Source organism: Triticum aestivum, chromosome 3B (assembly GCF_018294505.1).
Source record: "Triticum aestivum cultivar Chinese Spring chromosome 3B, IWGSC CS RefSeq v2.1, whole genome shotgun sequence".
NCBI classification, from domain to species: domain Eukaryota; kingdom Viridiplantae; phylum Streptophyta; class Magnoliopsida; order Poales; family Poaceae; genus Triticum; species Triticum aestivum.
In genome coordinates, this window is record NC_057801.1 from 686,973,806 (window position 1) to 687,045,894 (window position 72,089).

Here is a 72,089-nt window from a genome sequence, read left to right on the forward strand (position 1 = left end):
TGGGTCGGACTAATGGGCTATGAAGATACAAGACAGAAGACTTCTCCCCGTGTCCGGATGGGAGCTTACTTGGCGTGGAAGGCAAGCTTGGCATTCGGATATGAAGATTTCTTTCTCTGTAACCAACTTTGTACAACCTTAGCCCCTTCCGGTGTCTATATAAACCGGAGGTTTTAGTCCGTAGGACACAATCATAATCATATAGGCTAGACTTCTAGGGTTTAGCCATTACAATCTCGTGGTAGATCAACTCTTGTAATACTCATATTCATCAAGATCAATCAAGGAGGAAGTAGGGTATTACCTCCATAGAGAGGGCCCGAACCTGGGTAAACATCGTGTCCCCCGTCTTTTGTTACCATCGACCTTAGACGCACAGTTCGGGACCCCCTACCCGAAATCCGCCGATTTTGACATGAACAGTGGGCTTGGCATTTCAAGAGTTGAGATATTCAGAAGGGCCCTTAGGTTAGTGTGGCCTTGTATGCCGTGGAGGGACCTAGGGCGGTCGTGGGATGGCTCCCCTCTGCCCATGCGATGTGTTGGGTTTGGCGTGTTTCAGGGCATCCACTACCATCACCATCGGGGATGGGAAGAAGGCTGTTTTCTGGCATGACTATTGGGTTGGCGTTGGGGCCCTCTATCTGCATTACCCGGAGATTTTCACCATCGAGTCTTGGAAAACAAGACCCTCGACAACGATATTCTCAATGATAACATGATTTGTTCTGTGTCTATATTAAGAAGACCCGAGCATGTATGGGGGTTCATCTGGCAACCATCATCTTCTCCATGACTCGACCCACAAAGGCCATACTCCATCTCTTGGAACTGGCAAGTCAGAAGGCCAGCCACACAACTCCATCTGCCAACTCTGCCTTAGGGGCCCGGAGAGTGCCACATACCTATGTTTGGATTGCCCGCACCTTTGCGGTCTGCTGGTGCTCTCTTGAATGGACAACCATATACTTTGGGAGCGGCGTACATCTTCCCCTCGGTGGATGTACAATGTTTGAAGCATTTAGATGACAACCAGAGGACGTGGCACAACGGATACCTCATCTATTCTACATCATATGAAATGCGGAAAGCAAAACCGCCACATTTCCAGTAGCTTATACACCAGTTGCAAATTGAATTATACACCGGTCTTGATCAGGAGCAAGATGTACTCCCAAATTACCCCTACCTTTTTTGTTTGCCCTACTTCCCTTTACGAAAGGGGTTTTTGTTTAGAATTAAAATTCTAATTTGAATACGCAGATCCTTCAATATCATTGTGCGATCTTTATCGGGATTTCAACTATATTTTGAATTTGTGATATACTACCCTCGTCCGAGTTAATTAGTCCACATCGTATTTTGGGTCAAAGTTTGACCAGTATTTCACTAGCAAAATGTTAATGCATGTCACCAAACAAATGTTGTTGGATTTGTATTTGAATGTAGTTTCCAATGAAATTATTTTTGCTACGTGTAACATCCTCACTCCGTTTCATAATGTAGTGTATATATATTTTGAAAATTCAAACCTCATAAACTTTGACCAAATGGCAGGATTGGAATATCTTGGTCTCAACACATGAGTAGGTGGTTCTCTCTCAGAAAATGAGTAGTGGAAGTGTAGGCACGTTCTGATGGCTCTCTCACAAATGGAAAGGGGGTGGAGGGGTATATTTAGCCTCCACACAAAATCTAGTCATTACACACAATTTACCAAACTCGGTGGGACCGAATAGTGAAACTCAGTCAGACCGATCTGGTTCATAATATGAACGTTAGAGTTTTCGGTGGGACCGACAAGGTCAACTCAGTGGGACCGATGTGCTAGGGTTAGGGAAAAACCTCATCTCGGTGAGACCGATTGCATGAACTCGGTGAGACCGATTTCAGCAATAAGCAAACAAAGACTTGGTCAAGCAAACTCGATGGGACCGACTGCGTATCTCGGTGGGACCGAAATAATTGCAATAGGCAACAGAGAGTTTGCAAGGCCATCTCGATGAGACCGAGAGCCCATCAGTGAGACAGAACTGATTAGGGTTTCTGGCAGTGGCTATGTCAATGAACTTATTGGTGCCGGATAGATCAAATCGGTGGGGCCGAGTTTGACTTTAGGTTTAGGACATATGTGGAAATGGGAAAGTGGTTGAGGGCTTTGGAGCATATCACTAAGCACTTTGAGCAAGCAAGCCATTAAGCAACACCTCATCCCGTTTTAATAGTATTGGCTTTCCTATGGACTCAATGTGATCTTGGATCACTAAAATGAAAATGAAGAGTCTTGAGCTTTTGCCAATGTTTGTCCTTCGCATTTTGAAGGGGTTCCACATCCTCTTGTCCTACCACTCCAATGTTGAACTCATCTGAAATATACTAGATAAAAGTATTAGTCCAACAAGAGATATGTTGACATTAATTACCAAAATCACCCAGGGAGCACTTGTGCTTTCAATAACTACAAATGGTGAAGCTCATAGTCTAGCTACTACCTCCATTCCACAATATATGACGTTTTGACATCATATATTTTGGAATGGAGGTAGTAGATTTTAAGTATCTTTAGATCAGGGGCGCCACTTTTGGCTGATCCAACCCACTATCATATTTGTATCCCACAAACTGTGGTTTATAATGAATAAAGTCGGTTTTCACCCCTAAAAAAACAAGTTTTACCCGCAATCGCTCATTGATAAGATTTGCCTGACTTGAAGGGCAAAAGCATCACTAGGGCTAGTAGGGTCTCGCTCGCCAAGGCGGTGCTTACCTCTACGACCGCTTTTGACATCATGGCCATCCCTTTGCCTAAGTGGGAAAGTGCTAAGTTGGACATGATTACACGTGGCTTCGTGTGGTGGGATGATGATAGTGAGATCGCTGGTTATGAGACTCATTGGTGAATCGAAAGGTGATTTGTCGGCCCAAGGCTCTTGGTGGGCTTGGCATTTCAAGAGTTGAGATATTTGAAAGGGCTCTTAGGTTGATGTGGCCTTGGCTGCCGTGGAGGGACATAGGGCAGTCGTGGGATGACTCCCCTCTACCCATGCGATGTGTTGGGTTTGGCGTCTTTCAGGGCATCCACTACCGTCACCATCGGGGATGGGAAGAAGGCTGTTTTCTGGCACAACAATTGGGCTGGCGTCGGGGCCCTCTATCTGCGTTACCTAGAGCTTTTCCCCATTGAGTCTTGGTAAAACAAGACCCTCGACAACGATATTCTCAATGATAACATGATTCATTTTGTGTCTATATTAAGAAGACCCGAGCATGTATGGGGGTTCATCTGGTAACCATCATCTTCTCCACGACTCTTGACCCACAAAGGCCATACTCCATCTCTTGGAACTGGCAAGTCAGAAGGTTGGCCACACAACTCCATCTGCCAACTCTGCCTTAGGGGCCCGGAGAGTGCCACACATCTATGTTTGGATTGCCCACACCTTTGCGGTCTACCTGCTGGTGCTCTCTTGAATGGACAACCATATACTTTGGGAGCGGTGTACACCTTCCCCTTGGTGGATGTACTATGTTTGAAGCATTTAGATGACAACCTGAGGACGTGGCTCAGCGGATACCTCATCTATTCTACATCATATGGAATGCGGAAAGCAAAACCGCCACATTTCTAGTAGCTTATACACCGGTTGCAAATTGAATTATACACCGGTCTTGATCAGGAGCAAGATGTACTCCCAACTTACCCCTACCTTTTTTGTTTGCCCTACTTCCCTTTATGAAAGGGGTTTTCGTTTAGAATTGGAATTCTAATTTGAATACGCAGATCCTTCAATATCATTGTGCGATCTTTATTGGGATTTCAACTGTATTTTGAATTTGTGCCCTCGTCTGAGTTAATTAGTCCACATCATATTTGGGTTCAAAGTTTGATCAGTATTTGACTAGCAAAATGTTAATGCATGTCACCAAACAAATGTTGTTGGATTTGTATTTGAATGTAGTTTCCTATGAAATTGTTTTTGCTACGTGTAACATCCTCACTCCCTTTCATAATGTACTGTATATATATTTTTTGAAAAGTCAAACCTCATAAACTTTGACCAAGTTTGTGGAGAAACATATTTACATCTAGAATGACAAACATATGTCGTTAGATATATGCATTGTTGAGGAAATCGTTAACTGGTAGCTGCTCGGTTGGCTGGTGAGTAAGGGATTGATTGGCTAATCGGCAAGTTAATCGACCATTTAATCAATTAATCAAAGGATTTATCGGTTTATAGGCTACTCGGTGACCCTACGAGTAGATATTAATCGGCAAGTTAACTGGTTAATCGGATGAATTCTTGAACAAGGGATATATGATAAGTAGTTTTAGTTTTTTCTATATTTGGTATTGTAGATATAAATAGTTTCTCTATATAATTGATCAAAGTTTAGAAAGGTTGACTTAAAAAAAACTATACGCATTACATTATGGAAGGGAGGGAGGTAGTAGCTCAAAAGGTGGTATCTCTTCCCAATTTTTGACAAGCAAACTCATATTTCAACATCTCAAGAAAGGATCTCGCCTCCCGGGTCGCACGCGCGTGCGGCTCCGTAGGCTTCTCCAATCCTAGAACAGCCAAACCCTCAGATTGACTGCTCCCTCCCCCCACCCCACCCCCCGACTGATCTCCTTCGCGCGGAGTGGGACGTCTCTGGGGCAGCCATGCTGGTGGGGTGGCCGGCGGCGCGATGGTCGTCGGCGCATGGTGGAGAGCGCGACGGAGAGGCAGATCCAGGCGAGCTGCTACAGAGTGGTGGAAGTTGGTGGTGCGTGGGCGCTGATGGCGGCGGCGGCGCGAGCTTAGCCATGGAGGCGGCGGCGCCGAGGAGGCGCAACCAGGAAGGAGATCCTGCAGGCAGCGGGCGGCCGGCTGCCTCCTCGTGAGGGGCTTGCGGTGGTGCTCTCGTAGGTGCGGGCGTTGGATTTGTGGATGGAGGTGCGGGCCGGATCCGAATCGTCTCATATTCCATCTTGGTCTTTGGGGTTGTTTCCATCGCCTGGCAGTCCCCTGATGCGAGTGAAGGCCGGCGTGGTGGAGCAGGCTCTTGCACGGCGTGGCAGGAGCGGCGGCTCCTAGTCTGGATTGTTGGTGGCGTGTTCTCTTGGTAGTGTTGGTGTGGGAGGGTCACGGCTGTGCAGCTTCGTCGGCAAATTGTTGCGGTGACGGCGGTGTGAGGGTTCATGAATAGTGCTTCCCCAAACCTTGAGGCGTGGAGATGAGTGACATTACGGATGAAAATCCTGTCCGGTTATGGCCGGGCCGGCGGGCACCTGAGGGCGTCGTTTCCCTCCCTAGAGGCGTCACCGAGTGTGTCGCCATTTCCCATGTCTTCTTGGTGTTGGTCGTTGTCTCTGGCGAAAGCCTTGATTCGGTGTGGGATCGGCATGATGGCGGCGTCTTCGATGTCGTCTCTCCGTTGGGAGCATCGTGCCAGGAGACATGGTTTGGAGGTCCTATGTGGCACTCCACCGGTGTTCGCCTCTGCCCTTATTCGTTCTTCTCCGGCGCAATGTACGGTCGTCGGTGGTGAATCCCAGACGGTGCCTTTCTCGGGTCGGATCGAGTCCTGCCATCCTCTTGCCACCTCCTTTAGGCTTCAAGAGGGGATTGTGCATTGACGAGGGAAGCTTGGTGAGACCTGCTGTTCTTCGGAGGTGACTGCCGTCGGTCAAGACGCGGCGAGGTTTTCGGATTAGGGTAGGGTCTTTTGCATCGTAGTTGTGTTGTCGTTGTTGGTTGTCTTTTGACTAGCCGGTTGTGGAGTGAGTGCTACGCTCGTTGTTCGCAGCGAGTGGTAGTCGTCTTGTACTTGCAATTCTCTGCTTCTATAAAGCTATGGTACGCAATTTGCGTACTCCGAAAAAAACATCTCAAGAAAGTGTTGTGATGCTCCGAGCAAGTAATGCTTCTTATGTAAAGAAATATAAGAATGTTTATAGATAAAATAAAGTAGTGATCTTAAACGTTCTTATATTTCCTTAGAGAGGGAGTATCCACCTGCGGTAGTGCACCAACCATCCATTAAAAAGTTCATTTCTGAGCTGCTTTCGGATGTTAAACGGGGGGTAATACTGCTATGTTGCGTGAAGTGAATGGTTGCCGAGGAATATGTGCTCTATCTGCTGGGCCGTTTCATATGATTGCTTCCTTGTTTAGTTGACGCAGATGCAGAAAGTTAGAACGCCTTTGCACTTTACTGAAAAAATTATGTGAACTTTGAAGTGCAATAAAGGAACCAAGAAAGTTCCAAGGAACCTTAACTGAACATTTGTTAGACATGTGCTTCTTTTACCTTTCTGATGATGATTATTTTCTTCTTGTATATTGGATATAGGTGTTGTTTCGAGTGATTAGAAGAACCTCTTCCAGTCGTTGATTCCAGGGAACAATATCTATAGTTCTGTTCCCGCAAAAGAAAAAGGTAACTATAGTTGTGAACCAAGTAAACATTCGTCCGATGCTATTACGTTTCGTTCGTGATTAAACCGATTTATTTACCGAAAATCATCTGGGCCTGCGTAGGAAGCAATAGAAAATCGGCCTCTATTTGTGCCAAAGAAGTCGACAGCTTATTAATAAAACAACATGATTAAAGAACAGATGGTGGAGCTTCAAAAAAAAAGAACAGATGGTGCAACCGAACTTGACATTCTCCAGCCCGTTGATTCGCCGAGCACTGTTGCTGTTGGTGAGGGGAGCATCGTCGACGTCTCCACCATTGCCGCCGCCGTCATAGCGCACACACGCACGCACGCATAAAACAATCCGGAGGAAATGATGAAATCGTCGCTGTCGGACGCTGATCAACAAGAATGAGGAGCCAAACAACCTTGCTCTTGTTTCCATCTTTCAAGAACCCGAGCGAGCCGTGCAAGTGGCTTTCAGGCAGCGAGCGACTCGTCTCCTCTCGCCTCAGCATCGGCGCTGCAGCTGCAGACACCCCGCGTCGCTTTCTCCTACTGACTGGTAGGAGTATCTATCTATTCTAGCCATGCCGCATCCGGTTCTCCCTCTTGGCACGCGTGACAGCGCGACTGAGCCCGCGGCGTTTCTCGGGGAGGCATCGTCGTCCGTCCGTCGATGGGCGATGGCGCCAAGGGCTTGCATTGTCGTCTCTCGTCCGGCCCGCGCCATGCCACTGCTGTGGCACCGTGTCCAAGGTAAGGTACCGTGGCGACCGGGCCGGGCGGACGAAAAGGGACGGATCAGCAGCGCCCGTGAACGGCAGAGGAATTTTGGCACGGTTTAGCAGACTCGGCATTTTCTTTGTGGGACCGGACAAACGAGAGCGCCGGAAGAGTTGGGGACGGATGGAATGCTACTTTGACGTGCCCCGCCGGGAAAAAGAAGGATGGAATCTGCGTCTGTCTACCACGCACGCTGCGCATATTCGACAAGGACGATAAGCTTTTCTGAAACGTGAAGAATTCGCCATTGCTTATTTGCTTTGGAGAGATAATATACTGCTCTCTGCGCTTTTTCACGGGGGAGAGATGAGCAGGCGAGCAAACGCCGCGTGTCGTGCTTTCCATCTGTTTATCTGACTGACGGTTCTCTTGCACGGGGAGGGACTGGATACATGCTCGGATATCGGGAATCGTTTGTTTGATCCATCCTTCATGTAATACCAGAGAAGAGCCCATCACGAAGAGCAAGCAGAATCCTTCAAGAAAATGGTACTGAAACGGAAGCTGTTATCCAATCCAAGGGAAAAGTGTGGGAGGATACGATCCATTGCGCAACGGTTTTCAATTCAAGTGAGAACGAAACGACCAGCAGTGAGAAAATGAGGCACCGACTGATGCGTCAGCTAAAGGGATTGGATAAGGTAGTTATTATTCGTAGGTTGGTACGTTCGCCAATGCGGGGTATTTGAACAAATGGATTGATGATGGAGTGTGGGAGTCTCTGCATTTCGCTGGGAAACTTCGCTGAACCAGGTGGATGGTGAAAAAGCTGTGGAGAGCAAGGCCTTCAGGCGTGTGCTCGGGGAGAGCACGGCACGTAAATCATAATCTGCAGCACCGAAACAAGAAGAAATAAAAATGCACGCCACATGTATCACAGCTTCGAAAGAGAGGTCTCACAGGATATAGATAGGTTCCCAACATATCACAGTTTGATTTAAGGGTCCAGGCCCGACCTCGACCAGAGAACCAGGACAGTGCTAAAAACATGAAAAAAAAAACAAAGGTTCCAACCAAAGTTACAGATAAACCAAACCGCGCCAGGCTACACCAAAACAGGCTGCTCGGCTCGGTTCAAACACAATTGAGCCGGCCACAGCGACGAGTTTCTTATCATTCTGCGAAATTCCAGCCGGTCCAGCAAACATTTCATAAGCTGAAACCGGAGCAAAAAAGCAGGGGGGGGCTTAGTCCTCCTCCGCCTCAACCTTCAGGTCCTGCAGCTTCGAGCCGAGACCAGCATCCTTCCCATTATCGTCCCCATACTTTGCCTCATCATCATCATCCTCTTCTTCGTCCTCGTCATCAGGGTTCCCCTCGGGCTCGTTCTCGTCCAGCGGGCCAAGCACGTCCGCCGAGTTCTCGCCTGCCTTCAGGATCTTCCTCACCTCGTCAATCCCTTCCTCAGGGATGTAGTTCGCGTTCATGTTCAGCAGCACGAACCCAGGCTTGTTTGCGACCGCCTGGGCAAAGCAGCGGGCTCCAGACCTCTGAAACAGATTGGTGCTCACGTCAAGCTCCTTCAGATCTGGGTGGCCCTCTTGCAGAGACTTCGCGACCGCCGCTGCCCCAGCATCCTTCAGCTCATTCTCAGCCAAGGTCAGCTTCTTGAGCGACTGCATTGCTGTCAAGCATTCCGCCAGAGGTTTGGCTGCCTCGGCGGTTATCTCATTTCCTGCCATCTCAAGGATCTCCAGCTGAGGTGCAGACTCTTTGAGGACATTCACGATTGCTATGGTGCCCTCGTTCTCGAGGTTGAGGTCGCTGAGGTACAGCTCAACAAGATCTCCAAGCTTTGGAAGCGTTTCGCTGAGAGCCACCCCTGCCTCAACGCCAAACAAGTTGTCCCTGATATCAAGCTTCTTCAGACGAGTGCATGTCCCCAGTGCCTCGGCCAATGCCACTCCACCATCAGATCCTATCCTTGTTGCAGAGCACCTAAAGCTCTCGAGATTTGGAGAACGCTTGACCATCTCAGCAATGAACATAGCACCTTCATCACCAGTCATATTGTTGTGGAAGTGGAGAACCTTAAGCTTCTCAGTTGAAGGAATAAGCTCAGACAGAGCCTTAGCAGCTTCCCCTGATATGCCATCGTTCATCACATATAGTTCTTCCAGGTTGCCCTGTGATTTTAGCAGCTCTGTGAATGCCCTCACACCCTTCTCGCCTAAAGCATTGTCAGAGATGTTGAGGTATCTCAGTACAGACCCTGCTAAAGCTTTGGAGAATATCCGCATCACATCAAGGGCTTCATCCTCAGGTCTTCCGGCAACAAAATCTGAAATATCTACCTCCTTGAGCTGAGATTTTATTGATTCAAGAATTGGCCCGGCAACATTGGCAGCACCAATACCAAAGCTCCTGTTGCTCAAGCAAATCCTGCTATATGAGTTTCCTGGTTCTGTTAGTGGACTCAGAAGTTCCTTTGCTTCTTCTGCCTCAATGAAAGCACGCTTGCCACCAGATATATCAAACACAGTATCAGCAGGCTCAATAGGTGTATCAATAACAGGTGCTTCTGGTTCCGCAGTCGTCCCCGGACCTTTTTTGAGGACTTCCAGCATCAGCTTGCTTGTTTCTTTTGCATATAGCTGGACAACAGAACTCCCATCACCATCAGGCTCCTTCTTGAAATGCTCATCTGCAGAAGCAAAGCACATCTCTTCAATCCTTTTGGCATTCTTATGGGCCTCTTCTTTGCCCAAAAGGCCATACTTGCGAGAAAAGATTGACTCAGAGGACAGGTTCTTGGTCATCCTCTCTACAAGCATCAGACGAGTGCTTTCACTCGGTGGCCACAGTTTGATGGAGAATGTCCGGGGCTGGAAATCTTGCGCCGCTGAAGCCATGTGGACACGTGGCACTTCACACAATAACCTGCTGGTAAATCAACAAGTGTAGGAATTAGCATGATCCCAGATTACAGGAAGTAATGGAGTATTAATAAGTAAACAATGAAATTAGTGGAGCAATTGAAGGGCCTGTCCCTGAGGGTACCCAACACTACTATCACCAAGGATACAACAAAACACCAAGTAGTAAAACATAGTTAAGTCTACAGTTGACAAACAACATCGTCAATTGGTAAAGACAAGCATTTCGCTGAAAGTGATCGTTTTACATAGGAAATCAATGACACAACTGGCAGTTACTCCCTCCGTCCGAAAATACTTGTCATCAAAATGGATAAAGAGGGATGTATCTAGAACTAATATACATCTAGATACATCCCCTTTGATTCATTTTGATGACAAGTATTTCTGGACGGAGGGAGTACAACATAACAGGACTTCAACCAAACACAAGAAAAAAATTAATGTGTAATGTTACTACGGCTGTGTTTGGTTCAGCTGTGTGTCAGCAGGAAAGTAGCTGTGGGCTGTGTGCTATGAGAAAGAAGTAAAGTCATTTTATAACTAGCTGTCTGAACTGTGGAGCATAAATGTCCTGAATAGCACTGAAGCCTTGAGAGATTCTTTACATGCTGTTTGACAATAAGGATCCAATTACATGCTGCTTTAGCTAAAAATGATGAAACGATCATGTAGATAATTAACACACTGCCAGGTAGATTTGGTCCATGGAATTTTCGAGTCGATTGGCATGATGAAAACGAAAGCAGATTACCAGGGTTTAGATAACTGAGCAGACTAATGAAAATAACTAGTACTGTACTAATATGCACCTAAATTGACACCTAACTAATTAAGAATCCAGCAACATTGGCCACTTAGGTTAGAACTAAGAGCAAGCAAGTAGTACTCTCTGTACTCAGAAATCAAACCAGCCGTACATGTACATACGCGGGACAGGACCGTACTACTTGTCTTCCGCTAGGTTGCAGAAGAAGAACAAAACAGATTGGTAGCTTGGTTCCGACAACTGCATTACGTAGTAGCTAGGACGCAAAACAGCACATACGCAGGCACGCCGTACACGCATCACAGCGCCCAACGCCCGTGCCATCAGGAAGAACAACGGAACTGCGCGGCGGGACAAGCAGATTCACAGATATCTATTTCGAAATCACGAGGTAGCAGATCTGAGATGCGATGCGAGGGGCACATCGATCTTGTCGCGGGTCTAGGGGGGATTCGCGGGGCGAACAGGGCATGGAGACCCGTGCTCGCGTTTCCTCACCTTGGATCCAGACGGCGGCGAGCGTGTACTCGGGGAGGGGGGACGGCCGCGGCGGCGTCGGCTTCGGGCTCGGGGCTAGAGGCGGCCGCTTCCACCCGAGGCCAGCGACGTCGACCGGGGGCGGAGGCGGCGCGGCGAGGCGCGGCGGGGAGGGTGGAGACGGCTCGCCGGGAGATCGCCTTGGGTGGGGGCGGTGTCAGGGGGTAGCGACTGGGAGAGGAAGATGCGGCGGCCGGCGGAGCGTGGGGTTTGTGTAGTGCGGGGGGTGGGGGCGTAGGGTTTCTGGACACGGTTGCGGGCTGCGGGGTGGCTCCGTGGCCGTCCGATCCGGGGGTTCGAGGAGCGGGGGGCGACGCTCGGCCGGACGATCGACAGGAGTTTGGGGAGCGTGGGGTAAAAAAAAGAAAGGCGAGAGCGCCCGGGGCGATCTGGATTTCGAAATTCAAATCTGCGCGGACTCTGCCTGCCTGCGGCGGTGTTGCCAGGGCGGCGGATCTATCATTGTCTATCGCGTAGGCACGTGGCGCGATGATTTCTTTCATTCACTCAGTGCTTTGTTTGGCAAAATTTCCCCCTGGTCTCATTACCACGACGGCAAAAAGTGACGATCGGGTTTTCCCATGTAAGCACAGGCGTCAAAACACATACGCCATCCGTCCGGAATTAGTTGTCACTCAAACGGACGTATCTAACACATGTCCAGACAGAGGGAGTATACATAAGACGTTTTGGCAGTTCATCCCTGAGAGTGTAACATCCAGAGAAGGTCGGGTTTGGCCAGTTTACCCCTGCTCAAAAGACGATTGTCAGCCAATAGCCAGAGGAGAAAACCTGTAATATGGGAGGAATTTCCATTCTCCAGCTGAACTGAGTGTACGGGCATAATTCCCCCTACAATTGACAAGGGAGTACAAATGACTGAACAAAGAGGGGTGCAACATCCATTTCTGAGATTTCTTGATTCTACCTAGCAAAAAAAAAGAAAAAAAACTGCTCATCATAGGCATGCTAAAGCTTCCATGGGAGGTGAGTCGGACGACATTACCATCCCAAACATCGGACACGGAATGGTGTTGCTCATTGCAAGGGCTCAAAGAATTTCACCCAGTGTTAATAAGTTCTTAACTCCCTAGTTCTGAAGAAATGACGCGTTTAGTCTGTATAAATTATGTCCAGTACAATGCTGACAGTGTCTTTATGCATGTTAGATAGATGGTCTAACAGATCTACTCTCCAAAAGAAACAAACAAAAAAGTAGTAGCGAGTGACCCGGCCAATAAAATCTTCAGCCGCGAGGTGCTCCGCCTGCAGTGCCTTCGCAACTCTGCCGAAATATAGCACGGTGCTTCGTCTGCAGTGCCTTTGCAACTCTGCCGAAATATAGCACGGTGCTCCGAGCAGGGCCCTGAAACAGCTAAATGGACAAGGTTCTGTAGACAGCAAACGCCATGAGCGCCGGTATGAAGTAGAAGAGCACCGGAGAATGGAGCAGAGGGTCCATGGCATAGGCCTTCATAAGAGCTCTGCACAGCTGCAAGATTGTGAAGGCGTCATCAGTATCTTCAGAGTAGGCATAAAACCGCATCACAGAAGATTTGCATGATTTTAAAAGGAAATAATAATACCTTCCAGTGTTTCCACAGAACCACCAAACAGAAAGCGATGAAGATTTTCCTTATCCAGCGACCGCTCCACAAGCTATCATGCCCTACCTCTCTCCTGCTCTTTTGGTGGGGATCATCTTTCTTCTTTCCTGACTGTGAGAGGTAGTGTTCTCGGAATGCAGTCCTCTCGGCAGCCATCGCGGCAAGAATCACAATCGTAGGCAATACCACAAAACAGAGGTGAGGTAGAACGATGACCATGACGTCTGGAGTGCCGGCATGGAAAGTTTTCATACCATTTTTAAGAGCCCAACCTCTGAATGTCATGGATGCGAGGCTACTATCCTCGGTTACAGGGTGACCAGAAAACCAAGGGAAGACCAACAGATAGATTATATACACCAACAGCAAAGACCACACAAGAATCATCCTGGACAGCTCAACAAAAAGCCAGATAAAACCACCAAGTAGATACTTCAGTGATGTATACTGACTACCGCCTGCACGCAGATATGTGTACACAGATTGTTGATCCTTAAGTAGCACTACTGAAGCTCGTGGCACAAGAAGCAGTGTGAAAATCAGAGCAAGAACACACTGCAGTGCGGGGTGATATACCGACGCCCACTGGATGCCCATCACGAAAAACTCCTTCCATGTCCAGTTAACTTCTGCAAACAACCCATTCACAGAGAATGGCCTCAACTGGCTGACACTAATGTCACCTGTTATATCCATCGCTTCGATTTGCAGCCAGTACCGATCTGGAGAAGGATCTGCAAATGCTCTCCAGTTCCACGGAATCAAATACATATCTCCTCTAGAATCATTGGCACTCACTCTTTTCATTTCGCTGTCGAATACCACTTCAAGGTTTCCTGGTCTTGAGTCATATATCTTTGCTAAGACAGTTACTATCTCATGTCGAGAGAATACAAGCGCCCTCACCGTATCAAAAGTTGAAGCTCCCATGGTGTGACATTTGAAATCACGAGGAGCAGATGTTCTCTGCATAAATCTCGAGTCCAGAGGGAAGGTAGGTAGTATAATTACACTTTTTGAGCCTAACCTGAAATCTATGTCAGTAAAGGAGACAAATCCATCATCAATTGCTAATATCCTCATACTTCTACTCCTTTTCCAATCGCCAATCTCCCACTCCCAGAACTCCTCAAAAGGTGCTGCTGCTTCAGAACAGTTCTCTTCAGCACTCGGCATTGCATAGCCTTGGTGCATGTTAGATTGGTAGTAGTGTTCATACAGTGATGGTTCCTGAGTTGCTCGATGATAGTAACGCTTCAAATTCTTGCCAAACCTTGTGTGAAGATGTCCACACAAGTATGCTGCTAATGAGTGCTTCAGAAAGACATCCTTGATACTTTTTCCTGATTCTGTTAATGCCGAGAAAGACATCGGGAAGTGCCCAACTGTAATTTTTGTAACTGGAGCCTTGTTGAAGTCAGTGTCCCACTGCGACAGTGATTGGTCCAGTTCTATAAGCTGCTTGTCAGTTGGATGCCCAAATAAATTCGTTGGGCCCCTAAGTCCGATCTCCATTGTGCTATCGAAGCCAACAAACAGATGTTTCCGACCATTGTTCTGCAGATCCATCCACAATCTACCATATGTTATGCCAAGCATATTCAAAAAATGCAACCAAAACTAATCATTCGCACTACAATTTAACTAGAAGGCGCTAAAGAAATAATAAGCAATAGGATGTATATAAGAAGCACTGACCTCCAAAGTGATGCTTTGCACGCGCCCCTGTCGTCTTAGGTTAGCATTGATGCTATATTTCTCGTAGAAGTCATAGTCCCCACCAGACACAGGTACACCAAAGCTATCATGGTTTCCTCTCAGATCATAGAATTTTTTCCTTGGAAGCTTGCTACTCTCAATGACATCCTTCATCGTACTACTATATTCCATCCACTCCACCTCATTTTGCTTCATTGTAAGCAGATCTTTGCTTTTCCCCTCTAATCACAAAATAAAAATAGTACTTGAGATAAATCCCAATACATAATCATTTATTCATTTATAAACTATTTGGTATATGGACACCTTTCGAAATGAATGCAGCTGGTTTCACGTCTTCCCAAATTAGAAAGTGGTTAGTTGGTTGAGGTTTAGAGGGTGGTGAAGATCAGCTGTAGTGCTGATTGCAACTGCCTAGTTACAAGTGAACAAATTGGAACCAGAAAAGCAAAGCAGATGTTTATTCAAGTAAAAGATTCCGATCATGTGGTAGTTATTTTAAGTTCGTCAGTAGTCCACGCCTTAATACATGTGATATTAAAAGAGTCCATGACAACTGACAACAAATGACTATTTTGATTGTGGTTCTATGTCCGATTTTTGCAACTTCAAACTTTAGGCCTTTATTACTTAGTCGCCTCGGTTACAGTTCATGTTGGTTTGTAACAGGTCTGATGCTAGATTCTACTCCCTCCGTCGTGTCTCAACTATGTACTAACTTTAGTACAAAGTTGTAGTAAAGTTGAGACACTTATTTTGAGACGGAGGGAGTACTTAAACTGTGAATTCAGTACTTAAATTTTCAACCTATCTGGTTTTAGCATGAACCGAAAAGTACCCAACTGCCTCGACTGTTAAGGCTGTATCTCACTATCAACGCAGCTCCTTAAATTGTGATTGCAATACTGAAGTTCAGTTGAATACTATCGTAGATATGCGATACACGACAAGGTTCTAGCAGTGTACTAATCATAAATGTAATAGGGAGTATATTTTAGATAAAAGTTTGTGCTCCTAGGCGGCTAGGCACCAACAATTACAGTGCCTTGACGAACCACTCATCCATCTACCACATTTGCTTAAACTGAAACCTCAGTAGTATCTGAATCCTTTCTGAACTATCCGCACGCATCAACCAAGTTGTACCGAACATCAAAGAACCACTCCAGCTAGATTAAACATCGTATCATCTGTTCACCCCGAACACGGCGAAGGATCAACAGAAAGGAAGGAACGGGAAGGGGGCGATAGAGGGGGGATATGTACAGCGCACCGGTGAGGTCGCCGGTGATGAAGACGAGGTCGGGGTTGACCATGGCGAGCGCCGGGCCGACGTATCGCCGGAAGTCGTAGGCGCGCTCCGGGTGGTGCACGCTGAAGTGGAGATCCGAGAGCTGGGCCACCCACACGACCCCCTCCGGCGCGCCGGAGACCTCCGCCACCGCCCTGTCGTCACCGGCGACGGACGACGGCGCGGGCCCCGCTGCGGCGACGAGGGCCAGGAGAACGGGGAGCAGCCGGTTTCCGTGCGGACCCATGGCGAAGGCGCAGAGCCGCAGACGAGGGCCCGAGGAGGGGAGCAGGACGAAGAGGCTGCAGTTTACGCTTTCAATGACCAGAGGGAACAGCAGAAGACGTTTGCGTATGCCCGAATTCGCCCTCAAGCAAGGGTACAAGAAAGTACGTCTTTGCAATTTCCTCTCTTGTGAGTCTTTGATTATACTCCCTCCGTCCCATAATATAAGAGCATTTTTGTGTCAAAAACGCTTTTGTATTATGGAACGGAGGGACTAGAAACTTTGAAGCACTCAAGTTCTACAGGAAATTTTAGAAGTATTTGATTCGAAGGATTTAGAAAAGAATTCTGGAAGATTCTAGCTATTCTGAATTTTGGAAGATACTTTTATATTCCCTCCGTCCCAAAATAAGGATCTCAACTTCAGGAGAGAGTAGTATTCAATATGTCATGATATCCTATAGCTATTCATGTGTTTTTTTTCTATTTTCTATGTTCAAAATACATGTGAATCAAAGAGGCTTTTTCTCTGATACAAATATATGAGCATGCAAAGATGAAATTATTATGGACTATCCAAACTAAACCCATATAATTACATGAGCCGTACTGCATGAAGGATAATCAATGGCTACGCAGGTTATACGAGCGTGCTGATGTGACTAGTGACAATTGACGGCAATAATAAATATACCGTGAATGGTAATGAGTGGGAAGTGTTAGAGCCAGAGAGGAAGGACACATGAGAGACAACGATAGACGAGACAAGGTAGCAAGGGTATAGAAAGTGATGAGGTGTCAGACATAGGGGAACAATCGGGAAGGAAGACAGGTTGACGACGTTCGCTCCCTAAGGCAACACGACGAACACCCCATCATGGCATGCAAGAGCATCTATAGCTGGACTTCTCAAACGTCCTATATACGTCCAGGAGGACGACCCGGTCAGCGACTAGTCACAAAATCGTGACCTAGTCGAGCTCCTCAAACCGGCCCTATACGTCCAGGTTGACCGGCACCCCCATATCCAGTCCATATCTACGACGCATATGGGGAGGCTCGGACGTGCTTAGGCACGTTCGCCACGCCGGATCGATAGACAAGAGCCACCACAAATTCCACCAAATCCCTCTGGTCTTGCCGGACCAGCACTTTTCCTCTCCTCTGTTCTCATTCGTTCACGCCGGCCCTCCCCTCCCGGTTTTGTGAAGCTTTTGGTCAGTTTATATTTCTTTCTTTCGGTTGTGGGTTTTTTCGAACCAGTTTTTGTTTGTTTTTTATTCTTATTTTATCTTTTCTTTTTTTACTTTCTTTTTATATATATTTTTCAAATGTATGAACTTTTTTTTGAATTCATAATATTTTCCAAAACCGTGTATTTTTTTCAATCTTGTGATTTTTTTGTCAAATTTTGAATTTCTTTCCCTCAAAATTCGTGAACCTAATGTTTGTGAACTTTATCATTTCTCACGAACTATTTTCAAATTGGTGACATTTTTTCATTTTTATGAACTTTTCAAATCTGAAAGTTTTTTTTTCAAATTCATGAAGTTTTCCCATTTTTGCAAAACTTTCCTCAGTTTTATCAACTTTTCAAATTTGTGAACTTTCTTTTTGAACCCGTGAAGTGTTTTTAAATCCATGAACTGTTTTAAATCCACAAAGAATTTTTGAATTTTGCGAACATTTTTTTCAAATCCATGAACCTTTTTTAAAATGGTCATTTTTCAAATCCCTATATTTTTTTCAAACTCGCGACTCTTAAAATTCCTTTTTTTTTCTAGAAAACCGGTGTCTATTTCTCCAGAAACCAGCAGCTACCTTGTGTACGCGCGCTGGAGGCGCCAAATAAAGAGTCTCAACAGTATGGTAGTGTATGCCTCTTGTTTGGAAGGCACTCCTTATTGCAGTTTGTGAATCCGAAATCGGGTGTGCCTATGTGCTGGGCTGGGTCGGCGGGGAGGGGAAACCGAAAGTTGGCTCGTGGCTATAAATGGGGCAAGGGTAATCGTGATTCGTGGGAAGGTGAAGACGTCTGATCAAGGGTAATCGACAAAGAATTCCTCTATGAGATCAAACGACCGTGGTGAGCACCGTCGAGTAAAATCAGCAGCGGATCCAACCGTGTAGCGAGGGCAAGAATATGGCGGGCGCCGTGGAGCAGAATCGTCTTCTTCTAGTCGTGGAGATCCGCGGCCTTGAGCACCAGTATAATTTCGTGGAGGTCGACGTCAAAGGCCTGTTCTACCCTGATTCCGGCTCAGTCCCCAACAAATCATCGGCGAGGGCCAGGGCTACTGCAGCGGCGAGGGCTTGCGGGTCGCTGCGCAGCCTGCCGGCCCCCGTGGCGCGGTACAGGACGTCCGTCGACATGCCAGAGCGCATCGATTTCGCGCTCGTCGGCACCACCATAGCGGGCGCCTCCAGCAACGGCAACACCTTCATGATGTCGCGGTCCGGCGCGCTGTCGGCGGGGCCGGAGCTGCAGAGCTTGCGCGGTCGCACCCATCTGATCCCGCTGGGGCACCGCCTGTACGCGCTCAACCGATTCATGCACGACCTGGCGGAGCCGGCCTGCCTCGAGACGTTACCCCTCCCTGGCCCTGGGAGGCGCCGCCGGCAGGAGCCCTGGCGTGCCCTCCCCGACCCCCCGCCCGGCTACCGCTCCCTGGACTTGGGCTGTCCGCGGGTCACGGCCTACCTCGCCGCCGGAACGCGGCTGTGGGTCTCGGCACAGGGGATGGGCACCTGCACTTTCGACACCGCACGGTGCGCGTGGCGCAAGGAGGGCGACTGGGAGCTGCCCTTCCAGGGTCGCGGCCTCGTCGTCCCCGAGCTCGGCGGCCTCTGCTTCGGCCTGTGTCCCAAGGAGAACTGCCTGTGTGCCTGCGACATGCAGCAGTCCCCTCCGGCGGTCCGGTACGTGTGGGAGGAGACGCGGCCACGGTGCCCTCCGTCCGGCACCCCTTTCGGCTTCTACCCAGAAGAAGCAACCGTGATCTATCTTGGGAATGGAAAGTTTTGCATCTCATGGATCATCGGATTCGGCCGCCGGGCGCCCCTGCGCCGCGCCATCTTGTTGACGGCCCTGCAGGTCCTCGCCTCTGCTGCCGGTAATAAGCTCCGGGTTGTCAACCACAAGGTTCGCTTCTATGAGATGCCAAGCCAGGACGATGTCGCACATGCTCTTCAGCCCGACTTTTAAAATTAACAGCGAATTCGTCCTATTACCCCGTCGTTTAATTTGTTGTGTGTATACAATTGTATAATTACCTAGTCGTTTGGCAATCGACTGAAATCAAATTCAACACCACTCTAATTTACAGTCAATGACAGCTATGAAATCCATGTAATTTTGCAGTCACAGTTGAGTGATGTGTAACTTTACCCCACAAACTTGATCAAAATTTGCAAAGTTTAACTTCAAAATAATAATCTATATGCACTATATTATGAAATGTAGAGCTTTTTAGAACGCTGACCCCTGTCAGATCTTACATCAATGAATATACCAAAATGGTAATCCCTCCGATCCATATTACTTATCGCTCATGGAGGGAGCGCTGAATTTGTAGAATAACAACGAGGAAAATAAAGAACGACTTAAATCCCAAATATATACCTACAGTAGCTGTTATATAGTGAGCGGAAGGGTATTGCCTAACATAGAAAACAAAGGTAATTGTTTGTGAAATCATGAAATCGAACAAAATCTTACATGATGTTAGTGTCAAATCATTGACATCTGAAGTTGCCAGCATGAACACTGAATTTCGTATAACAAGACAAAAAAAAGGAAAACAAGTAAAAATCTGTGGTCCCTGGGGATATGTGCTTCATTTGACGTGGTATCATTGTTGAGCGATCGTTCACTATCTACAAATGGAGTATTTGTTTTAGGACATGGCTAGTTCTTAGTCAGCTGAGACTTAACCAAGTCTCAAGACTTGGTTACGTCTCAAGACTTGGTTACGTCTCGGTCAACTGAGATTTAGAATCCCGTTTGTTTTAAGAGACCAGTCAACTGAGATTTAGAATCCCGTTTGTTTTAAATAGAGACCAGAGATAAATGTGGTTTCTTTAAAGCGGATTACTCCCTTCAAAATACCATCCATCACCTCTTTTAAAGTATGGTATTCATCGGGCGGCCGATCTGGTCATCCTGTCAGTAGCCCTCCACAACGCCATGCGTTCTGAGGTCTCACATCCCCTCGTGTCCTCCTACCACATCCATATCGAAACGTGCACCTAGCCTTATCTCCCGCCACACGTTTTCTTCCCAAAGCCGCCGTCGCCAGAACATCTCTCCTTATGCATGTTTGCAGTGTACTGACCCTCATCACAACCTGCTTCTAGCCCATCGGCCATCGTCACGTACTGCAGGCATTGTGTATGTCCGACCGCGTGTTGATTGGGTTGTGTCCCTGCTGCTCGTCTTAGACCGCCGCACACCAAGGCTATTGTTGCTGATGTAGGGGCGTTGATCTATGCCAGTGGTGCTGCAACATGAGGCCGTCGACGGTGATATCGGAGACCAGAGATGTCCCCCTATTTTGTTCGTCCAGGGGTTAAAAATACCACAGATATTCTTTTTCGATGATCAACCAAAGACAAGATTTTTACCCAGGTTCAGGCCACCACGAGGTGTAATATCCTACATTCTACTTTGTTGTTGATATGTTGGTCTATATGATTTGTTACAAGATGATGGGCTAAGATCTCTCTCTCTCTCTCTCTCTCTCTCTCTCTCTCTCTCTCTCTCTCTCTCTCTCTCTCTCTCTCTCTCTCTCTCTCTCTCTCTCTCTCTCTCTCTCTCTCTCCCCTTAGCTGAATTCCTCAATCTTCCTCCCATGCATGGCCTCAGTCCTTCCCTTATATAAGACCGGGGATGCAACTTGCATGACCCATGCAGGCTTGGTAGGGCGTCGTAATGCTAGTGGATGGCAGGCAAGGACAATTTCCTGGGAAGCACACTACCTTGTTGCCCACAGCTCACTAGGCCCCACTAGCCAGTGGCATAAAGTTGGTGTAGATATGCCGCCTATGGTGCGGCCAAAGGCAAAAGTACTTGACGCCCCTTACCGCCTGGGGTGTTGTGAACTGGCTTGCAATTTTTCATCATCATCCCCTATGGGACATAGTCTGTTGGAGGCTTGTAAACCTTGCATTAAATGCATTGTCTGTTGGGGAATGCAGTAATTTTAAAAAAAATTCCTACGTACACGAGAGAGACAGACATCCGCCAGCCACCTTTAAGCACGAGTGCTCGTAACGGTGAAACCAGTCTCGCGTACAACAGTATAAAACCTAGGCTCACAATACCGCCGAACCAAAGTATGACATGCTGGTAAGCAGTATGACTTGTATCGCCCACAACTCACTTGTGTTCTACTCGTGCATATAACATCAACGCATAAAACCTAGGCTCGGATGCCACTGTTGGGGAACGCAGTAATTTCAAAAAAAAATCCTACGCACACGCAAGATCATGGTGATGGCATAGCAACGAGAGGGGAGAGTGTTCGTCCACGTACCCTCGTAGACCGTAAGCGGAAGCGTTATGACAACGCGGTTGATGTAGTCGTACGTCTTCATGATCCGACCGATCCAAGCACCGAACGTACGACACCTCCGAGTTCAACACACGTTCAGCTCGATGACGATCCCCGGGCTTCGATCCAGCAAAGCTTCGGGGAAGAGTTCCGTCAGCACGACGGCGTGGTGACGATGATGATGTTCTACCGGCGCAGGGCTTCGCCTAAACTCCGCGACGATATGACCGAGGTGGAATATGGTGGAGGGGGGCACCGCACACGGCTAAGGAACGATCCGTAGATCAACTTGTGTGTTATGGGGTGCCCCCTGCCCCCGTATATAAAGGAGGGAGGGGGAGGTGCGGCCGGCCCCCTTGGGGTGCGCCTGGAGGAGTCCTACTCCCACCGGGAGTAGGACTCCCCCCTCTTGCCTTGGTGGAGAAGGAAAGGGGGGAGGGGAAAGAGGAAAGCCCCCCCCCCCCTTCCTTGTCCTATTCGGACTAGGGGGGAGGGGGCGCGCGGCCTGCCCTGGCCGGCCCTCCTCTTCTCCCTCATGGCCCACTAAGGCCCATTAACCCCCGGGAGGGTTCCGGTAACCCCCCGGTGTTCCGGTAAAATCCCGATTTCACCCGGAACCTTTTCGATGTCCAAACATAGGCTTCCAATATATCAATCTTTATGTCTCGACCATTTCGAGACTCCTCGTCATGTCCGTGATCACATCCGGGACTCCGAACAAACTTTTGTACATCAAAACTTATAAACTCACAATAAAATTGTCATCGTAACGTTAAGCGTGCGGACCCTACGGGTTCGAGAACTATGTAGACATGACCTAGAACCATTCTCGGTCAATAACCAATAGCGGAACCTGGATGCCCATATTGGTTCCTACATATTCTACGAAGATCTTTATCGGTCAAACCGCATAACAACATACGTTGTTCCCTTTGTCATCGGTATGTTACTTGCCCGAGATTTGATCGTCGGTATCCAATACCTAGTTCAATCTCGTTACTGGCAAGTCTCTTTACTCATTCTGTAACACATCATCTTATATCTAACTCATTAGTTACAATGCTTGCAAGGCTTAGGTGATGAGTATTACCGAGAGGGCCCAGAGATACCTCTCCGACAATCGGAGTGACAAAACCTAATCTTGAATTATGCCAACCCAACATGTACCTTCGGAAACACATGTAGAGCACCTTTATAATCACCCAGTTACGTTGTGACGTTTGGTAGCACACAAAGTGTTCTTCCGGTAAACGGGAGTTGCACAATCTCATAGTTATAGGAACATGTATAAGTTATGAAGAAAGCAATAGCAACATACTAAACGATCAAGTGCTAGGCTAACGGAATGGGTCATGTCAATCACATCATTCTCCTAATGATGTGATCCCGTTAATCAAATGACAACTCTTTTGTCCATGGCTAGGAAACTTAACCATCTTTGATTCACGAGCTAGTCAAGTAGAGGCATACTAGTGACACTATGTTTGTCTATGTATTCACACATGTATTATGTTTCCGGTTAATACAATTCTAGCATGAATAATAAACATTTATCATGGAATAAGGAAATAAATAATAACTTTATTATTGCCTCTAGGGTATATTTCCTTCAGTCTCCCACTTGCACTAGAGTCAATAATCTAGTTCACATCGCTATGTGATTTAACACCAATATTCACATCTGCATGTGATTAATACCCATAGTTCACATCATCATGTGATCAACACCCGAAGGGTTTACTAGAGTCAATAATCTAGTTCACATCGCTATGTGATTAACACCCAAAAGAGTACTAAGGTATGATCATGTTTTGCTCGTGAGAGAAGTTTAGTCAACGGGTCTGTCATATTACAGAGTCGTATGTATTTTGCAACTATTCTATGTCTACAATGCTTTGCATGGAGCTACTCTAGCTAATTGCTCCCACTTTCAATATGTATCCAGATTGAGACTTAGAGCCATCTGGATCGGTGTAAAAGCTTGCTTCGATGTAACTCTTTACGATGAACTCTTTTATCACCTCCATAATCGAGAAACATATCCTTATTCTACTTAGGATAATTTTGACCAATGTCCAGTGATCTACTCCTAGATCACTATTGTACTCCCTTGCCAAACCAGGGCAGAGTATACAATAGGTCTGGTCCATAGCATGGCATAGCATACTTTATAGAACCTATGACTGAGGCATAGGGAATGACTTTTCATTCTCTTTCTATTTTCTGCAATGGTCGGGTCTTGAGTCTTACTCAACTTCACACCTTGTAACACAGGCAAGAACTCCTTCTTTGACTGTTCCATTTTGAACTATTTCAAAAATTTATCAAGGTATGTACTCATTGAAAAATCTTATCAAGCGTCTTGATCTATCTATATAGATCTTGATGCTCAATGTGTAAGCAGCTTCACCGAGGTCTTTCTTTGAAAAAGCTCCTTTCAAACACTCCTTTATGCTTTCCAGAAAATTCTACATCATTTCCAATTAATAATATGTCATTCACATATACTTATCAGAAATGCTGTAGTGCTCCCACTCACTTTCTTGTAAATACAGTTCTTTCCAAAAGTCTGTATAAAACCAAATGCTTTGATCAACTCATCAAAACGTATATTCCAACTCCGAGATGCTTGCACCAGTCCATTGATGGATTCCTGGAGCTTGCACACTTTGTTAGCATCTTTAGGATTGACAAAAACTTTCTGGTTGCATCATATACAACTCTTCTTTAATAAATCCATTAAGGAATGCAGTTTTGACATCCATTTGCCAGATTTCATAAAATGTGGCAATTGCTAACATGATTCAGTCAGACTTAAGCTTCGATACGAGTGAGAAAATCTCATCGTATTTAACACCTTGAACTTGTTGAAAATATTTCGCAACAAGTCAAGCTTAGTAGATAGTAACACTACTATCAGTGTCCGTCTTCCTCTTGAAAATCCATTTATTTAACATGGCTTGCTGATCATTGAGCAAGTCAATCAAAGTTTGTACTTTGTTCTTATACATGGATCATATCTCAGATTTTATGGCCTCATGCCATTTCACGGAATCTGGGCTCATCATCGCTTCCTCATAGTTCGTAGGTTCATCATGGTCTAGTAACATGACTTCCAGAACATGATTGCCGTACCACTCTGGTGCGGATCTTACTCTGGAAGACCTACGAGGTTTGGTAGCAACTTGATCTGAAGTTTCATGATCATCATCATTAACTTCCTCACTAATTGGTGTAGGAATCACTGGAACTGATTTCTGTGATGAACTACTTTCCAATAAGGGAGAAGGTACAATTACCTTATCAAGTTCTACTTTCCTCCCACTCACTTCTTCGAGAGAAACTTCTTCTCTAGAAAGGATCCATCTTAGCAACGAATAACTTGCCTTCGGATCTGTGATAGAAGGTGTACCCAATAGTTACCTTTGGGTATTCTATGAAGACGCACTTCTCCGATTTGGGTTCGAGCTTATCTGGTTGAAGTTTCTTCACATAAGCATCGCAGCCCCAAACTTTAAGAAACGACAACTTTGGTTTCTTGCCAAATCACAGTTCATAAGGCGTCGTCTCAACAGATTTTGATGGTGCCCTATTTAAAGTGAATGTATCTGTCTCTAATGCATAACCCCAAAACGATAGTGGTAAACCGATAAGAGACATCATAGATCGCACCATATCTAGTAAAGTACGATTACGACGTCCGGACACACCATTACATTGTGGTGTTCCAGATGGCGTGAGTTGCGAAACTATTTCACATTGTTTCAAATGAAGACCAAACTCATAACTCAAATATTCGTCTCCACGATCAGATCGTAGAAACTTTATTTTTCTTGTTACAATGATTTTTCCACTTCACTCTGAAATTCTTTGAACTTTTCAACTATTTCAGACTTATGTTTCATCAAGTAGATATACCCATATCTGCTCAGATCATTTGTGAAGGTTAGAAAATAATGATACTTGCCACGAGCCTTAACACTCATCAGATCGCATACATCGGTATGTATTATTTCCAATAAGTCAGTAGCTCGTTCCATTGTTCCGGAGAACGGAGTTTTAGTCATCTTGCCCAAAAGGCACGGTTCGCAAGCATCAAATGATTCATAACCAAGTGATTCCGAAAATCCATCTTTATGGAGTTTCTTCATGCGCTTTACACCGATATGACCCAAACGGCAGTGCCACAAATAAGTTGCACTATCATTATTAACTTTTCATCTTTTGGCGTCAATATTATGAATATGTGTATCACTACGATCGAGATCCAACAAACTATGTTCATTGGGTGTATGACCATCGAAGGTCTTATTCATGTAAACAGAACAACAATTATTCTCTGACTTTAAATGAATAACCGTATTGCAATAAACATGATCAAATCATATTCATGCTCAACGCAAACACCAAATAACATTTATTTAGGTTCAACACTAATTCCGAAAGTATAGGGAGTGTGCGATGATGATCATATCAATCTTGGAACCACTTCCAACACACATCGTCACATCACCCTCAATTAGTTTCTGTTTATTCTGTAACTCCTGTTTCGAGTTACTAATCTTAGCAACCAAACAAATATCAAATACTCAGGGGTTACTATAAACACTAGTAAGGCACACATCAATAACATGTATATCAAATATACCCTTGTTCACTTTGCCATCCTTCTTATCCACCAAATATTCAAGGCATTTCCGCTTCTAGTGACCATTTCCTTTGCAGTATAATCACTCAGTTTCAGGCTTTGGTCCAGCTTTGGGCTTCTTCGCGGGACTGACAACTTGCTTGTCATTCTACTTGAAGTTCCCTTTCTTTCCCTTTGCCCTTTTCTTGAAACTAGTGGTCTTGTCAATCATCAACACTTGATGCTCTTTCTTGATTTCTACCTTCGTTGATTTAAACATCACGAAGAGCTCGGAATCGTTTTCGTCATCCCTTGCATACTACAGTTCATCACAAAGTTCTACTAACTTGGTGATGGTGACTAGAGAATTCTGTCAATCACTATCTTATCTGGAAGATTAACTCCCACTTGATTCAAGCGATTGAAGTACTCAGACAATCTGAGCACATGCTCACTAGTTGAGCGATTCTCCTCCATCTTTTAGCAATAGAACTTGTTGGAGACTTCATATCTCTCAACTCGGGTATTTGCTTGAAATATTAACTTCAATTTCTGGAACATCTCATATGATCCATGACGTTCAAAACGTTTTTGAAGTCCCGATTCTAAGCCATAAGCATGGTGCACAAAACTATCAAGTAGTCATCATATTGAGCTAGCCAAACGTTCATAACGTCTGCATCTGCTCCTACAATAGGTTTGTCACCTAGCGGTGCATCAAGGACATAATTCTTCTGTGCAGCAATGAGGATAAACCTCAGATCACGGATCCAATCCACATCATTGCTACTAACATCTTTCAACACAATTTTCTCTAGGAACATATCGAAATAAACATATGAAAGCAACAACGCAAGCTATTGATCTACAACATAATTTGCAAAATACTACCAGGACTAAGTTCATGATAAATTTAAGTTCAATTAATCATATTACTTAAGAACTCCCACTTAGACAGACATCTCTCTAGTCATCTAAGTGATCACGTGATCCAAATCAACTAAACCATAACCGATCATCACGTGAGATGGAGTAGTTTTCAATGGTGAACATCACTATGTTGATCATATCTACTATATGATTCACACTCGACCTTTCGGTCTCCGTGTTCCGAGGCCATATCTGCATATGCTAGGCTCGTCAAGTTTAACCTGAGTATTCTGCGTGTGCAAAACTGTCTTGCACCCGTTGTAGATGGACGTAGAGCTTATCACACCCGATCATCACGTGGTGTCTGGGCACGACGAACTTTGGCAACGGTGCATACTCAGGAAGAACACTTCTTGATAATTTTAGTGAGAGATCATCTTAAAATGCCACCGTCAATCAAAGCAAGATAAGATGCATAAAGGATAAACATCACATGCAATCAATATAAGTGATATGATATGGCCATCATCATCTTGTGCTTGTGATCTCCATCTTCGAAGCACCGTCGTGATCACCATCGTCACCGGCGCGACACCTTGATCTCCATCGTAGCATCATTGTCGTTACGCCATCTATTGCTTCTACGACTATCGCTACCGCTTAGTGATAAAGTAAAGCAATTACAGGGCGTTTGCATTTCATACAATAAAGCGACAACCATATGGCTCCTGCCAGTTGCCGATAACTCGGTTACAAAACATGATCATCGCATACAATAAAATATAGCATCACGTCTTGACCATATCACATCACAACATGCCCTGCAAAAACAAGTTAGACGTCCTCTACTTTGTTGTTGCAAATTTTACGTGGCTGCTACGGGCTTTAGCAAGAACCGTTCTTACCTACGCATCAAAAAACCACAACGATAGTTTGTCAAGTTGGTGCTGTTTTAACCTTCGCAAGGACCGGGCGTAGCCACACTCGATTCAGCTAAAGTGAGAGAGACAGACATCCGCCAACCACCTTTAAGCATGAATGCTCGTAACGGTGAAACCAGTCTCGCGTAAGCGTACGCGTAATGTCGGTCCGGGCCGCTTCATCTCACAATACCGCCGAACCAAAGTATGACATGCTGGTAAGCAGTATGACTTGTATCGCCCACAACTCACTTGTGTTCTACTCGTGCATATAACATCAACGCATAAAACCTAGGCTCGGATGCCACTGTTGGGGAACGCAGTAATTTCAAAAAAAATCCTACGCACACGCAAGATCATGGTGATGGCATAGCAACGAGAGGGGAGAGTGTTCGTCCACGTACCCTCGTAGACCGTAAGCGGAAGCGTTATGACAACGCGGTTGATGTAGTCGTACGTCTTCATGATCCGACCGATCCAAGCACCGAACGTACGGCACCTCCGAGTTCAGCACACGTTCAGCTCGATGACGATCCCCGGGCTTCGATCCAGCAAAGCTTCGGGGAAGAGTTCCGTCAGCACGACGGCGTGGTGACGATGATGATGTTCTACCGGCGCAGGGCTTCGCCTAAACTCCGCGACGATATGACCGAGGTGGAATATGGTGGAGGGGGGCACCGCACACGGCTAAGGAACGATCCGTAGATCAACTTGTGTGTTATGGGGTGCCCCCCTGCCCCCGTATATAAAGGAGGGAGGGGGAGGTGCGGCCGGCCCCCTTGGGGTGCGCCTGGAGGAGTCCTACTCCCACCCGGAGTAGGACTCCCCCCTCTTGCCTTGGTGGAGAAGGAAAGGTGGGAGGGGAAAGAGGAAAGGGGGGCGCCGCCCCCCCTTCCTTGTCCTATTCGGACTAGGGGGGAGGGGGGCGCGGCCTGCCCTGGCCGGCCCTCCTCTTCTCCCTCATGGCCCACTAAGGCCCATTAACCCCCGGGAGGGTTCCGGTAACCCCTCGGTGTTCCGGTAAAATCCCGATTTCACCCGGAACCTTTCCGATGTCCAAACATAGGCTTCCAATATATCAATCTTTATGTCTCGACCATTTCGAGACTCCTCGTCATGTCCGTGATCACATCCGGGACTCCGAACAAACTTCGGTACATCAAAACTTATAAACTCATAATAAAACTGTCATCGTAACGTTAAGCGTGCGGACCCTACGGGTTCGAGAACTATGTAGACATGACCTAGAACCATTCTCGGTCAATAACCAATAGAGGAACCTGGATGCCCATATTGGTTCCTACATATTCTACGAAGATCTTTATCGGTCAAACCGCATAACAACATACGTTGTTCCCTTTGTCATCGGTATGTTACTTGCCCGAGATTTGATAGTCGGTATCCAATACCTAGTTCAATCTCATTACCGGCAAGTCTCTTTACTCGTTCTGTAACACATCATCTTATATCTAACTCATTAGTTACAATGCTTGCAAGGCTTAGGTGATGAGTATTACCGAGAGGGCCCAGAGATACCTCTCCGACAATCGGAGTGACAAAACCTAATCTCGAATTATGCCAACCCAACATGTACCTTCGGAAACACCTGTAGAGCACCTTTATAATCACCCAGTTACATTGTGATGTTTGGTAGCACACAAAGTGTTCTTTCGGTAAACGGGAGTTGCACAATCTCATAGTTACAGGAACATGTATAAGTTATGAAGAAAGCAATAGCAACATACTAAACGATCAAGTGCTAGGCTAACGGAATGGGTCATGTCAATCACATCATTCTCCTAATGATGTGATCCCGTTAATCAAATGACAACTCTTTTGTCTATGGCTAGGAAACTTAACCATCTTTGATTCACGAGCTAGTCAAGTAGAGGCATACTAGTGACACTATGTTTGTCTATGTATTCACACATGTATTATGTTTCCGGTTAATACAATTCTAGCATGAATAATAAACATTTATCATGGAATAAGGAAATAAATAATAACTTTATTATTGCCTCTAGGGCATATTTCCTTCATTGTCCGGACCAAAAAACCAAAGTAGAGCTCCACAGGCTCTGCATTTAATGTCTTGTTGGTTGGCAAATCCTCTAGAGGGCCCACTAGAGCAGAGCTGGTGCTCGAGGGAGTTGAAGGTGCTCGGGGTCGGGCCGTGAGCACTCCCCTTGTCTCCTTTGGTTATTCTCATAGGACTAGTTGGTTACATTGCTTAGCTGCTTGTTACAACCTCACCACTTAACCATATCATACTCATAAGTGATGCTAGTTTTAGTACCCTTGGTAATGTTATTGCTGAGTTTCAATGACGCGCGAATAACACAACACTCCAGATGAAGGTGACCATGATACTATTACAGGTTCAGATGATGTCCCCATTTAGTTACCAGTGGGAGTACGATGGCGGCCGTGCTCATTTCTATGTCACACTCGGCGATGACTAGATTTGGGGATCTCGATCGACAGTCTGGGATTGTAGGGTGGACGTTTGCTTATTTCTCTTTCCACTTAGGCTATTCTTATCTATACTCGGATCCCTGGCTTCTGCTGCAATGATGATGTAATGTTGGGTCATGTGACTCTCTGATTGGTGAATTGTTTATGTAATGGATATGTACGCTAAATTGTTACTCCCTCTGGAAAGATTTATAAGACGTTGAGGGATTTTCAGACACAGCCGACAAAAGTGCAAATAGACCATTATGCCCTTATTTTGAATTTCGAACCAGTCGTCTTCTTCCTCGCGTCGTCCCCGTATCCACGCCCCCAGCCTTGCCGTCGCCGTCGCCTGGCTGTGTCCAGGAGCTGGTCCCCGTCGTCACCCGCTTGTCCCTGTCGCCTGGCTGCGCCCAGCCTTGTCGCCGCCGGGCCCCTCCACGCGCCCAGCCTGGCCGTTGCCGTGCCCTGGTCCTCCTCCTCGCGCCCAGCCTTGCCGTCGCCGCGCCCAGGCCCTCCTGCTCGCGCGCCCAGGTCCTCCTCCTCGCGCCCTAGCCCTCCTCCTCGCGCCTAGGTGCTCCTTGCCCAGGTACTCCTCGTGTCGCCCAGAGCAAGGAGAAGCAATACATTAGCAAGATACGAGATCAAAATCAATTCCACTATAGTGGAGTACAAGATCCATGTGCTTGATAGTGGAGTATAAGATCAAGAGGAGTAGCTTCGAGAGCAGCAATAAATCACAGTAGCAATAATTTCTCATCATAGCACAACACCAGATCAGGAGATCTTCAAATTACTCCAGATCAAGGAATCAGGTGTGCTCCAGATCAAGATCAAGAGTACAGGAGTAGGACAACAAAAGAGATCTTCAAATTACTCCACATCAAGAGATCGATAGCTCAGGATTAGGACAACAAAAGCATTAAGAGCATCATTAACACAACAGCTGATCAAGAGGAGCAGTTGATCAAGAGGACCAGCAACAACAACAGCATTATCAGTAGTATCAATAGCAGGCGACATTATTAGCAGCATTATCAGCAAGAGCAGCACCAGCACAACAACAGTAGCAAGTGGAGCAACAGCACAGGATCAGTAGCAAGAGGAGAAGTAGTATCACATCAACAGTACCGGAACATAGCAGCAGCAGCACAAAATGCTCCCAGACCTGAACTGCTCACCACCTTCAGGAGAAGAAGAAGCTGATGTGAATATGGTCCAAGAAGAAGAAGTAGCAGATGTCCAAGAAGAAACATTAAATGTCCAAGAAGAAGCAACAGGTACTACATACACATACTCCTTGTATAGAAGTACATCTGCTTTTAGTTGTGCACCGGATGTTGGCATATGCATAGGCATCCTACTCCTAGTGCTTTAATAGCAATTCCTTTGCTTGTTGTTAACAAGATTTGGTGTTTTTGAGTATGCACTAGCCGATGCTATACAAATATCAGGTTTAACATACTCTAAAGTGTTCATGAAAACTGAATATATGTTCATCTACACATACTATACACATACTCCAAAATGTTCATGAAAACTGAATATATGTTCATAGAACTTAACATATGTTTAACAACAAGTTTAACTTGCTCAAATTCATTTAACTTGCTGAAATTTGCATATGCCTACTCCTAGTGCTTTAAATAAGAGTAATTTTCAGTTTTCTTATTCTAACACAATTTCCCTAATTTTCCTATTTTTCTTTTGTTGCTGTAGGTGTTCAGCAAATACGAAGGCAAAGAAAGTCACTAACAGATGAGCAGAGATATGCTGCTTACATGGCAATGCTTACGCTGAATATGAGTAGGGGTGGCAAGTTCAAAAGAACTGACAAGAAGGTGTGCAGGAAGAGTTCGATGAGTATGATGTCGACAAACTCAACCGAATATTTCTAACACTTCAGACCATCATGGTTGAAGTGATGAACTATCGAGGAGGAAACTCGTATAAAATTCCACATTTGCGGAAGGAGAGATTGGAAAGGCAAGGAATGCTACCGCCTATGATACATTTCCCTCGTGAAGTTTATGATAATGCCATGGAGATTCTAGGACAAGATGTCGACTGAGCATGCAGTGGAGTATGTTGAGACTTGTAGTGCTATGATGAGACTTGTTTGTGGAAATGCATCCATGGAGTCTTTTTTGTCGAAATGGATTATATTGTTTTAAAGTTGTTTGTGGAAATGGATTATACGCCTCACTCTCCTAGATGCAGAGGCCGGGGGTCATCCTCCTTTTCTAAAAAAAACTACTCTTACAAGGAGTACTTTCAGACTTCCAGTAGAGTACTCTAACTGCTCCTAACAAAAATCCTACTCTGAGCAAGCACTCTAACTACTGCATGTACTCTACTCCTACTCATATTAATCTAGCAGCACCAGAAGATATAGCAGCACAAGCATAACCACTAGCAGTACAAGCAAAAGAACATGGAGTACAAACAGCAACTCACTGTCGTCGGAGAGGAACCGTGGATCAGAATGGTTAAATGGTTGTCCTTTCTTATGCAGAAATTGAATGGTTACGTGGTTGTCCTGTCTTCTGCACTAATTTTGGGACGCTGAGCATCTTCTCTGGGATTGATCCTGCAAATTGATTGTTCTCCACATTCCTGTGAACATTGACATAATCAAGATTCAGGACTAGGCATGCGAGAAATTCAGTTAGATCTTTGTGTCATCATCATCAGTGAGGAGCAAGTTTGCAATACTCAACAAGCATGCGGCAAGCAATCAGATCTACAGAGAGGAGTGCTCACCGACGGCGCCGACGTCCTCCTGCTCCTCCTCCACTGGTCAGCAACAGATGGAAGGTCGCCTGCACCACGTCATCGCTGCCTCCGCTCCTCCTCATCTAAAACAGCCGCTCGCTCGTGTTCCTACCACCCCTCTCCCTGGGTGTCGCCCTCCTCCTTTTGCTCTGCTCCATTGGCGGCAATGTGTGACCTTGGATGCAGATGCGGATGTAGTCAATCCAGATGCCCAAAATCAAATTCGCACCAAGAAGACACGCTCATCTTGATTTACTCCCAAGATTGCTCCATCTGGCGTGGTAAAAATGAAAAAGAGTTGCATTTTTTACCTTCTAGATCTTGGAGTAAGACGGAGCGGAGGTCATTGAGGTGCTTGCGGCGGCGGCGCTCCGCCATGCCCTCCACCTGCTTATTCCTCGACGCCGACGTCGGCGCGGGGGACGAACGCGCTCCTCCCGCTCATCCTGACCTCACTAAAAAAACAATTTTGGCTAGACAACACGGGCGAGGAGAGGGAGAGGCGGCGACAAGAGGAGAAGGGAGGCTGCGAAGCGGGCGAGAGGGAGGTGTTGACGCGGGCGAGAGGGAGGTGTCGACGCGGGCGAGAGGGAGGAGCGTCGCCACCACGCCGGAGAGTGAGGCGCGTCGCCACCGCGCCGGATTCGGGCAGGGAGACGTCGACGCGGGCGAGTGAGTGCGAGAGGGGAATGGGTGAGTGCGGGTGAGTGAGTGAGCGCAGGGGCAAAAATGGAAACGACCGAATTTTCTTAACGTGCCGAGATTTGAACTACACTTTCTAAAACGTCTTATAAATCTTTCCAGAGGGAGCACTCCACTGCTCTGCTTTTCTTTGGCCGGGGAGGGGAGGGCTTTGTGGTGCTCTAGCTCACCTCCTATGCACTTGAGGTGTTCGATGAAATGCCCGAGCCACACTAGTTAAGCTTTCTCCTCTTGAAGCACGATCTCTGAACTCTATTTTTCCTGAGATTTGTCTAGGTTTATATTAGCGGCCCGTCACGCCCCGTCCCCGTCTTCACTGTCATTGATCACCCGCGCCGATCTCGTCGCCGGCACCACCCTGGTGAGCCTCTTGTTCTTATCTTCTTTCTGAAAAAAAATTCTTGCTTTAGATAGATACTTGTCTAATTTTCTTACTATTTTATTGCTTGTTATTATATAGTGCGATGGTTTTGGTAACCGCCCTCGTCGGCCCTCGTCCTGTCTATGATTCGGATGTGGTATATATTATCTTTATAACTATTGCTTCATTTATTGTTTATGAAAATTATGCCAACAAACGTGACATAGATTTTATTTATCTAGGAGGTATGTGAACCAGAAATTCCAACCGACCCTATTGTCGAGAGGTTAAATTTAGTTGAAGAAGAAAACAATTTCTTGAAGGAAAAAATAAAAAAAATGAGGAGGAGAAGATGATATTGGAGTTGCATGTTGCGGATGTCGTCGATGATCACAAGATCAAGATGGATGCAATGCGCTTGAAGATTAAAAGGATTAGAAAATATGCCATTCATACCGAGGCTTGGTATCATTATGCCGTTGGATCAATTGTTACCTTGTTTGCAATTATGATCGCATTTGTTTTCGCATTGAAATGTTTTATATAGTTTTAATGTATGGTTTAATTAATTTAGATGCTCTGGAGAGCTTTATGTTGTTAGATGAGAACTATGTATGTACTTTGGTTTTAATCTGATGATGAACTTCTATTAATTTGGTCACTTAATTATCTATTCATGATGTTCTGTAATGGTTTTTGACACACTTAATTATATATAATGCACACAGATGAATCGGCAATGGATGTATGGTGACAGACACACCTTTGAGTACATTAAGGGCGTGCATGATTTTCTCGAAGTGGCTGAGGCAAACAAGCAGAATGGTTTTATGTGTTGTCCATGCCCTAAATGTGGGAATACAAAGTCTTACTCTGACCGGAAAATCCTTCACACCCACCTGCTTTACAATGGTTTCATGCCACACTATAATGTTTGGACGAGGCACGGAGAAATAGGGGTTATGATGGAAGACGGCGAAGAAGAAGAGGACGATGACAACTATGTGCCCCCTGAATATTGTGATGCTGCAACGGGGGAAGCTGCTGAAGATCAAGAGGAACCAGATGATGTGCCTAATGATGCTGCAACGGGGGAAGCTGCTGAAGATCAAGAAGAACCAGATGATGTGCCCGATGATGATGATCTCCGCCGGGTCATTGTCGATGCAAGGACGCAATGCGAAAGTCAAAAGGAGAAGCTGAAGTTCGATCGCATGTTAGAGGATCACAAAAAAGGGTTGTACCCCAATTGCGAAGATGGCAACACAAAACTCGGTACCGTACCGGAATTGCTGTAGTGGAAGGCAGAGAATGCTATGCCTGACAAAGGATTTGAGAAGCTACTGAAAATATTGAAGAAGAAGCTTCCAAAGGATAACGAATTGCCCGATAGTACATACACAACAAAGAAGGTCGTATGCCCTCTAGGATTGAAGGTGCAGAAGATACATGCATGCCCTAATGACTGCATCCTGTACCGCGGTGCGTACAAGGATCTGAATGCATGCCCGGTATGCGGTGCATTACGGTATAAGATCAGACGAGATGACCCTGGTGATGTTGACGGCGAGCACCCCAGGAAGAGGGTTCCTGCGAAGGTGATGTGGTATGCTCCTTTAATACCATGGTTGAAACGTCTGTTCAGAAACATAGAGCATGCCAAGTTGATGCGATGGCACAGTGAGGACCGTAAGAAAGACGGGAAGTTGAGAGAACCCGCTGACGGATCGCAGTGGAGAAAAATCGAGAGAAAGTACTGGGATGAGTTTGCAAGTGACCCAAGGAACGTATGGTTTGCTTTAAGCGCGGATGGCATTAATCCTTTCGGGGAGCAGAGCAGCAATCACAACACCTGGCCCGTGACTCTATGTATGTATAACCTTCCTCCTTGGATGTGCATGAAGCGGAAGTTCATTATGATGCCAGTTCTCATCCAAGGCCCTAAGCAACCCGGCAACGACATTGATGTGTATCTAAGGCCATTAGTTGAAGAACTTTTACAGCTGTGAAATGGAAACGGTGTACGTACGTGGGATGAGCACAAACAGGAGGAATTTGACCTAAAGACATTGCTGTTCGTGACCATCAACGATTGGCCCGCTCTTAGTAACCTTTTAGGACAGACAAACAATGGATACCACGCATGCACGCACTGTTTAGCTGACACCGAAAGTATATACCTGGAAAGCTGCAGGAAGAATGTGTACCTGGGCCATCGTTAATTTTTTCCGACCACCATCAATGTCGAAAGAAAGGCAAGCATTTCAAAGGCGAGGCAGATCACTGGAAGAAGCCCACCATGCGTACCAGTGATCACGTACTTGCTATGGTCAATGATTTACACGTAATATTTGGAAAGGGTCCCGGCAGACTAGCTGTTCCGAGTGACACTGAGGAACACGCACCCATGTGGAAGAAGAAATCTATATTTTGGGACCTACCCTACTGGAAAGACCTAGAGGTCCGCTCTTCGATCAACGTGATGCACGTGACGAAGAACCTTTCCGTGAACCTGCTAGGCTTCTTGTGTGTGTATGGGAAGACAAAAGATACAGCTGAGGCACGGGAGGACCTGCAACGTTCGCACGAAAAAGACGGCATGCCTCCAAAGCAGTATGAAGGTCCTGCCAGCTACGCTCTTACCAAAGAAGAGAAGGAAATCTTCTTTGAATGCCTACTTAGTATGAAGGTCCCGACTGGCTTCTCGTCGAATATAAAGGGAATAATAAATATGGCAGAGAAAAAGTTTCAGAACCTAAAGTCTCATGACTGCCACGTGATTATGACGCAACTGCTTCCGGTTGCATTGAGGGGGCTTCTACCGGAAAACGTCCGATTAGCCATTGTGAAGCTATGTGCATTCCTCAATGCAATATCTCAGAAGGTGATCGATCCAGAAATCGTACCAAGGCTAAGGAGTGATGTGGCGCAATGTCTTGTTAGTTTCAAGCTGGTGTTCCCACCATCCTTCTTCAATATCATGATGCACGTCCTAGTTCATCTAGTCGACGAGATTGTCATTCTGGGGCCCGTATTTCTACACAATATGTTCCCATTTGAGAGGTTCATGGGAGTCCTAAAGAAATATGTCCGTAACCGCGCTAGGCCAGAAGGAAGCATCTCCATGGGCCATCAAACAGAGGATGTCATTGGGTTTTGCGTTGACTTCATGCCTGGCCTTAAGAAGATAGGTCTCCCTAAATCGTGGTATGAGGGGAGACTGACTGGAAAAGGCACGCTTGGAGGGGACTCAATAATATGCAGGGATGGATATTCTTGGTCTCAAGCACACTACACAGTTCTACAGAACTCTACCTTGGTGACCCCGTATGTCGATGAACACAAGAACAGTCTGTGCTCCAAACACCCGGAGCAGTGCGACGACTGGATTACATGTGAACACATCAGGACTTTCAGCAGTTGGTTGGAAACACGTCTCAGAGGTGACAAGACTATTTGTGATGAGCTGTACTTGTTGTTCAGGGGACCATCTTTGACTGTATTGATTTACAAAGGATACGAGATAAATGGGAATACATTTTACATGATTGAACAAGATCAAAAGAGCACCAACCAAAACAGCGGTGTCCGCTTTTGATGCGGCAACCGAGAGGGGAAATGACACATATTATGGTTACATAGTAGACATATGGGAACTTGACTACGGATATGATTTTAAGGTCCCTTTATTTAAGTGCAAATGGGTCAATCTGTCAGGAGGCAGGGTACAAGTAGACCTACAGTACGGAATGACAACAGTGGATCTGAAAAATCTTGGGTACACTGGCGAACCGTTCGTCCTAGCCAATGATGTGGCACAAGTTATCCATGTGAAGGACATGTCTACCAAACCGAGAAAAAGGAAAGATAAGGAAGCGAATACATCATACGATGAGCCAAAGCGCCACATAGTTCTTTCAGGAAAAAGGGACATCGTGGGAGTGGAGGGCAAGACAGACATGTCTGAAGATTATGAGCAGAGCGCCTTCGTCCCTGGTAGACTTATTACATATAATGCGTTCATAGCTTTTGAGTGTATGCATACCATCAAACAAGAAAGGCTCACGAGAATAGTTTTTGTGCTTACAAGGTGGACCTATCAAAGGCATATGACAGGGTAGACTGGAATTTCCTGGAGCGAATGATGCAACAGTTGGGTTTTCATCACCGGTGGATACAATGGATTATGGCGTGTGTAACCTCGGTGAGATATAGTGTTAAACTAAATGGAGCCCTCTCAGATTCATTCACACCGTCGCGTGGACTTCAGCAGGGTGACCCTCTATCCCCGTTTTTGTTTTTGTTTGTAGCTGATGGACTTGATGCTATTTTGAAACAGAAGGTCGGACAAGGAAGGATTTCTCCTATTCATGTGTGTCCAAGGGCTCCAGGTATCTCACACCTCCTATTCTCATACGACACTTCAATGTTCTTCCGTGCTACTCAGGAAGAAGCTACCCAGGTGGGAGATGCACTGGCTATTTATGAGCGTATCACAGGACAATTCATTAACCCGGTGAAATGTTCTATTTTATTTGGCCCATGTTGTGGTGACAACGACAAGCAGGAGGTTGTGCATACCTTGCAGGTTCAGACGGCGGGGTTCAATGATAAGCATCTTGGTCTCCCCACACCATATGGTAGAATGTCGAAGGGCGAGTTTCAAAATCTACAAGAGCAACTTACTAAGCGTATCTTACAGTGAGGAGAAGCGGCGTCACAAAGGGGCAAAAAAATTCTCATTAAGGCGGTTGCGCAGTCCCTACCTACATATATCATGGGCGTTTTTCGTTTGCCCCGGAGTGTTTGTGATGATCTTACTCGCATGGTATGTAACTTTTGATGGGGGGCCAAGGAGGGGAGAGGAAGACACATTGGCGTGCATGGGATACATTGATTAAACCGAAAGTGCAAGGCGGAATGGGGTTTCGTGACTTCATACTCTTCAACCAGGCACTTCTGGCTAGACAGGTTTGGCGTCTTATTGCTTACCCTGACAGTTTATGTGCGCAGGTGCTCAAAGCGAGATATTACCCGGTGTGACGTCTGGAAGATACGGTCTTTTCGGGCAACTCATCCCAGACATGGCAGTCTATTGTCCACGGTCTTGAGCTTCTCAAGAAAGGTCTAATTTGGCGCATTGGTGATGGTGCTTATGTACGTATTTGGCGTGACCAGTGGATACTACATCCACTTGCGAGGTTGCCAATATCACCCCAGGGGCGCTGTCGCCTTCGACGTGTTAGCGAGCTCCTGGACGACCGAGGAAATTGGAACGTGCAACAACTTAATCAACATTTCATGTCAGTAGATGTCATGAAAATTATGAAGATCAAGGTGGTGCCATGGTTAGACAGAGACATTATCGCTTGGGCGCCTGAGTGTTCTGTCTATCCTATGACGAGATTCACCGTTAGACTACAACCGCATAGAGTAGGGCACTTGATGGGTGACGTGCCGTCTGGGCACTTATATGGAGGTGCCCTGCTCCACCAAAGATGCGTATCTTTGCATGGCGTTTGGTCACAAATTCACTGGCTACTTGGGTGAATAAAAAAATCATGGAAACTTGAGGTGTCTAACCTTTGTCTGCTGTGTGCGATGGAACCGGAGGACACATTCCACACATTCTGTAGATGCCCATTGGATGTTGCTTTGTGGAACGCTATGCAAGAAAAATGGCTATTGCCGGACTTAGCTTCAGTGATGAATACAAGGCTTGAGTGGCTTTTTGATCTTCTGTACAAGCTAAATGAAGATGATCGCATGCATGTGTTGATGGTGCTGTGGAGGAGTTGGTATGTACGTAATGAAATAGTACACCATAAGCTACCACCTTCAATTGAAGCTTCCTGCAGATTTCTGATTAGCTATACTGAATCTCTTTGATGCATCAACCATTTTCCAAACACTGACATCAACAAAGGGAAGATGGTGATGCCACCGATTGAGTATAGTTCTACAATGATAAATACACCAACACAGCGTGCATCCACGGTCTAGTTGTCTGCCCCACCGGCTGGTCGCGTGAAGCTGAATGTTGACGGGTCGTTCGTTGATATAGACGGTCGATTAGCAGGATCCGGTATGATCCTACGTGATAATGACGGCAACATTATCTTCTCCGCTTGTCGTTCCATCTTGCATTGTTCCGGACCGCTCCAGGCTGAGTTGTTGGCGTGCCAGGAGGGATTACGCCTTGCTCTACAATGGTCTACTCACTCGGTAGACATTGATATGGACTTGATGGATGTGGTCAAGTTGATCAAGTCGCCTACCCTTGACAGATCGCCAAATAAAATGATAGTTCAGGATATTAAGAGGCTCTTTGGTGAATGGGATGTCTCCATTGCTCATGTAAGTAGGAATCAGAATGTTGTTAGCCACACCCTTGCTGCTTTCGGACGATCGGGGGCCCGATCTGCAGTTTGGTTGCGCTTTGGACCTGCAGACGTTCCTCTGCTATGTAGGAACGAATATTCCAACAATTGAGCAATGAAATACTTTTAACCCGCAAAAAAATGAAATTAACCAATACTTGGGTAAAAGGCAGTACCTTTTTCAGTCTTGATTAAGTCTAAGCCAACTGAGATTTAGAATCCCGTTAGTTTTAAATAGAGACCAGAGATCAATGTGGTTTCTTTAAAGCGGATTACTCTCTCAACATACCATCCATCATCTTTGTTGAAGTGTGGAATTCATCAGTGGTCGATCTGGTCAACTTGTCGGGAGCCCTCCACGACGCCATGCGTTCTGGGGTCCCACATCCCCTCATGTCCGCCTACCACATCCATATCGAATCGGATGTTGCACCTAGCCTTATCTCCCGCCACATGTTTTCTTCCCAAAGGCGCCGCCGCCAGAACATCTCTCTTTATACATGTTTGCAGCGTATTGACCCTCATCACAACTCGCTTCTAGCCCATTGGCCATCATCACCTACAACAGGCATTGCACATGCCCGATCGTGTGCTAATTGGGTTGCGTCCCTGCTGCTCCTCTCAGACCGCCGCACACCAAGGCTACCGCCACCAATTTAGGGGCATTGATCTATGCCAGTGGTGTTGCAACGTGAGGCTGTCGACAGTGATATCGTCGATATCGGAGACCAAAGATGTCCCCCTATTTTGTTCGTCCAGGGGTTAAAAACACTACAGATGTTCTTTTCCGGTGATCAACCAAAGACAAGATTTTTATCCAGGTTGAGGCCCCCACGTGGTGTAATATCATACTCCTACTTTGTTGTTGTTATATTGGTGTATATGATCTGTTACAAGATGATGGTCTCTCTCTCTCTCTCCCTCTCTCTCTCCCTCTCCCTCTCTCTCTCCCTCCCTCCATCCCTCCTAGCTGAATTCCTCGGTCGTTCCTTTCATGCATGGCCTCTGTCCTCTAGGGCCGGGGCACCATAGTGGCCTCACAATTGCATGAGTTACAGTGAAGATTTGGACTATGTTAACTTCCGAACACTTTTGTTTAGTTGAAATATGTCAAAAATGCAATGGTCCTTCTGATTTTAGTGAAAACCATCTGTTTTGCATGATAATCATCCAGTTTGTTAAAATCCGGTTTAAAATTTATGCAGGCAGGGTTAGATGGTCGGCTCCTGTATCATTGGCAAATACAATGTTCGTTTTAGGGGTTTTATTAGGGGTCCGACTTGTAGATGCCGCAAGGACACTAGGTACACAGCCGCAGACGCACCACAAAGAGATCCATCTGCGTACACGTGATCAGCCCCAACCCTACGTTCCAGCCTGGATACAAATCTAAGCTCGACATTGTCCGAACAGATCAACGCTTTAATCGTGTACACATGGCAGACGACACCACAAAGAGATCGATCTGCGTACACGTGATCAGCCCCTCCCTACGTTCCATCCCGAATACAAATCAATCTCAACAAGGAAAAAGTCCATTTTAAACCCTAAATTTGTAGACGTTCAGCGAACCAAACTCTCAAATCGAAATCCCGATCGATTGCACCCTAAACTATGCAATCCCGGTCTAAATTGAACCTTCGGATCGTTTGGATGACCGGGATTGGTGGGAATTCGCTGAGGCCGCTGCTGCGCTCACCCCTGCTCCCGCTGGGCCAACCCGCTTTAATTTTTTTAGAAATAAAAAAATGCAAAGGGGACTACAGCCTGCTGGCCCGGCCCGCTTTTTTTTTTTAGAAAACAAAAAGAAGCGCACGCTGTGGCTCGAAGTCGAGACCGATGCTGGTGGTTGGAACGACGCTACTAACCACCAGGGACACTACATACGTTGTGTTAACTTACTCCCTTTTTCTTCTTTCTTTTGTTTCTTTTTTCTTTCGTTTCGTTTTGTCTTTGTTTTTATTTTATTTTTTAATTTCCTTTTTAAAAAAATCATGATTTATTTTGAAATTGACGAACCTTTTTCCAAATTTTCATATTATTTTTTAATCCCGTAAATTTCTAATTTTTTAAAAGCTTGAGTTTTTTAAACTATATAAAACCCGTGGCCGTTTTACTAGGAAATAGCAAACGAAAAAAAGAACCTTGTGAACCAGAATTTAAAAAGATTTTTTTTACGAATTTTGAACAAAATGTTCATGGATTTGAAAACATCCATGAAAAAAGATGTTTATCACAAAAGTCCATGAATGTTCAATGTTTATTCGAAAATAGTTCAACATATATTACAAAAATGTTCAATGCGTATTTTCAAAAAAAAATCGATGCATATATTCATATTTGTTTTTAAAAATGTTTATCACATAATACAAATTTCAATGCATATTCAAAAATTGTTCAACACATATATTTATAGTTTTTTCAAAATGTTCAGTGCATATTATTCTCAAATGTTCAAAAGAAGTTTGAAGCATAATGTTTCGTGTCATGAATCTATCAGTTGAACTCACTAATTTGGTTGGCAAATTCCAGCAAATAACAAGATTGAGGTCGCGAGTTCGAGTCGCTCTCGTAGAACGTTTCCAGAATTTTCTTTTTGCGCGCCTACTATTCAAGAGCTCCAAATGGGCCGGTTCACGAATTTAAGAAAAACAGAAAATGGAAAATAAAAAGAAAAAAGAAAAAGAAAGAAAGGCTAAAAGGAGGAAAAAGAGAGCAAGTGAACACAACGCAAGTTGTGTCCTTGTGGTTTGTTGCTTCGATCAACAACAAATGATCTTCGGTTCGAGCCACCACCACGCGGTCATTTTTTTGAACGAAAAAAAATAAAGCGGGCTGGTTTAGCAGGGAGCTGGGTGCGCGCCCCACCACGCGCTCATTTTTTTTAAACGAAAAAAAAAACTAAAGCGGGCTGGTTCAGCGGGGATCTGGGTGCGCGCCATTCGGAATTTTTGTTCTTGAATGAAAAAATACTCCTGCGGGCCGGCCCATCAGACGAATCCCAGTTCAAACGATGCCAGGGTTTGATTTAGACCGGGATTGCATAGTTCAGAGTGCAATCGACCGGGATTTCGACTTGAGGATTCATTTCGTCCGACCTTTACAAGTTTAAGATTTAAAATGGACTTTTTCCTCTCGACAAGGTCCTAACAGATTCAACGCTTTAATCGTGTGCCTTGCGTAGATTGATCGCCACGGTCCACGTCTTCCTCCGGTGCGTCTCACGCACCAACACCTGCTCCCAGCCGCGCGCCGTACTGCACCGCGTATGATGGCTAGAGCGGCCGAGCACGTCGTCGTCCCCGTCCGCGGCATGGAGGAACTAGGCGACGATGGCGACGTGGCCCTCGGCTACCCGCTGATCGACGAAGGTGACCGGAGGAAGCCGGCCGCCGCCGTGGGTTACCCGCTGCCGCCCCAGGGAAGGGAGCCACGACCGTCGTCGGCGACAAGACCACCTCCCCCCGACTACTGCGACTACTGCTGCAATATGTTCACCCTGGTACGTACGTCGCGCTGGAGCAGATCCAGATCGTTGCAATATGATCCAATCGATCTTCACTCCACGTCCGATTTTGCATCCATGATCCATCAAATTGGCCATGGTTGCGCACATTTTTTTTTCTATTTCTGTTTAATATGATAAATCCGTGCCTCCGCTTTCTATCGTTGCAGGGTTTTGTGGTCACCTTCGGGCTTGTATTGGTCACCGACTTTTTCCTGGCCATCTTTCTACAGAAACAACCGAATCCCTTGTTGGTGTTGATATGCCTCCCCTTCATTTTCGTAATCTTTGCTGGACTCGTCGTGTTGATTATTATATGTTGTGCAGCGTCAAAGCTCAGAGATAGAGAGTCAGGTGGGCTAGGTCCAACTTGATGAGAGCTGCCACATCTGTTGTAAATTCTTTATACCTAGCAATTATTATACCTAAAGAGTCCAGCAAAGATTAATGTTCAGAGGGCCCTGATATCAACGGACTGCCTGGCTACTGTCAAACACATTAAGGAGCACTATACCTGGGCACTAGTATGGTGCTGGTGGAGGAGATCAAGTCCAAGCTCTTGATCTTCAATTCTTCAGACTTAATTCATGTAACTCGCGAATGTAATAAGGAGGCTCATTTACTTGCTAAAGCTGCAACTTCCTTAACCCCGGGATGCCATCTTTGGCTAACGGGAAGACCTGACATAGTTTGTATCCCGTTATGGTAAAGATGACGAAATTAATCTATGAACGAAAATGATTCACAAACTGAACTCGTTTAAAAAAAAATCGCTTAGCTGACCTTTTGTGTGGCGCCCGAATTAAGGCGCCACACTCTACAGTGCAACGCCTAGCTCTCAGACGCTACATGTCTGGCAACGTGGCACCCCCGGGGCCCACACCCATTAATGCAGCGGGTTAGAGCTAGGTGCCACACATGTTATGTGCTTACGCGCTGCATTGTGACTTTATAACAGCCGCGCGCTGGCTTCCCCCCACCCCACCCCATTCATTCCAGTTACACAAAGGACTCGCGGGGGCTTCATCCTCTCCCCTCTCAATCCTCTCTCCCAGTTTCTTCAGATCTGACGATTTCCTTCGTGGATTTGTTCACCAATCCATCCTAGAAGGTATTCTCCTCCAATCCCCTTATTTCTATCCAGAACATGTTACTTATTTTGAAGATTTGTGGAATACTTGTTTGATTGGATTAGAAACTTGCATGTATATTTTGAAATAGATTTGTGGGATTTAGGATTTGTAGATGATTTATAATCATTTTGTAACCCTAGTTTAGTTTATTTGTATTGACAATATATGCTTTCATGTTGAAAATCTAGATTGTTGAGATGAACCCTATACATGTCTAGATGTTTGTGTTGATATTTTTTTAGATGAGTGAGATGAAATCCTAGATTTGTATTGACAAGAATGCTTCCGTTGCGGAACCCTACATGTTGAGATGTTTTTTAGATGAAACCATTATGAAACCCTATATTGTTTTGGATACATATGTTTTCTATGATGATTGTTGGCATGCTTTGATTGTATATATTACATTAGTATTCAATTTTCCTTTTAGTTTGTACCGATTGTTAAAATTTTCCGTAGGAAGTATGGTAGTTAGCTAACGTATGTTTATTGTTTGAAATTTGCAGGATGGTTTGGCTTCTCGATGATCATTATGACACTCGACACCGGGCCTATATTACGTTGGTGGAGCAGCCGGTAATAATCAAAGTGGCCGGTATTATGAATTTTGTGTTTATTTCAAACACACATGCACCATATGTGATACTCTGATTTGCTTGTTTGTAGGAGTTTCAACCTCTGAAGATTTGGTCTCATGGGGTCACAAGTGGTGGGATGCGCTATGATGAGCGGTACACACCATACATAAGGGAGACATGACTCCTCCCTTTCATTCAGCTGGTCAGCCGGTCGACGCCGAGTCTCAATGTTGCAGCAGTCACCACGCTTGTTTATCGGTAGGACAGAGACACACAGTTTCCATCTTCGGACCGAGGACATGACCGTGACGCTCCACGATATCGCTATGTGATACGTCTATAACGTATCTATAATTTTGCATTGTTCCATGCTATTATATTATATATCTTGGATGTTTAATGGGCTTTAATATGATCTTTTATATTATTTTTGGGACTAACCTATTAACCGAGGGTCCAGTACCAGTTTTTGTTTTTTTTTCTATTTTAGAGTTTTGCAGAAAAGGAATACCGAACGGAGTCCAAACGGAATGAAACCTTCGCGATGATCTTTCTTGGACCGAAAGCAAACTAGAAGACTTGAAGATGAACTCGGAGACGTAACAAGGAGGCCACAAGGCAGGAGGGCGCGCCTAAGGGGTAGGCGCGCCCCCACCCTCGTGGGGCCCTCGTAGCTCCACCGACCTAGTTCTTTCACCTATATATACTCTTATTCCCTAAAAACATCAGGGGGAGCCGCGAAACAACTTTTCCACCGCCGCAACCTTCTGTACCCGTGAGATCCCATCTTGGGGCCTTTGCGGCGATTTGCCGGAGGGGGATTCGATCATGGAGGGCTTCTGCATCAACACCATTACCTCTCCGATGAAGCGTGAGTAGTTTACCACCAACCTTCGGGTCCATAGTTATTAGCTAGATGACTTCTCCTCTCTCTTTGATTCTCAATACAAAGTTCTCCTCGATGTCCTTGGAGATCTATTCGATGTAATACTCTTTTGCTGTGTGTTTGCCGAGATCCAATGAATTGTGGATTTATGATCAAGATATATGAATATTATTTGGTTCTTCTCTGAATTCTTATATGTATGATTTGATATCTTTGCAAGTCTCTTCGAATTATCGGTTTAGTTTGGCCTACTAGATTGATCTTTCTTGCCATGAGAGAAGTGTTTAGCTTTGGGTTCAATCTTGCGGTGTCCTTTCCCAGTGACAGTAGGGGCAACAAGGCACATATTGTATTGTTGCCATCAAGGATAAAAAGATGGGGTTTTCATCATATTGCTTGAGTTAATTCCTCTATGTCATGTCATCTTGCTTAATGCGTTACTCCGTTGTTTATGAACTTAATACTCTAGATGCATGTTGGATAGCGGTTGATGTGTGGAGTAATAGTAGTAGACGCAGGCATGAGTCGGTCTATTTGACACGGATGTGATGCCTATGTTCATGATCATTGCCTTAGATGTCACCATAATTATGCGCTTTTCTATCAATTGCTCAGCAGTAATTTGTTCACCCACCGTATTATATGCTATCTCGAGAGAAGCCACAGTGAAACCTATGGCCCCCGGGTCTCTTTTCCATTACATTGAATCTCTTTTCCATATTATTGAATCTCATTTACATCTTGCTAGTTTCCGATCTACTATTTTGCAATCTTTACTTTCAATCTATACATCAAAAATACAAAAAATATTTACTTTATTATCTCTATCACATCTCATTTTTGCGAGTGACCGTGAAGGGATTGACAACCCCTTTATTGCGTTGGTTGCAAGTTCTTGATTGTTTGTGCAGGTATTCGGTGACTTGTGCATTGTCTCCTACTGGATTGATACCTTGGTTCTCAAAACTGAGAGAAATACTTACGCTACTTTGCTGCATCACCATTTCCTCTTTAAGGGAAAACCAACGCAAGTTCAAGAGGTAGCAAGAAGGATTTCTGGCGCCGTTGCCGGGGAGATCTTCGCCAAGTCAAGCCATACCAAGTATCCATCATAAACTCTTCTCCCTTGCATTACATTATTCACCATTCGCCTCTCGTTTTCCTCTCCCCCACTTCTAAAATGATTTTCGAAAATCTTTGCCTTTTCTTCGCCCCTCTTTTGTTCGTATCTTTTTGCTTGCTTCTTGTGTGCTTGTGTGCTGGATTGATTGCTTGTCACGATGGCTCAAGATAATACTAAATTGTGTGAATTTTCCAATACCAACAACAATGATTTTATTAGCACTCTGATTGCTCCTACTACCGATGCTGAATCTTGTGAAATTAAAACCGCTTTGTTGAATCTTGTTATGAAAGATCAATTTTCTGGCCTTCCTAGTGAAGATGCAGCAACCCGTCTAAACAACTTTGTTGATTTGTGCGATATGCAAAAGAAGAAAGATGTGGACAATGATATTGTTAAATTTAAGCTATTACTGTTTTCGCTTAGAGATCGTGCTAAATCTTGGTTCTTATCTTTGCCTAAAAATAGTATTGATTCATGGAATAAGTGCAAAGATGCTTTTATCTCTAAGTATTTTCCTCCCGCTAAGATCATCTCCCTTAGGAATGATATTATGAATTTTAAGCAACTTGATCATGAGCATGTTGCACAATCTTGGGAAAGAATGAAATTAATGATACGTAATTGCCCTACACATGGTTTGAATTTGTGGATGATTCTACAAAAAAATTATGCCGGATTGAATTTTGCTTCTAGAAATCTTTTAGATTCGGCCACGGGAGGCACTTTTATGGAAATCACTTTAGGAGAGGCTACTAAACTCCTAGATAATATTATGGTTAATTATTATCAATGGCACACCGAAAGATCCACTAGTAAAAAGGTTCATGCGATTGAAGAGATTAATGTCTTGAGTGGAAAGATGGATGAACTTATGAAATTATTTGCTAATAAAAGTGTTTCTTTTGATCCTAGTGATATGACTTTGTCCACTTTGATTGTGAATAATAATGAATCTTTGGATGTAAACTTTGTTGGTAGGAACAATTTTGGTAACAACGCGTATAGAGGAAATTTTAATCCTAGGCCATTTCCTAGTAATTCCTCTAATAATTATGGCTATTCCTACAACAACTCTTATGGAATGTTAATAAGATGCCCTCTGATTTTGAGAATAGTATTAAAGAATTTATGAGTTCACAAAAGAATTTTAATGCTTTGATTGAAGAAAAATTGCTTAAGATTGATGAGTTGGCTAGGAACGTGGATAGAATTTCTCTTGATGTTAATTCTTTGAAACTTAGATATATTTCACCTAAGCATGATATTAATGAGTCTCTCAAAGCCATGAGAATTTCCATTGATGAGTGCAAAGAAAGAACCGCTAGGATGCCTGCTAAAAAAGATTGGTTTGTAAAAGCGTGTTCCTCTAGTTTTCATGATAATAATGATGAAGATCTAGAAGTGATTGATGTGACTCTTATTAAATCTTTGTTTTTCAATACGAATCTTGATAAAGATGGGACTGGAGATGAGTCAACTTTAGCTAAAAGGCACCCCAATGATTCAGAGTTTTTAGATCTAGATGCAAAAATGATAAAAGTGAGATTGAAGAGGTCAAAACGTGAAGTAGCAATGAACCCACTATTTTGGATTTCAAGGAATTTAAGTATGATAATTGCTCTTTAATAGATTGTATTTTCTTGTTGCAATCCATGTTAAATTCTCCTCATGCTTATAATCAAAATAAAGCCTTTACTAAACATATCGTTGATGCTTTGATGCAATCTTTTGAAGAAAAGCATGAACTAGAAGTTTCTATCCCTAGAAAACATTATGATGAGTGGGAAACTACTATTAAGATTAAGATTAAAGATTATGAATACTATGCTTTGTGTGATTTGGGTGCTAGTGTTTCCACGATTCCAAAAACTTTGTGTGATGTGCTAGGTTTTCGTGAATTTGTTGATTGTTCTTTAAATTTGCATCTTGCGGATTCCACCATTAAGAAAACTATGGGAAGGATTAATGATGTTCTGATTGTTGCAAATAGGGATTATGTGCCCGTAGATTTCATTGTTCTTGATGTAGATTGCAATCCTACATGTCCTATTATTCTTGGTAGACCTTTCCTTAGAGCGTTGGTGCAATTATTGATATGAAAGAAGAAAACATTAGATTCCAATTTCCATTAAGGAAGGGCATGGAACACTTTCCTAGGAAGAAAATTAAATTGCCTTATGAATCTATTATTAGAACCACTTATGAATTGCATACCAAAGATGGCAATACCTAGATCTATTCTTGTTTTTATGCCTAGCTAGGGGCGTTAAACAATAGCGCTTATTGGGAGGCAACCCAATTTTACTTTTGTTCTTTACTTTTTGCTCATGTTTAGTAATAAATAATTCATATATCCTCTGGTTGGATGTGGTTTTATGTTTTAGTTAGTGTTTGTGCCAAGTAGAGCCTTTGGGAAGACTTGGGTGAAGTCTTTGCGATCTTGCTGTAAAAAACAGAAACTTTTGCGCTCACGAGAATAGCTGTAATTTTTTAAAGAAGAGTGATTTTAGGTTGATTATTTTTTCAGAAGATTAATAGAAAAATTACTTACGTCCACCAATTTATTTCAGAATTTTTGGAGTTACAGAAATATTCGAAAGTTATAGATTGCTACATGCTGTTCTGTTTTTGACAGATTCTGTTTTTCATGTGTTGTTTGCTTATTTTGATGAATCTATGAGTAGTATCGGGGGGTGATACGTCTCCAATGTATCTGTAATTTTTGATTGTTCCATGATATTATATTACTTGTTTTGGATGTTTATGGGCTTCACTATACACTTTTATATCATTTTTGGGACTAACCTACTAACCGGAGGCCCAGCCCAAGTTGCTGTTTTTTTTTGCCTATTTCAGTGTTTCAAAGAAAAGGAATATCAAACAGAGTCCAAACGGAATGAAACCTTTGGGAGAGTTATTTTTGGAATGGAAGCAATCCAAGAGACTTGGAGTAGACATCAGGGAAGCTTCGAGGCGGCCACGAGGGTCCAGGGCGCGCCCTACCCCCTGGACGCGCCCACCACCCTCGTGGGCCCCTCATGGCTCCTAAAACCGACTTCTTTCGCCTATATATATATCCATATACCCTAAAAACATCGAGGAGCACCATAGATCGGGAGTTCCGCCGCCACAAGCCTCTGTAGCCACCAAAAACCAATCGGGACCCTGTTCCGGCACCCTGCCAGAGGGGGGATCCTTCACCAGTGGCCATCTTCATCATCCCGATGCTCTCCATGACGAGGAGGGAGTAGTTTACCCTCGGGGCTGAGGGTATGTACCAGTAGCTATGTGTTTGATCTCTCTCTCTCTCTCTCTCTCTCGTGTTCTTGATTTGGCACGATCTTGATGTATCGCAAGCTTTGCTATTATAGTTGGATCTTATGATGTTTCTCCCCCTCTACTCTCTTGTAATGGATTGAGTTTTCCCTTTGAAGTTATCTTGTCGGATTAAGTCTTTAAGGATTTGAGAACACTTGATGTATGTCTTGCGTGGGATACCCGTGGTGACAATGGGGTATTCTATTGATTCACTTGATGTATGTTTTGGTGATCAACTTGCGGGTTTAGTGACCTTGTGAACTTATGCATAGGGGTTGGCACACGTTTTCGTCTTGACTCTCAGGTAGAAACTTTGGGGCACTCTTTGAAGTTCTATGTGTTGGTTGAATAGATGAATATGAGATTGTGTGATGCATATCATCTAATCATACTCACGGATACTTGAGGTGACATTGGAGTATCTAGGTGACATTAGGGTTTTGGTTGATTTGTGTCTTAAGGTGTTATTCTAGTACGAACTCTATGATAGATCGAACGGAAATAATAGCTTCGTGTTATTTTACTATGGAGTCTTGATTAGATCGATCGGAAAGGATAACTTTGAGGTGGTTTTCATACCCTACAATAATCTCTTTGTTTGTTCTCCGCTATTAGCGACTTTGGAGTGACTCTTTGTTGCATGTTGAGGGATTGTTATATGATCTAATTATGTTATTATTGTTGAGAGAACTTGCACTAGTGAAAGTATGAACCTTAGGCCTTGTTTCCTGGCATTGCAATACCGTTTGTGTTCACTTTTATCATTAGTTACCTTGCTGTTTTTATAATTTCAGATTAAAAAACCTATATCTACCATCCATATTGCACTTGTATCACCATCTCTTCGCCGAACTAGTGCACCTATACAATTTACCATTGTATTGGGTGTGTTGGGGACACAAGAGACTTTTTGTTATTTGGTTGCAGGGTTGTTTGAGAGAGACCATCTGCATCCTACGCCTCCCACGGATTGATAAACCTTAGGTCATCCACTTGAGGGAAATTTGCTACTGTCCTACAAACCTCTGCACTTGGAGGCCCAACAACGTCTATAAGAAGAAGGTTGCGTAGTAGACATCAGGGGGTATGAACCATAGAGAAGTTGGAATACAGTAGGTTTAACACTAATATAAATAAAGAATCAGTTCATTACAGTACCTTAAAGTGGTGGTTTATTTTCTTATACTAACGGAGCTCATGAGATTTTCTGTTGAAGTTTTGTGTTGTGGAGTTTTCAAGTTTTGGGTAAGGATTTGATGGACTTTGGATTAAGGAGTTTCAAGAGCCTAATCTTGGGGATTCCCAAGGCACCCCAAGGTAAAATTCAAGTACAACCAAAAGCCTAAGCTTGGGGATGCCCCGGAAGGCATCCCCTCTTTCGTCTTCGTCTATCAGCAACTTTACTTGAGACTATATTTCTATTCACTACATGATATGTGTTTTGCTTGTAGCGTGTTGTATGATTTGAGTCTTTTCTTTTTAGTTTACCACAATAATCCTTGCTGTACACACCTTTTGGGAGAGACACATATGAATCGTGATTTATGAGAATACTCTATGTGCTTCGCTTATATCTTTTGAGCTAGACAATATTGCTCTAGTGCTTCAGTTATATCTTTTTAGAGCACGGCGGTGGTTTTATTTTATAGAAATTGTTGCTCTCTCATGCTTCACTTATATAATTTTGAGAGCCTTTTAGAACAGCATGGTAATTTGCTTTGGTTATAAAATTAGTCCTAATATGATGGGCATCCAAGATGGGTATAATAATAACTTTCATATAAAGTGCATTGAATACTATGTGAAGTTTGATTCTTTATGATTGTTTTTGGATATGAAGATGTTGATATTAGAGTCATGCTAGTAGAGTAGTTGTAAATTTGAGAGATACTTGTGTTAAAGTTTGTGATTCCCGTAGCATGCACGTATGGTGAACCGTTATGTGATGAAGTTGGAGCATGATTTATTTATTGATTGTCTTCCTTATGAGTGGCGGTCGGGGACGAGCGATGGTATTTTCCTACCAATCTATTCCCCTAGGAGCATTCGCGTAGTACTTCGTTTCGGTAACTAATAGATTTTTGCAATAAGTATGTGAGTTCTTTATGACTAATGTTGAGTCCATGGATTATACGCACTCTCACCCTTCCACCATTGCTAGCCTCTCTTGTGCTGCGCAACTTTCGCCGGTACCATATACCCACCTTATATATACCTTCCTCAAAACAAACACCATACCTACCTATTATGGCATCTTCATAGCCATTTAGAGATATATTGCCACGCAACTTTCCACCGTTTCGTTTATTATGACATGCTTCATCATTGTCATATTGATTTGCATGATCATGTAGTTGACATCGTATTTGTGGCAAAGCCACCATTCATAATTTTTCATACATGTCACACTTGAATCATTGCACATCCTGGTACACCGCCGGAGGCATTCACATAGAGTCATATTTTGTTCTAAGTATCAAGTTGTAATTCTTGAGTTGTAAGTAAATAAAAGTGTGATGATCTTCATTATTAGAGCATTGTCCCAGTGAGGAAAGGATGATGGAGACTATGATTCCCCCACAAGTCGGGATGAGACTCCGGACGAAAAAAATATAAAAAAAGAGGCCATAAAAAAATATAAAAGGTCCAAATAAAAAAATGAGGGAAAAAGAGAGAAGGGGCAATGCTACTATCCTTTTTCCACAATTGTGCTTCAAAGTAGCACCATGATCTTCATGATAGAGAGTCACCTATGTTGTCACTTTCATATACTAGTGGGAATTTTTCATTATAGAACTTGACTTGTATATTCCAATGATGTGCTTCCTCAAAGTGCCCTAGGTCTTCGTGAGCAAGAAAGTTGGATGTACACCCACTTAGTTTCTTTTTGAGCTTTCATACACTTATAGCTCTAGTGCATCCGTTGCATGGCAATCCCTACCCACTCACATTGATATCTATTGATGGGCATCTCCATAGCCCGTTGATACGCCTAGTTGATGTGAGACTATCCTCTCCTTTTTTGTCTTCTCCACAACCATCATTCTATTCCACCTATAGTGCTATGTCCATGGCTCACACTCATGTATTGCGTGAAGATTGAAAAAAATCCGAGAACATCAAAAGTATGAAACAATTGCTTGGCTTGTCATCGGGCTTGTGCATGATTAAATACTTTGTGTGATGAAGATAGAGCATAGCCAGACTATATGATTTTGTAGGGATAGCTTTCTTTGACCATGTTATTTTGAGAAGACATGATTGCTTTGTTAGTATGCTTGAAGTATTGTTGTTTTTATGTCAATATTAAACCTTTGTCTTGAATCTTTCAGATCTGAACATTCATGCCACAATAAAGAAAATTACATTGATAAATATGTTAGGTAGCATTCCACATCAAAAATTCTGTTTTTATCATTTACCTACTCGAGGACGGGTAGGAATTAAGCTTTGGGATGCTTGATACGTCTCCAACATATCTATAATTTTCGATTGTTCGATGCAATTATATTATATGTTTTGGATGTTTAATGGGCTTTAATATGCTCTTTTATATTATTTTTGGGACTAACCTATTAATCGAGGGCCCAGTGCCAGTTTTTGTTTTTTTGCCTATTTTAGAGTTTTGCAGAAAGGAATACCAAACGGAGTCCAGACGGAATGAAACCTTCGCGATGATATTTCTTGGACCGAAAGCAAACCAGAAGACTTGGAGATGAAGTCGGAGACTTAACTAGGAGGCCACGAGGCAGGAGGGCGCGCCCAGGGGGGTAGGCACGCCCCCACCCTCGTAGGCCCCTTGTAGCTCCACCGACCTTGTTCTTTCGCCCATATATACTCTTATACCCTAAAAACATCAGGGGGAGCCACGAAACCACTTTTCCACCACCGCAACCTTCTACACCCGTGAGATCCCATCTTGGGGCCTTTTCCGGCGATCTGCCGGAGGGGGATTCAATCACGGAGGGCTTCTACATCAACACCATTACCTCTCTGATGAAGCATGAGTAGTTTACCACAGACCTTCGGGTCCATTGTTATTAGCTGGATGGCTTCTTCTCTCTATTTGATTTTCAATACAAAGTTCTCCTCGATGTTCTTGGAGATCTATTCGATGTAATGTTCTTTTGCGGTGTGTTTTCCTAGATCCGATGAATTGTGGATTTATGAACAAGATTATCTATGAATATTATTTGGTTCTTCTATGAATTCTTATATACATGATTTGATATCTTTGCAAGTCTCTTCGAATTATTGATTTAGTTTGGCCTACTAGATTGATCTTTCTTGCTATGAGAGAAGTGCTTAGCTTTGGGTTCAATCTTGCGGTGTCCTTTCCCAGTGACAGTAGGGGCAGCAAGGCACATATTGTATTGTTGCCATCGAGGATAAAAAGATGGGGCATCATATTGCTTGAGTTAATTCCTCTACACCATGTCATCTTGCATAACACGTTACTCCATTCTTTATGAACTTAATACTCTAGATGCATGCTGGATAGCGGTCGATGTGTGGAGTAATAGTAGTAGATGCAGGCAGGAGTCATTCTACTTGACACAGATGTGATGCCTATGTTCATGATCATTGCCTTAGATGTCACCATAATTATGCGCTTTTCTATCAATTGCTCGGCAGTAATTTGTTCACCCACCGTATTATATGCTATCTCGAGAGAAGCCACTAGTGAAACCTATGGCCCCCGAGTCTCTTTTCCATTACATTGAATCTCTTTTCCATATTATTGAATCTCGTTTACATCTTGCTAGTTTCCGATCTACTATTCTGCAATCTTTACTTTCAATCTATACATCAAAAATACCAAATAATATTTACTTTATCATCTCTATCAGATCTCACTTTTGCGAGTGACCGTGAAGGGATTGACAACCCCTTTATCACATTGGTTGCAAGTTCTTGATTGTTTTTGCAGGTATTCAGTGACTTGTGCGTCGTCTCCTACTGGATTGATACCTTGGTTCTCAAAACTGAGGGAAATACTTACGCTATTTTGCTGCATCACCCTTTCCTCTTCAAGGGAAAACCAACACAAGCTCAAGAGGTAGCACTATGATCGCCGGTCTTCCTATCGAGGGAATCCTCTCTGTATGAGCACCAATTTTGATGGGTAGCGCCAGCAGATGGAGACCCTTATCGGTATGTGAAAGGATCGATATAGTTGACTAGAGGCGGGGGTGAATAGGCAACTAATTTTTTTTAGCTTTTCTTTACCAAATTAAACTTTGCATCAAAGTAGGTTGTCTAAATATGCAACTAGGTGAGCAACCTATATGATGCAACAACAACAACAAGTACACAAGCAAGCAAGGGATACAACACAAATAAGCTTGCACAAGTAAAGGCACAAGATAACCAAGAGTGGAGCCGGTGAAGACGAGGATATGTTACCAAAGTTCCTTCCTTTTGAGGGCAAGTACGTCTCCGTTAGAGCGGTGTGGAGGCACAATGCTCCCCAGGAAGCAACTAGGGCCACCGTATTCTCCTCACGCCCACACACAATGCGAGATGCCGTGATTCCATTATTGGTGCCCTTGAAGGCGGCAACCAAACCTTTACAAACAAGGTTGGGGCAATCTCCAGAACTTAATTGGAGGCTTCCAACGACACCATGAAGCTTCACCACAATGGACTATGGCTCTGCGGTGACCTCAACCATCTAGGGTGCTCAAAAACCCAAGAGTAACAAGATCCTCTAGGGATTAGTGGGGGGAATCAAATTTCTCTTGGTGGAAGTGTAGATCGGGGCCTTCTCAATCAATCCCGAGAAAATCAACAAGTTTGATTGGCTAGGGAGAGAGATCGGGTGAAAATGGAGCTTGGAGAAACAATGGAGCTTTTGGGGGAAGAACTAGGTCAACCTTGGGGAAGAAGACCTCCTTATATAGTGGGGGGAACAATCCAACCGTTACCCCCAAAGCAGCCCCGCAGAGAGCGGTGCTACCGCAGGGGTGGGCGGTACTACCGCTGTGGCCAGCGGTACTACCGTCCCACCTCACGATACCGTCGCGCGGAAGAGGGGAGCTAGGAGCAAAGGGAGGACCTGGACCCAGAGCGGTACTACCGTGGTGGTAAGGGTGGTACTACTGCTTAAGAGTGGTACTACCGCCTCTACTGCCGCAACTAGTGTCGCAAAACCCGACACGAGAAAAGAGCCCTCAAGTCGAGGCGGTAGGAGCACGAAGCCGCAGCGGTACTACGGCGGAGGGCTTCAAGCGGTACTACCGCTGTGGAGTGGTACTGCCGCTTGGAGCACTCGGGCGGTACTACCGCTGTAGCCCGCGGTACTACCGCTGGGACCAAACGATGCATATAAGACGGGGAATGAGCTCTCCATTGAAGCGGAAAGGCTCATAGGGTGTGACAAGGATGTGTACGTGTTGATTCCACCCTAGCCTTACCAAAGCGGACCCCCTCTTGATAGTACGATGCCTCCTACGAAACTAGTCCACCAAAATAGAAACGAAAGAGCTGCACCGTCTTGAATAACACTCTGAGGGGAGGGAATCATCTCATGCCAAAGGATGAATCTCTGAAAATGCAACGCACACGATTAGTCCATAAAAGCATTGTCATCAATCACCAAAACTCCTTAGGAATAAATATGCCCTTACAATCTCCCCCTTTTTGGTGGATTGATGACAATACGGGATTTGCACAAACGGGAAAAGACATAGGACATAAGCAAACCCCACAACTCTAAAATATAGACGGGCTCCCCCTAGATGTGTGCTTTCTAGATAAGTGCTTTGGACTGCACGACACACATACTAGGATCAACACCCCCCCTATATTTTATAGACCAACAACCTAAGCAGGATACGTGAGAGCAGGGTATATCACAGGATAAGCATGCAACTCATAAGATACCAATGGACGAGATAGACATAGATAAGGATAAGATAAAGATAAGGTAGCATATGTCTCACACCATATGTTTGGAACTTAGGTCTCACTGGCACAAAACCAAACAAAGCAAAAGGCGAGAAAACACAATGACACCACAAAGACACACTCGCAATTCAGACAACAACATAAATCCCTAAACTCTCTCCCCCTTTAGCATCAAGACACCAAAAAGGGCAAAGAGTGTTGCTACGGCTCCAGGTGATAGCAAGCTGAGGATCTCGAACATCATATCCCAGCGGGATCATCTGCACCGCCGTCATCGGTCGGAAACTGTCCGGCGTCTGAATCTGTCCACGGGCAGTGCTACTGAATCCACTCCTCCTCCTCAGTTATCTGGCCCTCAGATCCGCTGTTAATGGTCGCACCCAATTGACGCATGAGCTCCTTGTGACGTCCCCTGGACTTCTTGTCAGCCACATGAGTCATGTACTGACCATGAAACTCCATGCAGAAAAGTTTCTTCATCTTGAGCTTGAGCTTATTTGCCCAAGAGGGCTCTGCTCTAGAAGGCTCATAGTCAGCATCATCATCAGCATCAGCCTCGTCCTCGGTCTCCATGGTAGCAACAGCACATGGACCCCTAGTTTTAGGGGCCGGGTGCCCCAATTGCCCTTCTTCCTCAAACGCTTGATCTCATGAGAAATCAAATCTCCAGTTTCCAGCATGACCCTGGGATAGGCATGTTCCCAGGCCTTCTCAATGAGTAACATGATGAAATAGATTGGGCACTTGCGCTCAGAGATAGCAGATAGAAGTTCAAACCACATAACATGAGAAATGTCCAGGGACTCGCCAGTGTTTGCTTCCTTCTCATGCTGGCAGAAGAGAAGCATGTCCACGAGATAGGAGTGGACCATATCCAGATTCCCGATACGAGGGAAGAGAGTCTCTTGGAAGACACGGTGAAGGATGTCTAGAAAGGCTGGCAGCTCATAGGTTTCCTTCTTAGTTTCGGGGTGAATCTTCACAGAACAGTAGGGCCAGAGGGCTTGCTTGTGAGTTGAGGTGGCATTGCGGTGAGGGCGGAAGCCGACTGGAGTCTCAAGCCCGTGATCTTCCACCCCAAGTAACTCCATGAAGGCCTTCCACTTGACAGAAAGCAACTTGCCATTTTTCATCCAAGTTAGAGTCCTTTCCTCATTAGTTCCTAGATGGACTTGGCATAGAATTGAGCCACTATATCTGCATCAAAGTCCTTGTTGAAGTGCATGATTCTGAGAATGTTCAGCTGAGAGCACATCTAAAGGGCTTCACCAAAGTACTCAGGGTCCTTCTCCATAAAGTCCGCGTCGATGGAGCGCACATCAACATAGAGATTCTTATTGGCCTTAATCACATCAAAGAAGATGGCAAACTGAAAGCGGTTCCAGAACGGACGGTTCACCAAAGTGGGTTCTTGGTCTTCCACATAGGGGTTGCGACGACGCCTTGCCTAGAACTCCTTGGCATTCATTTCAGGCACAGTTTTTCCCCTCGGCTTCGGTTTGACGACAGACTTCTTCTTGAGTTGAGGCGGAGGTGGAGCACTTGAGGAAGCACCCGCTGGCGGCGGTGGAGCACTAGAGGAACCACCTGCTGACTCAGATGTGCGGTAGCGCTTTGACGTTGCATGACCGGGGTTGACACAGCGGGCTTGTTGCTCAGGATGTTCATCACCTGGAACCAAACACATGAACACACGAAACAACCAGAAAGAACGAGCATAAGCCAACAAACACAACAAACGAGATCAGGAAATGGCAGGAACATGAAGGAACTAGGTAAACAGCGGTAGTACCGCGATCCGTAAGCGGCAGTACCGCCTGAGCGGTAGTACCGCGCCACTAGGAGCGGTAGTACCGCTCAAGACAGGGAAACGGCGGTTCCCTACTGCCGTGGTCAAATCCAGCACTACCGGCCTGCCAAATTCAAAAATACTCCTACCAAACATTAATCCAAATAGTCTAGTTGCCTTCTCCAACCTACTCAAGCCTAGATTTAGCCAAAATCGAGAGATGCAACCACTATTGCCCCTAAGACACTAGATATGAAATCTAGACAAAAGGAGAGGAGGAACGGGGGCAATACTGGCATCCATGGCAAGAGGAGGAGGTGGGGATCGACTCCACCGAAGGAAATGGAGAGGGACGGCCCAGAGACGATGGCCCGCCGGAGCCCTCCCGCGGCGAGTCGATGCTGGAGAGACGAAGAGGAACGAGGGGGCGGAGCGAATGGGTATGGGGGAGACGAAACCTCCCCCTGCCTCGACATAACCCCCTGGTCCCGCCCCTCAACAGTAGTACCGCGCGTGTGGGTGGTAGTACCGCTTGTCAACATAAGCGGTAGTACCACGTACCACCGGCGGTAGTACCGCCCAACAAGACTCAACACTAGACACCAAACGGCTCAGCTCAAAAAGAAGGGAAACAAACGACAAGAAGAGGGAATAAAGACTCGGCAATGAGAACACTAGCAAGAGGACGGGAACCACACCTCTTCAAGAGAGGGCGGTGGCCGAGGCCACCTATGTTTGAGTCAAGAGGTATGGCGCCGCGAAGATTTTAACCTTGGGCCCATGACCAAAACTCATCCTTGAAGCACAAGCACTATCAAAAATGGTTAATGTGAAATACACGATTAATTTATGCATAATGGGGGGAGGGAGAGTTCATTGAGAGAACAACACTCCCCCTATGTCCATGCCTACACCTAAACTAGACAACAAGTTGAATGTGGTGGGGTGTGCATGGGTTCAAGACACATTGCTCGAATCAATGATATTTAGCTCATGCCTTAACTCGCGAAATCTTGCTTCATCCAAGGGCTTCGTGAAAATATTTGCAAGGTTATCATGAGTGTTGACATACTTGAGCTCGATCTCCCCTCGCCTAATGTGATCCCGGATGAAGTGATACCGAATCTCAATATGCTTCATCTTGAAGTGTTGCACCGGGTTGAGAGAAATCTTGATGGCACTTTCATTGTCACACCAAAGAGGCACTTTGTCACAAATGACACCGTACTCCTTTAAAGTTTGCCTCATCCATAAGAGTTGCACACAACAACTACCGGCCTCCACATACTCCGCTTCGGTGGACGAGAGAGACACACAACTTTGCTTCTTGGAAGACCAACTCACCAAAGAGCAACCAAGAAATTGGCACCCTCCGAAAGTGGACTTCCTATCCACTTTGTCTCCCGCCCAATCAGAATCTGTATATCCTTCAAGCTTGAAGTTTGCTCCTCTTGGGTACCATAAGCCAAAGTTTGGGGTATGAGCCAAATATCGGAAGATTCGCTTGACCGCCACAAAGTGGCTTTCCTTTGGTGCAGCTTGAAACCGTGCACACATTCCCACACTCAACATGATATACGGTCTATATGCATAAAGGTAAAGCAAGGAGCCAATCATGGAGCGATATACCTTTTGATCCACCGCTTTGCCATTGGGATCAATGTCAAGTTGGCACTTGGTGGACATTGGAGTGGAAGCCGGCTTGACATCACTTAGCTTGAATCTTTTTAGCACGTCTTGTGTGTATTTGGCTTGATTGATGAAAGTACCTTCTCTTCTTTGCTTGATGTCGAAACCGAGGAAGAACTTCAACTCTCCCATCGAAGACATCTTGAACTTAGAGGTCATGAGAGCGGCAAATTCCTCATTGAAAGCTTTCTTAGGGGAACCAAAGATAATATCATCAACATATAGTTGGCACACAAACAACTCCCCTTTGACCTTCTTAGTAAAAAGAGTGGGATCGATTAGCCCAACCTCAAATCCACGATCTTGCAACAACTCGGTAAGGTGGTCATACCACCCACATGGGGCTTGCTTAAGGCCATAGAGTGCCTTATCGAGTTGATACACATGATCGGGGAAGTAGGGATCCTCGAACCCGGGGGGTTGCTTGACATAAACCAACTCATTAATAGGACCATTAATAAAAGCACTCTTTACATCCATTTGTTGTAACTTAAAGTTGTGATAGGAAGCATAAGCAATCAACAAACGAATGGATTCAAGGCGAGCAACGGGAGTAAAGGTTTCACCATAGTCAATACCCTCGACTTGGGAGTAGACTTGTGCTACCAATCTTGCCTTCTTGCGAACGATGGTCCCCTGAGCATCTTGCTTGTTCTTGAATATCCACTTGGTTCCAATGACATTGTGGTTCCCCGATGGCCTTGGCACCAATCTCCACACCTTGTTGTACTCGAAGTTGTTGAGTTCTTCATGCATGACATTGATCCAATCCGGATCTTCGAGCGCCTCATAGACCTTTTGGGGTTCAACACAAGTGACAAACGCGTGATGTTCACAATAGTTTGCTAATTGTCTACGAGTGCTTACCCTCTTTCTTAGGCTTCCAACCACATTCTCCATGAGATTACCTTTAGTGGTGAGCTTGGAAGCAATCTTCGCGGCACGACGCTCTAATTCCTCCTCGGATGTGGAAGGAGGAGGGTTAACTTGATTATCTTGAGCGCCGTCTTGAGCTTGCTCTTGATCTTGAACTTGCTCGAGGGGGAGAACTTGACCTTGGGCATCATTTGGTGGTTCACCACCATCTTGAGGTTGATCTTGCCCTTGGTCTTGTTCAAGAGGTTGAGGGCCTTCACTTTGTTCTTCGGAAGCATGTGGGTCTTGGGTTGGTGATGGCTCCACTTGAGTGGAGCGTTGTCCTTCTGCTTCGGCCACAAGGGGTTCCTCAATGGGTAGGATATGGCCTACACCCATTCTTCTTATGGCTTGGGGAGGAATTTCATCACCTACATCACAAGTACCACTTTGCTCCACTTGGGAGCCATTATTTTCATCAAACTCCACGTTACACGTCTCCTCAATGAGTCCGGTGGACTTGTTAAGGACATGGTAAGCATGAGAGTTTGTAGCATAACCAACAAATATGCCCTCATAAGCTCTAGCCTCAAATTTAGACAAGCGAACACCTTTCTTGAGAATGAAACACTTACACCCGAACACCCGGAAGTACTTGAGGTTGGGATTGTTACCAGTAAGTATTTCATAAGGAGTCTTGTTCAAGCCTTTGCGGAGATAGAGCCGATTGGATGCATGACATGCTATGTTGATGGCTTCAGCCCAAAAGTTGTATGGAGACTTGACCTCTACCATCATGGTACTTGACGCATCCATCAATGTCCGATTCTTCCTCTCCGCGACACCATTTTGTTGAGGGGTATATGGTGCAGCATATTGATGCTTGATCCCCTCATCACTAAGAAACTCATCCAAGGTGTAGTTCTTGAACTCGGTGCCGTTGTCACTTATTGTCAAGATCTTTGCATCATGTTGATGTTGAGCTTCATTTGCAAAGTCGATGACGGTTTGTTGAGTCTCACTCTTCCTCTTGAAGAAAAATACCCAAGTGTACCTTGAATAATCATCCACAATCACCAAGCAATACTTTCTACCTCCAAGGTCGTTGAGGTTCTTCTCACCTTGTATGCATGTCACAAGGCCTTTCTCAATTTGCTCCTTCAACTTGGCATTCTCCTCCACAAGATGCACATGCTCACAACACGGGTTAGTGGCATTTACATCAATTAATACCATATGAGGAAAGGTGGCCTTTTCTTTGGTTATCTTAACTTGGAGTTGAGCATGAGACTCCTTGAGGCTAGCATGATCACCCTTCAAGACCTTGTGGGCCTTGTCAAGTAAGTCAAACTCCTCCTTGAGTCTAGCATGGTCAATGCCAAGTTTAGCCTTCTCGGAAGTTAGCACACGAGACACAACACGAGCATGATCAAGATCTTTCTTTCACTTAGCATGGTCATCGTTGTGTGACTCCTCAAGAGCCAAACGATGCCCACACTCTTCCTCAAGAGCATTAGAGAGATCCGATATCTCGTCGGCATAGTCACGACTATGACCTTCCATCTTAGAGATGGTTTCTTCATGAGCCTCGATCATGTCATTGGCTTCACCAAGTTGTTCCAAGAGAGCAACAAAGTGCTTCTTGGATTTGCCCTTGAGCTTACTCATAAATCAAATTCATTCACTTCCTCATTAGACCCCTCACTTTCATCAATGCCATCCGTCAAGGAGGGATTAGTAATGATGGTGGTTTTGATGTTGGGGGTTACCTTGTTGGTTGCTTTAGCCATGAGACACTTGGCGGTGATGTTCTCATTCGGCGAGTCGAGGAGGGACACTCGTGGAGTTGTAGCAATGGCAACAGAGGCCATGTCCATGGCTTCACTATCTTCATCATCATCGTCATCCTCGTGGTATTCTTCTTGAACCACCAACCCTCGAGTAGGAGTCTTTTTGGTGAAGTTGTTCTTGTTGGGGAATGACTTGGCTTTGTCCTTTCGGATGAGCTTGCCACCATTGTCTTCCTGCTTCTTGTAAGGGCAATCCACAACAAAATGGCTCACATTGCCACAATTGTAACATGTTCTCACACGTTGCTTGCACTTGAACCCACTTGAGTTGTTCTTGTTGAAGTTGGGCCTTGTGTTCTTCTTGCTCCAAAATTGCCTTGAAGCAAGTGCCATGTGCTCATGATAATCATATTTTGTATCTTCAAGGTTGCTCTCCTCATCTTCCTCTTCTTCCTCTTCTTCCACAATAACCTTGGCCTTCAAGGCAAGGTTGGGCTTCTTTACCCTTTGAGAACGCAACACTGCGTTGTCGGCGGTCTTGTCCAAGATCCTCATTGCCACAAACTCATCCAACACTTCATTTGAGGTCAAGGAGTGGAAGTCCAGTCTTTGACGTATGACGGAGGACAAAGCCTTGTGGAAAGGCATCATTGCTTTGAGGAACTTGCGCTTGATCCAATTGTCATCCGTGTCCTTGCTCCCATGATCTCGGAGTGAGACCGCAAGTTTGGTTACTCTCCAAAAGAGCTCACGAGGTTCTTCATCTTCTTTCATTGCAAACTCATCGGCTTCATCTTGCACCACTTCATAGTTGGAGTGTTGAATGCTTGCACTTCCCTTATAGAGTGAAACAACACAATGCCATGCGTCTTCGGCCATGGCGAAGGGTCGAAGATGAGGGAGATCTTTGGGTAGAACTGCATCTTGAATGATGAAGAGAGCATTCTCATTGAATTGATGATCCACAACTTCTCTAGGGGTGAAGTTGCTTCGGTCATGTGGGTGAAAACCTTCTTCAATGATTCTCCAAAGATTAGTGTTCACATGATTTAAATGACGCTTGAAGCGATATACCCAAGAATCAAAGTCCTCATTTTTTACAATCTTAGGAGGAGGGCCGGCATGATTTAAATGAGTAGAAGGAATCTGTCCTCCATAAATTGGAGGTGCCACATGGGCAAAGATGCCAGTGCCATTTCTACCACTAGTAGAAGGATCCTTTCACTAGTAGCTCCCCCCTTGTCGGAGTTAGCATCCGTCACCTTGTCAGTGGGATCACCCACTTTCAACAACGAGGTAGATAGTTTAAGTCCTCCTAAGAATTTATTAAACATGATTTCAACCTCGGTTGTCATGGAGGTTTTCAATGTGTCCAAGGCCACATTGAATTCCTCACGAGACACCGCGGTACCCCCATCACCCGTAGACGAGCTCGGATTCACACCAGAGTGCTCCTCCCTACCGTCTACAGTGTCAACCATACTCTTCGGACGGCAAAGTCCTTAATAAAGAGACGAGGCTCTGATACCAATTGAAAGGATCGATATAGTTGACTAGAGGGGGGGGGGTGAATAGGCAACTAACAATTTTTAGCTTTTCTTTACCAAATTAAACTTTGCATCAAAGTAGGTTATCTAAATATGCAACTAGGTGAGCAACCTATATGATGCAACAACAACAAGTACACAAGCAAGCAAGGGATACAACACAAATAAGCTTGCACAAGTAAAGGCACGAGATAACCAAGAGTGGAGCCGGTGAAGACGAGGATGTGTTACCAAAGTTCCTTCCTTTTGAGGGGAAGTACGTCTCCGTTAGAGCGGTGTGGAGGCACAATGCTCCCCAAGAAGCCACTAGGGCCACCGTATTCTCCTCACGCCCTCACACAATGCGAGATGCCGTGATTCCACTATTGGTTCCCTTGAAGGCGGTGACCGAACCTTTACAAACAAGGTTCGGGCAATCTACACAACTTAATTGGAGGCTCCCAACGACACCACAAAGCTTCACCACAATGGACTATGGCTCCGCGGTGACCTCGACCGTCTAGGGTGCTCAAACACCCAAGAGTAACAAGATCCGCTAGGGATTAGTGGGGGGGGGGATCAAATTTCTCTTGGTGGAAGTGTAGATCGGGGCCTTCTCAACCAATCCTGAGCAAATCAACAAGTTTGATTGGCTAGGGAGAGAGATCGGGCGAAAATGGAGCTTGGAGCAACAATGGTACTTTTGGGGAAGAGATAGGTCAACTTTGGGGAAGAAGACCTCCTTATATAGTGGGGGGAACAATCCAACCGTTACCCCCAAAGCATCCCCGCAGAGAGCGGTACTACCGCAGGGGTGGGCGGTAATACCGATGTGGCCAGCGGTACTACCGTCCCACCTCGCGTTACTGCCGTGCAGAAGAGGGGAGCGAGGAGCAAAGGGAGGACCTGGACCCAGAGCGGTACCACCGTGGTGGTAAGGGCGGTACTACCGCTTAAGAGCGATACTACCGCCTCTACTGCCGCAACTAGTGTCGCAAAACCCGACACGAGAAAAGAGCCCTCGAGTCGAGGCGGTAGGAGCACAGAGCCGCAGCGGTACTACGGCGGAGGGCTTCAAGCAGTACTACCGATGTGGAGCGGTACTGCCGCTTGGAGCACTCGGGCGGTACTACCGCTATGGCCCGCGGTTGGGACCAAACGATGCATATAAGACGGGGAATGAGCTCTCCATTGAAGCGGAAAGGCTCAGAGGGTGTGACAAGGATGTGTACGTGTTTATTCCACCCTAGCCTTACCAAAGCGGACCCCCTCTTGATAGTACGGTGACTCCTACGAAACTACTCCACCAAAATAGAAACGAATGAGCTGCACCGTTTTGAATAACACTCCGAGGGGAGGGAATCGTCTCGTGCCAAAGGATGAATCTCTGAAAACTCAACGCACATGATTAGTCCGCAAAAGCATTGTCATCAATCACCAAAACACCTTAGGGATAAATATGCCCTTACAGTATGTCTCCTCCAGAGCCTCCGGAACCACACGGAGACAAGAAGAAGGAAAAAGTCGCAGTAGGTGCTCCTTTCACCTAGATTGCATGGCACTTGGGGAATTGCCTTGAGGATGCTACCAATGAAGAGGTCCAGACATACGCTTGTGTCTACATGTGGTACGTTATGTCCAGGACTCTGTTTACTAACGCCATAGGCAAGAATGCTCCATGGATGTGGCTGAAGGCGTTGACCGTCTTCGATAGCAAATGGAGTTGGGGTTCGGCGGCATTGGCTTACTTATATAGACAGGTACACAGTTGTTTGTTTTCACTTCATTATCAATGTGATGTTCCTATTAAGTCAACCATGTGTTTCTTTTATGTGCAGTTGGACGACGCGTCTTGTATGATCTCAAGGGACGGACGTATTGGTGGTTGTATGGTCGTACTTTCTGTATGGAGCTGGGAGCGCTTGCCAATTGGATGCCTGAAGCAGGTGAAGTATGAGGAGTGGGACGACAAAGACGATCCACTACGGCTCCCCACTTGGGCTTACAAGTGGGATGTGTTAAATGAGATGAGGGACGATCCCTTGCTCATGTATAATCAGTACACGAGCGAGTTGGACACGATTATGACTGAGCAAGTTATTTGACATTGCATCACTCATTCTCATGCTTTTATCAAAATTCGACATCAATGTTGCCTTGTTGTATGCTATGTTGCAGGTGGAATGGGAGCCGTATGGCATCGGGGATAGATTAGGTATCGCTCGAGAGTTCGAGCTGAATCCAATGTGCATGAGGGATAGGCATCTTTGGCATATGTGGTGTCCGCTCGTATGCAACTGGGCAGTTGAGCTTCACATGCCACATCGGGTGTTCCGCCAGTTTGGCTTGTTCCAGCCTCACCCACCGGAGTGGGCGGACACGGACAAACTGCTAAACGGGTAAGAGAGAATGAACCTTGTGCACTTAGCAGCGTCAGGTCCATTTCAATGGTACTAATATTCTGTTTTTAATGTGCAGGTTGGATAGGAGACAACATCGCAAGATCAAGGACTGGAACAAACATCACTGGAAGTATGTCACACTGTTCGCGCTTAGTGTGGAGCAAGCTAAGGCCGGTAAGGATCCAAGCTTCATGAGCACTGCCCACTCGCGTTCAACAACTACCTCACATGGTTTCTTGCAAGTACCCATGTGGAGATATGCAAGTCGGCGTATAGTGAGGAGATTTTGGAAGATCCCACCATCTTTGATGAGCTAACCCAACACGAGTACAACAAACTTGTCAGGGAAGGCAACCGAGTCCCTTCAGCTCCAGTGATGAACTTTGTGGTAAAGACTTCCCCTCTGTGCTTTCCCATTGGGCTTATTAACATCTTTGCCTGCCTAACATGTTTATGTTGTTTCCATTCACAGCATACCCAGATCAAAAAAGCAGCTGATGAGAGCCAGACTATTCTGAAGACAACCCCGGTTGGAAAAAGCGACGAGGAAGGTGCACTTGAGCATTCATTAAGGTACACATGTCTTTTAATTGTCCATATTACATATGTTGCTATGTTTGATATCTCATTCACTTGTACATGTTGCAGTGTCAGGGCCAAAGGTTAAGGCGGTTACCAAACCTTGTCGGTTGTCGTGACCCTGAATATCTATCACCTGAGCGGTCTAGGTCAGCTACATCATCAGATCCCACTTCTGACCATGGGGCTCCTTTGGAGGATGTGGGTGTGGTCACCCAAGAGGTATGCTAATAGCACATATTCATTTCTTTGATGCACTGTGCTACTTCTTGAGCTTGCGTTGGTTATTTCCTTGAAGAGTAAAGGATGATGCAGCAAAGTAGAGATAAGTATTTCCCTCAGTTAAGAACCAAGGTATCAATCCGGTAGGAGGAACATACAAGTCCGCAATGATTGCACCTACACAAACAAACAAATACTTGCACCCAACGCGAAAAAGGGGTTGTCGATCCCTTCATTGTTACTTGCAAGGATGAGATCTGATAGAGATAGGTATAAAAGATAAATAAAAGTGCAAAATAAGGTAAAGGTAAATAAATTGCACCAAGGTATTTTTGTGTTTTTAGTTTTATAGATCTGAAAATAATATGATAAAAATAGACCCAAAACCCCTAGATTTTTTTTGTTTTTGTGTTTTTGGTTTTAGTTGGGGAATCAAATATCTCTTGGTGGAAGTGTAGATCGGGGCCCTCTCAGCAAAACCCTAGAAAATCAACAAGTCTTGTTGGCTAGGGAGAGATATCGGGCGAAAATGAAGCTTTGAGCAACAATGGAGTTTGGGAGGATAAGAGGTAGGTCTTCTCGGAGAAGAGGACCCCCCACTAATCTCAATCTTGGAAAGTGTAGCTTTATGGAGTATTCATGCTATGTTTATTATAATTTTGTATGATTTTGGTGCACTTCTATATTTTTTTCATGGACTAACTTATTAATCTAGTGCCCAATGCCAGTTCCTGTTTTTTGTTTCGCGGAAATAGCATACCAAACGGAGTCCAACCACAATAAAAAATTCACGGAGAATTTTTATGGAATATTTGTTATTTTGGGGAGGAAGAATCAACGCAAGGTGGTGCTTGAGGGCCCGACAAGCCACAAGGGCGCGGCCTACCCCTGGCTGCGCCCAGGTGGCTTGTGGGAACCACGTAGGTTGGTTGATGCCCTTATTTCGCCGCAAGAAAGTTAATTTCCAGATAGAATTCCCCACAAATTTCAGCCCAATCGGAGATACGGTTCTCCGGGAATTTAAGAAATGGTTTTCGGCCTTCAAAAAAACAGAAGGGAACTCCAATGACACTGGAAGGAAAAGTGGGTGCAAAGGGAAGTTTGTACGTGAAGATTCCACCCAAACCTTTTCGAAGCGGACCCCCTCTTAATAACCGTCTTGACTCTTGATACGTCCATTTTGCATCATGCTTTTATATCAATATTTATTGCATTATGGACTGTTATTACACATTATATCTCAATACTTATGGCTATTCTCTCTTATTTTACAAGGTTTACCATGAAGAGGGGGAATGCCGGCAGCTGGAATTCTGGATGGAAAAGGAGCAAATGTTGGAAACCTATTCTACACAACTCCAAAAGTTCGGAAACTCCACGAAACAACTTTTTGGATTTAATAAGAATTTGTGAGTGAAAGAAATAGGCCAGGGGGCCCACACCCTGTCTAGGAGACAGGAGGGCGCCCCCCCTGTAGGGCGCGACCCCTATCTCCTGGGCCCCCTGGTGGGCCTCCGGCATCCATCTTCTGCTATATCATCACTTTTCCCCTGGAAAAAATCATGGACAAGCTTACGGGACGAAACTCCACCGCCACGAGGCGGAACCTTGGCGGAATCAATATAGGGCTCCAGCAGAGCTGTTCTGCCGGGGACACTTCCCTCCGGGAGGGGAAATCATCACCAACGTCATCACCAACGATCCTCTCATCGGGAGGGGGTCAATCTCCATCAACATCTTCACTAGCACCATCTCCTCTCAAAACCCTAGTCATCTCTTGTATCCAATCTTGTATCAAAACCACAAATTGGTACCTGTGGGTTGCTAGTAGTGTTGATTACTCCTTGTAGTTGATGCTATTTGGTTTACTTGGTGGAAGATCATATGTTCAGATCCTTTATGCATATTATTACTCCTCTGATTATGAACATGAATATGCTTTGTGAGTAGTTACATTTGTTCCTAAGGACATGGGTGAAGTCTTGCTATTAGTAGTCATGTGAATTTGGTATTCGTTCAATATTTTGATGAGATGTATGATGTCTTTTCCTCTAGTGGTGTTATGTGAACATCGACTACATGACACTTCACCATTATTTGGGCCGAGAGGAAGGCATGGGGAAGTAATAAGTAGATGATGGGTTGCTAGAGTGACAGAAGCTTAAACCCTAGTTTATGCGTTGCTTCGTTAGGGGTTGATATGGACCCATATGTTTAATGTTGTGGTTAGGTTTACCTTAATACTCCTTTTTGTAGTTGCAGGCGCTTGCAATAGGGGTTAATCATAAGTGGGATGCTTGTCCATGTTAGGGCAGTACCCAAGTGTCGGTCCACCCACATATCAAATTATCAAAGTACCAAACGCGAATCTTACGAACGTGATGAAAACTAGCTTGACGATAATTCCCAATGTGTCCTCGGGACCTCCTTCTTCATTATTAGAATTTGTCCAGGCTTATCCTTTGCTACATAAAGGATTGGGCCACCTTGCTGCACTTTATTTACTTTATTTACTTTTTGCTCGTTACTATTTATCTTATCACAAAACTATCTGTCACCTACTATTTCAGTGCTTGCAGAGAAAACCTTACTGAAAACCGCTTATCATTTCCTTCAGCTCCTCGTTGGGTTCGACACTCTTACTTATTGAAAAGACTACGATAGATCCCTTATACTTGTGGGTCATTGATACGTCTTCAATGTATCTACTTTTCCAAACACTTTTGCCCTTGTTCTGGACTCTAACTTGCATGATTTGAATGAAACTAACCCGGACTGGCGATGTTTTCAGTAGAACTGCCATGATGTTGTTTTATGTGTAGAAAAGAAAGTTCTTGGAATGTCCTGAAAATCCACGGAGGCACTTTTTGGAACTAATAAGAATTTTTGGGCGAAAGAGATACACCAGGGGGCCCACACCCT

The 72,089-nt window shown here is 45.1% G+C and overlaps 3 protein-coding genes and 1 long non-coding RNA gene across 5 annotated transcripts; 1 reads left to right on the forward strand and 3 right to left on the reverse strand.

Moving 5' to 3' along the window:
* Positions 1–8,067: 8,067 nt before the first annotated feature.
* Positions 8,068–11,608, reverse strand: LOC123071744 (RAN GTPase-activating protein 2). Of its 2 annotated transcripts, none has more exons than XM_044495330.1 (2): positions 11,339–11,608; positions 8,068–10,078 (listed from the first exon to the last, which is right to left on the reverse strand). In XM_044495330.1, the coding sequence occupies exon 2, from the start codon at positions 10,045–10,047 to the stop codon at positions 8,383–8,385; it is 1,665 nt and encodes a 554-aa protein (XP_044351265.1). In that variant the 5' UTR covers positions 10,048–10,078; positions 11,339–11,608; the 3' UTR covers positions 8,068–8,382. The 2 variants fall into 2 exon arrangements, with proteins under 2 accessions (XP_044351265.1, XP_044351266.1); XM_044495331.1 differs by having other exon boundaries at positions 8,068–10,075; positions 11,339–11,593.
* Positions 11,609–12,403: 795 nt separating this feature from the next.
* LOC123071746 (putative metallophosphoesterase At3g03305) lies at positions 12,404–16,329 on the reverse strand. Its single transcript, XM_044495332.1, has 4 exons — positions 15,977–16,329; positions 14,683–14,924; positions 12,964–14,541; positions 12,404–12,869 (listed from the first exon to the last, which is right to left on the reverse strand). Exons 1-4 carry the CDS (start codon positions 16,239–16,241, stop codon positions 12,753–12,755), a joined length of 2,202 nt encoding a protein of 733 aa, XP_044351267.1. The 5' UTR covers positions 16,242–16,329; the 3' UTR covers positions 12,404–12,752.
* Positions 16,330–31,673: 15,344 nt separating this feature from the next.
* LOC123071747 (uncharacterized) lies at positions 31,674–33,917 on the reverse strand. Its single transcript, XR_006434518.1, has 4 exons — positions 33,729–33,917; positions 33,406–33,592; positions 33,100–33,258; positions 31,674–31,826 (listed from the first exon to the last, which is right to left on the reverse strand). It is a non-coding gene; the product is annotated as an uncharacterized lncRNA (long non-coding RNA).
* Positions 33,918–44,016: 10,099 nt separating this feature from the next.
* Positions 44,017–45,063, forward strand: LOC123066069 (uncharacterized). Its single transcript, XM_044489229.1, has 2 exons — positions 44,017–44,362; positions 44,536–45,063. The coding sequence occupies exons 1-2, from the start codon at positions 44,129–44,131 to the stop codon at positions 44,737–44,739; spliced, it is 438 nt and encodes a 145-aa protein (XP_044345164.1). The 5' UTR covers positions 44,017–44,128; the 3' UTR covers positions 44,740–45,063.
* The last annotated feature ends 27,026 nt before the right edge of the window (positions 45,064–72,089 follow it).

Excerpts from the sequence above, each read along its gene's own strand:
- LOC123071744 (XM_044495330.1), bottom strand. The coding sequence starts at position 10,047 with ATGGCTTCAGCGGCGCAAGATTTCCAGCCCCGGACATTCTCCATCAAA.
- LOC123071746 (XM_044495332.1), bottom strand. The coding sequence starts at position 16,241 with ATGGGTCCGCACGGAAACCGGCTGCTCCCCGTTCTCCTGGCCCTCGTC. Across the intron at positions 14,925-15,976 it reads CATCACCGGCGACCTCACCG|AGGGGAAAAGCAAAGATCTG; the intron begins GTGCGCTGTACA and ends TTTTGTGATTAG. Across the intron at positions 14,542-14,682 it reads TGCAAAGCATCACTTTGGAG|AACAATGGTCGGAAACATCT; the intron begins GTCAGTGCTTCT and ends ATGGATCTGCAG.
- LOC123066069 (XM_044489229.1), top strand. The coding sequence starts at position 44,129 with ATGATGGCTAGAGCGGCCGAGCACGTCGTCGTCCCCGTCCGCGGCATG. Across the intron at positions 44,363-44,535 it reads GCTGCAATATGTTCACCCTG|GGTTTTGTGGTCACCTTCGG; the intron begins GTACGTACGTCG and ends CTATCGTTGCAG.